The 72,089-nt window shown below is 35.2% G+C and overlaps 5 protein-coding genes and 3 pseudogenes across 5 annotated transcripts; 4 read left to right on the top strand and 4 right to left on the bottom strand.

Moving 5' to 3' along the window:
* Positions 1–3,012: 3,012 nt before the first annotated feature.
* On the bottom strand, positions 3,013–3,491 carry LOC113307969 (annotated as a pseudogene).
* Positions 3,492–4,584: 1,093 nt separating this feature from the next.
* Positions 4,585–11,599, top strand: LOC113312065. The gene is made up of 5 exons (XM_026560831.1): positions 4,585–4,652; positions 8,172–8,305; positions 8,393–8,472; positions 9,119–9,174; positions 11,378–11,599. Exons 1-5 carry the CDS (start codon positions 4,585–4,587, stop codon positions 11,478–11,480), a joined length of 441 nt encoding a protein of 146 aa, XP_026416616.1. The 3' UTR covers positions 11,481–11,599.
* A 27,084-nt stretch (positions 11,600–38,683) lies between these two features.
* On the bottom strand, positions 38,684–39,412 carry LOC113313170 (17.3 kDa class II heat shock protein-like). The gene has a single exon (XM_026561907.1). The coding sequence runs from the start codon at positions 39,313–39,315 to the stop codon at positions 38,848–38,850; it is 468 nt and encodes a 155-aa protein (XP_026417692.1). The 5' UTR covers positions 39,316–39,412; the 3' UTR covers positions 38,684–38,847.
* Positions 39,413–40,017: 605 nt separating this feature from the next.
* On the top strand, positions 40,018–41,782 carry LOC113314182. The gene is made up of 2 exons (XM_026562950.1): positions 40,018–40,999; positions 41,145–41,782. The coding sequence occupies exon 1, from the start codon at positions 40,236–40,238 to the stop codon at positions 40,824–40,826; it is 591 nt and encodes a 196-aa protein (XP_026418735.1). The 5' UTR covers positions 40,018–40,235; the 3' UTR covers positions 40,827–40,999; positions 41,145–41,782.
* Positions 41,783–43,492: 1,710 nt separating this feature from the next.
* Positions 43,493–45,552, bottom strand: LOC113312064 (annotated as a pseudogene).
* Positions 45,553–46,275: 723 nt separating this feature from the next.
* Positions 46,276–47,895, top strand: LOC113312062 (berberine bridge enzyme-like 26). The gene has a single exon (XM_026560830.1). The coding sequence runs from the start codon at positions 46,276–46,278 to the stop codon at positions 47,893–47,895; it is 1,620 nt and encodes a 539-aa protein (XP_026416615.1).
* A 1,311-nt stretch (positions 47,896–49,206) lies between these two features.
* Positions 49,207–52,295, top strand: LOC113313607 (peptidyl-prolyl cis-trans isomerase FKBP16-4, chloroplastic-like). Its single transcript, XM_026562400.1, has 10 exons — positions 49,207–49,385; positions 49,473–49,607; positions 50,176–50,231; positions 50,335–50,390; positions 50,723–50,780; positions 51,027–51,101; positions 51,401–51,490; positions 51,660–51,737; positions 51,865–51,905; positions 52,033–52,295. The coding sequence occupies exons 1-10, from the start codon at positions 49,322–49,324 to the stop codon at positions 52,058–52,060; spliced, it is 681 nt and encodes a 226-aa protein (XP_026418185.1). The 5' UTR covers positions 49,207–49,321; the 3' UTR covers positions 52,061–52,295.
* A 167-nt stretch (positions 52,296–52,462) lies between these two features.
* LOC113312061 lies at positions 52,463–54,643 on the bottom strand (annotated as a pseudogene).
* Between the last annotated feature and the right edge of the window lie 17,446 nt (positions 54,644–72,089).

The raw sequence follows: 72,089 nt of genomic DNA, 5'->3' as shown, positions 1-72,089 counted from the left end.
AAGTTCAACGCTGAATGTAAGGTGCTGAAATGTAAATAAGACAAAGATTTACGTGGTTCGGCACTAAGGCCCACATCCACGGAGCTGGTGTTTCACTATGTATTGAATGGTTACAAAGATAGTCGAATGACTTTAGAGTATACATAGGTCTACGGAAGTAGGGGGACTACTTACTCTTCCTATTTCTCTCGCCTATATTCTCATATAATTGCTCTGGATTGGTCGACCCCTTCTCTCTTAGTGGAGAGGGGTATTTATAGGGTTGGAACGTGGGTCCTACTTCTGAGGTTCCGTTGTAATCTTATCTTCTTGTGCTTTTTGCCCATTACGCAGAGGTCTTCGGCATATGCCGCGGCCTGAGCTTGAATACGAAGGGTTATCCTCGCCTCATCCACGAGCTGATTGACACGTGTATATCTCTTTGGTATTTAATGCAGGTAGATGGATATCTGCTCGTGTCAGGCAAGTGTCTCTTTGTCTGGTCACATCTGTGTCAGTCAAACTTCCTCTCAGCCGTTGATCTGGGATCTTCCTCGGGATTGGGTGTATTAACACCCAAGGGGTATTATCTGGTGCTCCTCTGAGCCATCATACCTCTGTGATCCTCGGATCTGCTGACCGGTGGCATCTTCTGATGAGATGCTTGCTATCATGTTTTGATATCTTGTTTTGCATGCCTTCCACGTGTCTCTTTCTGTACACGTGGTGGATGATGAAAGGTGTACATACAAGTTACACATAATTTGGGAAGTTAAAATCCTACGTTTTATAAGTCTTGGGCAACCCTAATTGCAGGACGGTTTTCGAGGTTAGTTATAGTCTCATGGATTTCAACATGGTATATATCAGAGTAGGCATGTGATATGTCATTTGACCGCACATCACTCCACCTCACCCGATTTAATGTCCACATGTTAGAACCAACGAGGCTACACGTGAGGTGGCATGTTGAGATTATATTAGTCCACACAATTTGGGAAGTTTAAGATTCTGTGCTTTATAAGTCTTGGGAAATCCTAATCTTGCAACTGGTTTTCGAGGTTAGTTAGGCCCATTGACTTCAAAAGATACTTTTTGATATCAGCTGGTGGCAACAACCATTACCTTTGCATCTCTTACATATTTACTTGATGGTGCATTATCAACCTCATATCAAATACTCCCTCCGTCCCTAATTAGATGACCTACTTGGTTTTAAATTTTGTCCCATAAATAGATGACCTATTTCACTAATCAAGGGATATTTCTAAAACTACCCTTTTAATTGATTATTTTTTCTATAAGAAATATGTATAATTTGATAGTCCTGTTTATATTCGTTGCATAAGTGTTTTAAAATGCTTTTCAACGGTATAAAATTTATAAAAAACCGTGGTATAGTTTAAGAGATAAATCGTTTCTAAATTTTACTAATTATTCCCCATAAGGGTATAATTGTAAAAAATAGTTAAATATACTCCACTTTTCTCCTTGCCTTAAAATTTGTGCAAACTACAACTAGGTCATCTTATTAGGGACAGAGGGAGTAGATCGAACATGTCATTGTAGTATTTTCATGAAGATCTGAGAAAATTAGATAATTGAAGTCGATTATTTTAAATACCATTGTAGTATTTATTATTTTTATGAAGATCTGAGAAAATTAGATAATTGAAATCGATTATTTTAAATACCATTGTAGTATTTTCATGAAGATCTGAGAAAATTAGATAATTGAAGTCGATTATTTTAAATACCATTGTAGTATTTATTATTTTATTTTAGTAGCAGTAGTACCAAGAGTGGTGCTTGAATGTAGTTTGTGGTGATATTGATTTTGATTCTCAAATTGTGAAGTTCTGATTGACAACAAACCATGTAAGTGGTGCTTATATAGAGATGTTTGTTGGTATTTATAGATGATTCCTTTACCGTCGAGTATAGAAGTTTGTAGAAAGTCCAAATAAGACACTTGGGATTTGGAACGTAAAATTCTAGAGTCCTCCCGAATATGGATCAATTTTCTCGACAAAACTAAAGTTGGTGAGCCCGGAGCTAAGCAAAAGAAATAGGGTGTAAAGTGCAACTTGTTTGATTAGGCTAAATGGGTGATGAAGTCTCGTTTCCCATGGATACTTGTACTTAAGCAGCATAGTTGTGGATTTTTTTCTTTTCTTTTTTGTTGTTCTTCTTCTCATGAAGCATTCAGTTTAATGATAGAAAAGAAAAAGAAAATGCATAGATCGGGAATTCATAAACTATGAACAAGATATAAGATTATTCATCTTTAATCTACCTTTTATACATTCTAAGTAGAGATTCACATTGTTACATTGTATTTCATTTGCATTTTATTTTTCCCCAGTCAAACAACTTGTAGTTTCTTTTAAAACGATCGAACATCAAAATTAGGAAATCATAAAACTTTTGAGAAGCTCCCAAGCTCATAAGAAAAGTATGCTCAGGGAGAGAAGACTATATTAGCCTCTTATTAGACACCGATTTTGGATAGCTGGCAAATCCCAATCCGACATCCCATTATCCTGAATTATTTTGAGTCAATTTCCACCAACATCCTAGTCTAAACTCTACAGAGTGAACGCTTTATTTCTCCAAAATTTATATATTCTTTTGGGAAATACAAGTTATTCACCCATTTATGATTTATATATGTATGCAAATTTTGCAACCATTCAAAGATAATTAGATTTATCCTCATCACTTATTTATTATTTGACATACGTAAAGAATGTCCTAAAGAAACTGTAATTAGAATGATATGAACTCATACTTATTTTTCTCCCCACAAAGAAACACCAAGTCATGACTAGTTATTGTTCGACCACTTATGGACTGAATTGGAACACAAATGAATATTATTTCCTTTCCATTAGATTGAAACATGGAGAAAAAAAGGACACGCAAAAAGGCATTTCATGCCTAAATCATAAAATCGCTATGAAGACAAATTCATATTGGAGGGACATCTGATTCAACCTAAGTTAGCTAGTAACTGCATGACCCCAAATTCTCTTACCCAATTTGAACCTGAATAGTCCTTGGATTCTTAGGTTCTGGTGGAGGCAATTTCTGGATGGTAATGGTTAGAACACCATCTACACAAATAGCTGAAATTGCATCAACATTTGCATTCTCAGGCAATGTGAATTTCCTCATGGATTTTCCAATTCTTCTTTCCATCCTCACATATTTGACCTCTTTCTCATTTTCGTCTTCCTTTGGCGCATCCCTGTCACAACAAGTACATTATTATCTTCAATTTGAACTTTGATTTCCTCTGATTTTAGTCCTGGCATATCAAGTACAAATATGTACGAGTCCGCGTATTCCTTGATGTCAGCTGGTGTTGCTGCCATTGCTTTTGCATCTCTTACATACTTGGTCGATGGTGTATTCACTGATTTTCCAACCTCATGATCCGATACATCAAACATGTCTTGAAGACCCTAGAAGAAAATTGGATCATTGAAACCCATTACCCTGAAATCCATTGCTTAACCTAAATGCTTGAAATTTAGCGTGCAGTTTAGAATTATGGTGATTTTGATTTTTGGCTGCGATCTTATTTTATTTGATTGATTGAAAGTTCATGAAAGTGGTGTTTATATAGAGATGCTCGGAGTTGTTTGAGAAATTGGCGTAGAAGATGCTGGATGCTTCTGGGTAGTTCTGGTCATCTTTTTTTCTCCATCAATTCGAGAAGTTTGTAGAACAGGCTAGATTGTCTACACTAGGAATTACTGGTTAATCCAGTTTAGGAAAAACCATTTAGTGTGTAGTCCAACACTAAAATAATTCTACTCGCTGGTCCAAAAACATGTTTTTGGACCAAATATTTTAATCGTTGGTCCAAATACGTGTGGAATCTATGATAAGTAGTTTTCTAAATGCCTAAACAACCCTTCTAGTCAAATCTAATTCAGTTTTATCAGTTCGTTCTTCACAAATTGGAGAGCTCTGGCGATGGAGATTGATGGAAAAAAAAACCAGAGATTCCAACTCTCTCTACAAACTAAATCCGGAGGAGTCGATAATGGTAAATCGTCGTTATTCTCATTTCAAATTAGTACATATTGATTTTGATTCTAGGTATATGAAATATGAAAAAGATAAGATTCTTTCTAATCTCTTATTTATTTTTTCAGTTCATAGATCTGATTTGAAATTAGAACGGAGATTCGTAATCAATTTAACGCTCTCATCGTTTTAGTGTATAATTTTTGATTTTTTTCCACAATTTTAAGATCGACTCTTTGCTTATATTCGACCGATCTCTTAAGAATATACGTGGATCCTAAATGTGAATTTGGAATGATGATTAGCATGACTTAATTTGCATATCCCTATGAAATTTTCTGAAAAAAAATAGATTGACATTACGACCTAATCTTCATTGACATTATGAGACATCCTAAAGAGTTTCTTAATATGTACCATGATGAATTGGAAATTGTATTTTTGAAGCTACCGAACAAGAAATGAAACTTTCTGTTTTTCTGCATTATTTGTCGGTATGAGGTCAACGTTCCACATATTGCAGGAAAGCATACATTTTACTAAGTAACAGTGATCACCTTAACAAGTATGATACATCTCTCAGTTGGATTGTCTTATGATGATGATCATGCGTATGCTACTAAAATGAAGTGCAGGTAAGTGGAACATGACGTTCTTTTCATTTTTCGTTCTCCGTACTTGAATTTTAGTGCTTTGTTTCTAACAACATGCACCTTACTTTAATGATTTTTAAACAATAGTTTCTTGTATTTTTTTAAGTCTTAAGGATAGCACATGTGTCGTACAACATGATAGTTTTCATTTGGTTTCATGCACGAGTTAAGTATACAACAAGTACAACAGTGTCTTTTAAAAAAGGTCGATTTAAGTAAGCTTAAAAATGGCAAATAATGTATTCATGTTAGTTGTGGAGTCCAAGGTACCCGGATGTGCACTTGTTTCTTATTTGTTCAAAGATATGTCATAGACTTATAGGCTCATTAATCTTTTTTATCATTTTAATGGGTGTCCTAATACGGGGGCATACAAATGTTGTTATCTAGAGAAAGTTTTGTAGTACAAAGAGGTCAAGAAATTAGAGGGTTCAAAAATTGGTTAGATTTTCACTTAGTACATATCGATATCAATATGTACTCTTTTTGTGTGCATACAATGATTATGTTTTTACAATGGGGATTACACATTTTAGATTCTTGTTTTTTTCTTCTTCAAGACATATATATATGTATTGTGATATGTACTAGGATTTCACTCAGTTCATATCAATATGTACTAGGTTTTCACTTGGTGCATATCAATATATTGTAGGTTTTTACTCATTACATACCAATATTTACTAGGTTTTCACTTAGTGTGCATCAATATCTCTAAGATTTCACTCGGTACATATCAAAATCTACTAGTTAGATTTTCAGTGTTTGTTTTTATTTAGTAATGTGTATATGTGTTGTTATATTCATTTTGAATTAGTGGTAGAAGGATTATTCTCAAAAAACGATAAGGATGGAGGTTATTGAACTGAAACCACTTGCTAAAGAGATTTAACTGATCTAGCCTTTTTATTAGTAGCCTTTCTGAGTTTTCAGCATTGCTTATAATAATGTGGTAGATTTTTGGGTCAGTGTAGCTTGTAATTGCAGAAAACAAAAGAGAACTGATAAAAGAAAAAGAAGCTAAAGGGTGAAACTAGTGTAGTAGAATCTAACAAATACATATCAATATGTATCAGGGTTTTACTCAGTACATATCGATATGTACTGGTGCCAATACTAAGGTTTGACTCTTTGTGTTGTCTGAGCTGTTATGAGTTTCCATTTTTGTTAAGATATGCATTCTCAATAGACTGATGTGGTACCCTGTACATCCTTCCGAACTTTAATGGTATTCTAGCATTAACCCCTGCACACTACTTGATAGTTTTGATTCCAGCACTAATTATAGTTTCATTATACCTTTTTGTTGGTCACTCTTTGGAAAGACTACTTGTAGTTCACTCTCTTCTCTTTTTATTTACCACAATTAAAGAATGTGTCACTAATTAATAAGCACTTGCTAGCCTCAACTGCCGCAATGAAGTAATACCATATGAGGCAATGCAAGTGTAGCTGCAAGAAGATTCCTTATAAATTCTTTCACCGAAATCCACTGGATAAACAAATCTTGTCTCTGCATTCTATCATTAACAATGAAAGTTAGTGCTAGAGTAATATGTACCGCAGGATATGTATTGAGTATATACTTGAATATGCACTAGGGAAGAGAATGGAGATAAAGTCACTATCTTTGAAGGACATCTTTCTATTAATGATATAGAGTACGTATTTTATTTTGTCAATTGAGTACATATTTTGTTTTCTTCCATACATGCGTGTATGTAGTGCGATATCTACTAGGTTTTTACCAAGTACACATCTATATCTACTAGATTTTTAGAGTTTTAGATACACTCAGAGTATCTCACTTGTATGAGCATTAACTGATTTCAGGAAGGAGCTGCTCAAATTACTATCAATGGCTTGGTTCTGCTGTGAAGTTCTGTGACTGATCCTGTTGGACTTCATGATCCGAAAGGTTCATCGCTACTGTGGATAGGTGTAACGGTCTGCGAATGGGTCTGTGAACTTGATATTAGTCTGCTACTAAGTAAACATTGATATGTACTAGGGTTCCACTTAGTTTCACTCAGTACATACAGATATGTACTAAAGTTGGCAATCTTTTGTTAATGTCTTGTAGTGGTTATTCAAATGTTTGATATAGTTATTAATCGAATTAAACTGGTATTTAGTTTTTATTTTGTTAATATTTAAGAAAAGTAATGCTTGTATTAAGGTTTGAACTTTATGATTAACGTCTCATTTTTTATCGCAAGAATTAAAGGGGTTAACAATTTTGAATGTCTCAGCAATACACTGTAATACTTTTAAGTTCTATAATTGCCATCACTATCATTTTTACACCAGTATTTGTGAACGCAAAAATATGGAAGATAAAAATTACATTTTCAGATGTTTTTTTTTCTTTTTCTTTGATCAACAATTACATACACTAAATTGAATGAGTTTTACAAATAGATACTTTGTCAGATAATAAACTAAAAATATTACAGTACATTCAAATATGTATTATAGGAGCACCCAGCTTTTCACAGTACATATTACAGTACATTCAAATATGTACCGGCAGTTCACAGTGTCAAAAACCATCCAGTTTCGTCAGTACAGCCAAATATGTACTGCAATTTTTACTATATTCATATGCATACTAATATGTACTCCTACATATCAATCAATCACTTTTTTCTACAATACATACGAATATATTGTCGGATCAATATAAACTATTGATATTCGTACCAGTACATATCAATACGTATTACTGGATCATACATAACAAAAAGGTTCATACAAAAATCAATGAATTCTTCAAATACATATTAATATGTATTGTAGGATCAGTACATAAATAAATAAAAAATGGAAATGTTAGAAAGAAAGAAGTACAAATATTGTTGTTATAGAGATACATAACCATAGTTTCTCCAACCCCGCCATCACCACCATGCCAAAACTACTCCTTGTTTCATAAATCGCCGCCGCCAACGAAAACCCGGTGAATAATTTCACCTGTTTTCGGTTTTTCTCTTTCTCCATGGATTTCTCTCCAGATCTGTTTTCGGTTTTTATCTTTAGGTTATCCTTCTAGCTTTCCGATGAATTTGGTTTCTATTGTTGATGATGATTAGTTTCGGGAGATGATTAAGCATGAGTTTAGGGTTGAATTAGCTGTTGGTGTTGTTGATTGAGAAGAAGAAACAAGAATAGTTTTCTTCTGAAAAAGTAGATGAAGTTTTCGTCTGAAAATAAAGAAGAAGAAAGAGATATACGGTCAACACGTGAGTAGTGAGGGTAAGCTAGTAATTTTAGGTATTTTTAAACCTTTTTGGACTATCGGGTAATTTCTCTATCCTGTTGGACTATACACTAATCCCGGGTCGGGTTTTTGGACTAAATAGGAAATTTCTCTTGTCTACAAAATAAAATGGGTTTTAGTCCGACCCACAAATTGAAACCATATATATACCAGATTCGTCTGGGATCATTCCGGCAAACAGTTACAAACTTTATCTTTTATTCTTCTATCTATATTATAAGGGACAATGATGTTTTCACCAATCGACGACCATCTAAATTTTGGACATACAAAAGACCTCATAGATCTCCCACAAATTCTGATACTCCTTTGCACATTTTGGATGGAGCTCTACGGTTTGGACACATATCTGACGGTTCAGATTCAGTTACATATCGACTCGCCCAATATGTAACTGAACTACAGTATTGAACTCCTTCCATTCCTCACAATCAACTTCTAGCGTTTCTCTTTCCCCATACTTCTTCCCATTACTCCTCCCAGTCAGCTTCAGCCGTTTCCAATTTCCATCCCATTACGAAGGTATGATGCGTTACTCTTGCGTAATCAATATCCCATTAATTCTGATTTATGAAAGAAAACGATTCAGAATAATAAGGTCTTTTGTCACTCTTATTTCGGTACACTCAGGGTTAGGGTTCACCTCCTATTTTCCCATTTTCATCTGCTATTTCGATAACATTGTTTCCCCGTCATCGTCGACAAAACCAGGTTGATATACGGAAAGTTACCATTTCCTTTAGGTAAAATATGAAACGAATTTAAATAATCAATGCTTTGATATTTTGATTGGAAAATTTCGTTGTTTACCACAGAAAGAATAAACTACAAGAATAAACTAACCTAGGTAAGATTTGTTTTGCTTTGTTGGGTTTATCTGCAGTCTATTCTTCTCTCTTGATTATTTTTTAAAATTTGTGAAGAATTATGGTTAACAGTTTTCAACATTTGTGAGCACAACTTATATACATTTTCCGTTCATTTTTGGATCTTTATGATTGGGATTTTTTTTTTGACCACTTACAACTTGTACGTCATCCCCATTTTTCTCTTAATACTTTCTGTCCTAACTAATGCAGGAAACTACAATAGCATCACACGTTTCCTTTCCATTACCAAATTATATTACTAAATTACGCTGTTAACAAATTTATTTTCTTTTTGTTAGATTGTGAACCCAAATAGCGAGGCTACATCAAGTTTATTATCTATTGTGTCATCCAGGTTAGAACACTTACGAAACTGCATCTCCTCAACCCAATTGTGTTTGAATTTTTTGATTTATTTATTTAGTATTCATCTTTGCAAGGACATTGAGAATTATAATTAATACATGTCCATGACGAAATTTTTCCCTGGCATGATAGTGATTATAACCCAACGGTTCATACTATCAAGTCTGATTGCATGTTCAGACTTAGATCAAGCACAACATGTTTGTATAAATGACAGAAAGATGCTTTTAAATCTTTTATCTTAAGTTCAATTTGTTAGTAACTCGAGGTTTCTATTCCAGCATGTATATTCTCATCTCCTAATTTGTTCAGTTCAATCTCGGTGACATCTCCTAATGTCTATGAATATACGATATTGGTTTTGAATGAATTAGGAAGAACTGAAATTTCTCCGGCTATCGACAAGCATATTACAAATTTAACGATGCAATTCAATTTGGTTTCATTCTCTAAGGCAATGATGTTTTCTTATCGACGTTAGTTATAATGAATTCGGAAAATAATCCGTTTTTAATGTTTATGCACATTTCAACCTATGCATCTTCTCCCAAAAAGATATCAATAATCCGTTTATGGATTAGTATGCTCCTGAAAGCCATCGCTTAAGGTAAAGAACTTGAAGCTGACTTTGTAGAGTTGACCTATGGAGATTCTGATTTTGGCTTCAAAATTTGTTTGATTGCATAAATCTGCAATCGATTTTTATATTAGAAATGCTTGAAGCTGTTTCTTGAGTTAAAAGTCGCTAGACCCTTCTAGAGTTCTAGTTCTGTTATCTCTTTTCTCCATCGACTCCAGAAGTTTCTAGAAGGTTGAAATGAAGGAACTTCCTAGAAAATGCTAGATTGTCTCAGTTGAGACTACTAAATAAACAGGGCTTTGGTTAGCAATCCGGCCCACAAATTGGAAGCAGACAGTTCCGCTGGGTTCATTTCGGCAAAAACAGTTATAGTAAAAAAACAGAAAGAGTATTGGGAGTCTAATTACTGCATCATGTCTGCCTTAGTCGAAAGTTTTGGTTTCGATTTTCAAAAATTAAATGTAAATGTAGATTGGACTCATACAACCATTTACAGATAGATGCATACGAAATCTAAAGCTGATTAATTTTCTGCTCGGTACTAGTTTTCATTTATAATGCACACGTTAAAACGTGACAATGTTCAATCGGAAGCATAACACTATTAGGAATGATACCCATACTACATTGTCCCTACTTCAAGGCACAAGTAATTAGTTCGAGCAGTTCTTAATGTTTTCATATTTTAAGGAGGATTTTGTTAACTTGTGCACCCATGCACAAGTTAACAGTTTTTAAATATTATTATTTTTTGCCTTGTAATTATACATATTGTTGGGAATCATGATAATTCTTGGTTAAACAAACCTTGTATTAAATATACCATGTTTTCCTATTTTACCCTTTATTAAATATCACTAAATGATCTCTTCATCTTCCTATCTAGAATCATGTTCTCATGATTCTCTACTCCAACGGAATCAATAGAAAATCCTACCGGTCTAATAGATTAATAGATTGGCATGATTTATTTCAAGATTGACATGATTAACAGTATTCCGATTTAATAAGTCTGCAAAAAAAAAAAAAAATGACCAGCGCAAGCATTCAGAACAAACCTATACCAGGCTATATGTATCCCAATCTAATAAAATTAACAACAAAAGAAGAAAAAAAAATCTACTCCTGATTTGGTAAAAGTGATACCAATTTTATCACGATTCTAATATCTCGCATATATGCAAAAATCAGTTGCATACTTTATGATCTCTACTGTTATCTACTGTATGTTTTAATTTTTTTTCATTGTGATGACTCGATTCTCTTGAAAGAACTGGAGAAGAGATGATGCAAAGGTAGAGGAAGAGATGAAAGAAAGAGGAAGAAAGAGAAGATGTATTCTCTTATGCAAGGCTATTTACTACCGTAAAATTACTTGTGGAACTGGTTGGGTATATACGGAAATAAAATTCTAATTTTCATGCAACACTTATCTTACCGAGGCGCAATGAGGAAAGAATTTGTTAGAGCATATTTGAACTAGCAGATTTATGACCGTTGGATATAATAGATGTGACATCATCTAATTCCAAGGATTAACCATAGTTATCAAACAATATGAAGCATTAATTTTTCTTTCAAGTTCTAATTTAAATTTGTTGATTCATTGCAGATATAAGCTTCAAAGAACAGAGATTTATATGTATGAAGATGATCATTTATTGATACTTCATCGAAATCAAAGAATAAAAATTAATCTTTACAGATTGGAATAACTCTGTTTTGCTTCTGATCATGGAAGTGTTGTTGATTTATTGACCATTCTTTTTGTAATGGGAGGGTTCATCCGGTATTATTATTATGTAATTAGAAAGAAAATGACGAAAATACCATGACACGGGGAAAACAAAGCCACATAAAATCAGTAGATTTTGGTTTGTTTTTTTTTTTTGATCGGTCTTTGGGACTGTTTCATTTTTTTTATCAGTAAATTAGAATTTCATTAAAAAAGTATAGAAGTACATGAAATATGAACACTAATCATCTCGACCGCAAACTGACTACCCAAGGAATTAAAGACACTCCTACACCTAAACTCAATGAATACCAAGGCTCGACTTAGGCCTCCTACACCAAAAAACTAACAACCCTTGACATGACAACCCAACTCCCTTACAGACTTATCATGTAGGTTGAAATAAGACTTCCTTCCAGCTTATAGCCAACTGCTCCATCGAGATTCCACGAAAAACCCCTCGATTATGTAGCCAATAAGCAACTGTAAGCTTGACCGAATCAATAATCTCATCAACTCTCTTACTAACATTTTTAAACGCTCTAGAATTACGTTCTTTCCATAACCTCCAACAAATAGCTGCCGGAAGAGCTTTCAAAACTAACGATTTTCTTGGCGAATCTGACTTCAGCGGCCAAGAATTCCCTAGAGATATTAGATCTGGTGGTGTAACCCACTTCAGAGACCATTCGTTTAAGAAAAAACACCAAAATTTCCAAGCAACCTTACAGTGGATAAGGAGATGCGTAGAAGTTTCCCCATCTTGCACACACATATAGCAATGATTCACCCATTCAAATGGCCATCCCCTCCTGCACATCATATCTTGAGTGGAGATTTTGCAATATCCTGCCACCCACAAAAAGAAACTTACCTTGATCGGCCAATTGTTAGACCACACTCTTTCTTGAGGAAGAAAGCTGATAGGGTGAGGAGATGTTGAATGAAGCCAATGGTAACAGTCTTTAACAGTGAAAGAACCTGAAGAAGAAGCACCCAACCACACTCTATAATCATCTTCAGAAACGTCAGCAACTGGGCATTCCTCAAGGAGAAGCAATAAGTCGGTTAATTCGAGAATGACGTGGTCTTGAACTCGACGGGTAATTCCCAAATTCCAGCCCACGCCACTATTGTCCACAATTCTAACATCAGCTACCGTTGCATCTTGATTCCCGACCACTTCAAACACTGTTGGGAACCTGATCTTTAGAGGAATTTGGAACACCCAATTGTCATGCCAAAAACTCGTATGAGTCCCATCTCCCACCTGCATTTTGTAGTTAGTTTTGTAAAGATCAAGAAATTTGATTATCCCGTTCCAGACGCAACATCCATAAGGATCTTTGACATTCTTTGAGCACCTACCAAGAGGATCCTCTCCATACTTCTCGGAAATGATGATACGTCAAAGAGCCGTTTTTTCGCTACCAAATCTCCACAACCATTTCATAATTAGAGAAGTATTTAGAGTTTGTAGATCTTTCACACCGAGATCACCATACTCCTTCTCACAAATCACAACCTCCCATAAAACCAAATGAGTTTTGTGGTTGTCCTCCTTATCATTCCAAAGGAAGTTCCTGAAGAGTCTTTCCAACTTCTTAATGACAGGCATAGGAGCAACAAACAGAGACATCATATACACTGGTAAGGCTTGAAGAACCGCATGAATAAGAATCAGTTTGCCTTCCCTCGAAAGAAAACCTTTGGGACTGTTTCATTATCACCACTGAAGTCCATGAGTTGTTGATGCACGTTTAAGCAACTGGTGCTTAAACACCGAGGACCTTTTTTTTGTTAATCAGCTGAAGAGACATCATTATTGAAGGCGGATCAATATTGAGGCCACCTTGAGGCCACCTTCAAGTATCTTCTTGCTGTCAACATAAATCCTTCTTCTCTAATGCTTTGTGTGTCCTATGATTTTAAGATAAAAATGACATTTGGTCCTTAATTTTGTGAAGAATGGTGGGTATCTCTTTTTTCTTCTAATGGATCATGACAACAGATATGACAGAACTAACAGGAAGTCAGGAACTTACATGCGGGGATTTCATTCTTTCTTGTTATTTGTATCTATTTTCATGAGATAGGTATTGCAGCTTCTTTTGATTTCCTTTCCTCTGGAGGTTATCAATCTGTTTTAGGAAAACGTTGGGTATAAACCTGACTAACTATGGTTAATCTTTGGGGTTAGATGACATCACATCTAATGTATCGGATGACCATAGATCTGCTAGTTCAATTTTACGCTATCACTGCCAGAGCAAAAAAAATTCCGCGCAATGAAGAGTTATGAAAACGAAAAGCAAAATTACCATTTATACTCCTGTTAACTTGTGCACAGATACACAAGTTAACAAGACCCTTTTAAGGAAGGTCTGAATCCAAACGTTTATGGAGGCAGGCCGGGCCTGATAGGCAAGCAGGAAAAGCCCCACTTGCAGGCAACAAAAGCCTGGGGCAACAAAAAACCCATTTCTGATTGGGGGGTTTTCATTAAATAAAAGGAAAAGATGGACTAGATTATAATTATATAAATTTAAATGGCTAAAAGTGACTTATTTAAATAGTTTAACCACGATAGAAATGTTTTTAGTTTATCTCTCCATCTCCTTCATCTTCTTCCCTAGTCCTATCTCCTCCTCCTTTCTCTTCTCCATAGCTTCTCACCGTATGCCAGTTTTAAAAAAATATACATATATATATATACTATATTTAAAATTTTTTGTTTTTATTTAAAAATAAGAAAATATTTTTTTACCACTTTAAGTATATTCCATAAATGGGCTATTACACTTTAATTATTTTTTTACCACTTTAATTAGTTGTCTATTTTTGTAATAGTATTATATTTGTGAATTAGAATTCCAAATTAAATATGTGATTCGTTCAAGAAAATTCTCCGCGGCCTTTGGACGCCTTACATATTAGTAACGTTCTAGCCGTACATAAAAAAATATCATGTATGTCCCTGTACAGGAGCAAAAAAATAATCGCTCACTTCGGAACAAATTATTTTAAGGAACGATGATGGAGGAGGGGTGACGCCCCCTAAATTTTTAATGGCTGAGAACCCTATGCCATGCCAAGTAACACAAGCTATTTCCAAAATTTAACCCATTTCCAAAATTTCTTAAAGTAACTATTTTTTATTTATTTTTGTGAAAAGGATATATTTCTAAAATTTAAACATCAACCAATTACATAATAAATGCTTTTAGACGTCAGATTTTCCCTTAAATACAGGGGGTGTGCATGAAAAAAAAACTCAACATTTTCTATGTGGAAACCATCTAATTTTTTCTACAATAATATTAAAATCATGATACTGTTATAAACGTGTAAGTATATATAGGATAAATCTCGTTTATTATTGGGATGTCCTTGTGTCTAGCCCTATAAATAGAGGTTCTAATGTTTGTCTGCACACACTAATGAATACAATTCTTTCCTTCTTTTTGCCCTCTACTTTGTGTCTCTTCCTCTATCTTATCCTTTTACAAGACGTTATCAAGCATGTTTGTTCTATAAACGAGAACATGGAAGATTAACAACATCTATATCTAACCCTCTCTCATGAGTTGATTATTTATTTTTCTTTGGTTTAATTATTAATGAGATTCTAACCAAGTTTTTATTGGCTTGTTTTAGGGTTAGGTATACGCCGTTATCTTATCACCATTTAATGGCGCTGGTGGGATATCAGCCTTCTGATCACTCTTTTATATATTTTTTTCTTTTTTTTTGCTTTACCCTTTTGGTTAAGTTTCGTCTTGATCTGCATAGTAAGGTATCTGTTTCTTTTAGTATGAACCGACGGCCATATATACCCTACATGGTAATAACGGTGGATGACTCACCAGTCAAAATTCAAGGAGGTTTTATTTTTGCTGTATCACGTAGCATCGTGTACGATTCCTTCCTTGTGGAATTTATATACAGTCATCCTCCAGATTTTTTTTTGGGGCACCATTAAAATGCATTAATTAATCTTTGTATAAGATATGGTGTATTAATGGTTACAGTTCCTATTCCTCCGATCGAACTGTAATCATCAAAAACATGTATTCCTTTTTTTTTTCTAATTTCTTCGTCGAAAAAGAAAAAAAAGTCCATCAAACGATGGTTATAATTTTTATTCCTTCAATGGAATCGTGAAAATTGGTGGTATCACAAAATCTAATTACCTTAACCGTAATTAATTACATGCATGGTTGAAAAACCTCCGGCCAATTAATTTGGCATCTTCGTCCATTTGATGAAGATCATGTGGTTTAGAAACCAAACTCAATACATAATGGATTTTCTAATGACTAATGTGACATTTTTTTTTTCTTTTCCTTTTTGTCAATGCAATTTTAGTATACCGTATAGACCCAATCGGTATTGGTTTTCTTCCATCATTTTTATAAGATGAGAGAAAATAAATTGGCATATTATCTCAATTTTTGCCAATAAGGATTGAATTTTTCAACGAATAATGGATTTTTTTAATTCAATAACGAAAATGGTTTCTTTATCTTTCTCAAGAAGAAACAAATAAGCCAATTAAATTTGGTTTTTCCCTATCGATCTTAACGGGATATATAAAATATTCTTACTATTACAAATACCAATAAAACGAGGAACTGCTGCATTTTTTAGGATTATTGAGAAATTAATGCTCCCTTGTGATAATAATCTCCAAAATTCGGATTATTCCACTTGTTGTTGGAACACTGAAGGACAGATAAGATCAAAGGGTACACCCGGCTTGTAAGCCTCTATATCATTAGTCCTTGTAGTGACTAAATTGATCTTAAAATTTAGTTTCTTTTGGAAAATAAAGTGTCCACAATCCAAATCTTTATCTCGTTGGCCTTAGAATTCACGCAATTATATGGAGATTTATTTACATATTTTATATGTTTTTGGTTGTAGCCAATAAAATCCTTGGTTGATGTTAATTTTGTATGTCAAGAAGACTACAATTTTATTATTAGAATAATTTCTTTTATGCCTCATTAAATCAGAATCTACTGTCCAATCTGGAGTTGTTTATAATCCAGAAATTATTATGAGTATATGTCCTCGAATTAATCGGATAATACTCTACGAAACTTATTTTTATATATGAGATGAAAATATTTCCGCCATAATCAGGGGGGGAATATACACTACCAAACGTTGGTATTAATTAAATTCAAAGTTACATCAGTTTCTCACCCATCTTGATCAAATCGAAAAAAGCTGTCATTTACTAGGCGTGAAAATATTTCATCTATTTTTTTTAAGCTTATGCCTCTTGGAAGGCAACTCCAGTCACATCTAAAATAAATGTAGCATTTTATAAGAGGCTACAAAGTACTCCAATAGAGTATATCATAAGGTCCACATTCTCATAGTTCATTTCTCCTCACTGGAAGATGGGGAGATTATAATGCCTGCGGGCGCTGGTACCAACAATTATGTGAATTTTTCAAGATATGCATACACTTGAGAATTATGTGGGATCATAGTTAGCTAACAATGTCGAATATTCATTTATAGTAGCTACTGAAATAATAAAAGATGGTAGTTCTTAACCCCTCTGCATAGGAATATTGACGTATGTGATTGGTTCGCATACAATCCAAGTTAAGTTGGATTAATTTCTCGATTGATGTAGTTTTGGATCCAAACGTAACACCTTAAACATGCCAAGCCATTACAGGTTGGTGTAGTCATATTGCGTCTTTATACGAGAATTTTTTTCGTTGTAAAAACGATTTTAGGGTTCCATTTTCTTTTTAATTTTTTTTTCTATGACCCTAGGATTGATTCAATAAATTTGTGTTCTCCATGTATGATGCTTTTGGCGTGGTAGTCCTTGAAGGACTCGTATTGCATTTACACAAGAAATGTAGTTGGGAACATATTCAAATTTGTAATCCTTGTAGGATTCAAATTATATTTTGGAAACCACCTGACTCGATTATTTTAGGTTGAACAATCCTCTATGTGTTTTTAGAATTTGGTGTAAAACCAAGAATTCGGATTAATTAGTTGATGCTATCAACTTTATGCGTCTCTTGAGGAGTCCTTAGAAACACAAAAATCCACGCTTTAGCAGCATAAATTTTTTTTTTTTCCTTTCTTAAATCTGCAGTTAGAATTATGCTAGCTTAAACTCGTCTTTGAGATAGACTAGAGTTTATTTTGATGTTTGTCTTATGTAAACTCATATAGTTGAGTTGACATCCATAAATCGTCAAAGGTTGTACTCTTTTTCCTTCGTTTCAGGTTTTGTCTTATGTGATTTTCCTGACAAGGTTTTAATGAGGCAACATCTCGCTGACGATGATTTTTTTTTTATTCAAAATGTTGATATTGTGCTCTTTTTCCTTCGTCCGTATTTTTCCCATTGGGTTTACTGACAAGGTTTTAGCGAGGAAATTTAGTTCAACATGGTGGTCATCCAAGGGGGAGTTGTATCAAATTACGGTTATTTGGTGAATTCCCACTTGTAACTAGGTCATATTTTTAGACCACATCAACAAAACCATCTCCTATGAATTTGGATATCATTCTAATCCATATAAGGTATGATCACAAATTTTGTTCACCTATGCAACTGTAACTACATCTTAGGCCCTTCGTTGAAGAAACTACATCAACTACTTCGACAAATCATCTCGGAAAGCAACAATCCAAGACACAAGTCCTCAATGTGTTGAAGAAGAACGTAGAATCTACAAAAGTATTAATCGAAGAAAATATTGCTTGTGCAACACAAAAGAAGACTTCATCAACTATACAACATCTTCATAAAGGACAAGAACTTTTTTCTTCAGAATTAGAAAGTCTCGACTCAAAGATTTGCAAGCCAAGATTTGACTGAAGTATTTATCAGGGGGAGCGTCATCATCAAAGGTGCATTTACTGGACTTATTGCGTTGTACTCTTTTTCCTTCGTCAAGGTTTTGTCCCACTGGGTTTTCCTTGTCAAGGTTTTAACGAGGCAACATTTACATGTCTAAATATTTTCAAAGTTTTATCAATTGTACTCTTTTCCCTTCGATCATGTTTTGTCCTTTTGGAATTTCCTGACAAGGTTTTAACGAGGCAATTAGCTTAGACACAATGCCATCAGGGGGACTGTTATAAACGTGTAATTATGTTAAGAATATCTAGGATAAATCTCGTTTATTACTGGGATGCTCTTGTATCTAGTCTTATAAATAGAGGGTCTAATGTTTGTCTGTACACACTAATGAATACAATTTTTCCCTTCCTTTTCCCCTCTACTCTGTCTCTCTTCCTCTATCTTATCCTTTTACAAGAGATATGAAATAGTTTTGTTAATCCCGACCTTCCCTTAAAATAGTATTAAGAGAAGGTAAGACGTCAGACCCTCTCTTGAAAACATGGATCGTGCACGAAAGAGTAGGTTTATTACTCCATATAAACTCAAAATTTCTACAGATACCATCCAAACTTTGGTCTGCAGTGTTCAAATTCTTTTATGCACAAAATAATGTTTGCCAATCTCACTCTGCATATAGCTAGATGATGGTGCGTCAATTCCCACCAACATCTCAAGTGTATATTAATATACGAGAAATCTATAGAATGAAATTTTCCCAAAATTACTTCAACCAAAAATCCTGGTTTAGTTTTCTTGGAGTAATTGTAAATAGTAACTCTAACTTGTAGAAATATGTATAGGTATAGTATCGTATAAAATTTAAAGCTGAATCGGTTTTTGTTTTTCTCATAATTATTTTATTTGTTTGACATATATTAACAATTTCACACGCGAAAACATTGTAAAAATGACATAGTGTCATAGTCTCATCTACTTCCCCAACAAACAAATACATAAGGCATGACGAATGTGTATTCAAGCTTTCATTGTTGTTTTTAGAAATGTTTGAAGTTTGTTTTCATTGTTTTTCTCATAATAATTTAGTAAGTTAAACACAAGTATCCAATCTTAATTTCCTGGCAGTCTTGAGTCTAGAACAATTGGAAATTTTAGAACACAAATAAATCTTATCCACATCGAATTTCGACCTTAGGTACCGACACATCCCTTTAAAAGGTCATTTCCGATAAACTCCACCCCACAAGAAGAAAATAGGGCAGTAGGGCACACACAAAAAGTCATTTCATGGATATGTCACTAAACAGATGCACTCGTTTTTGACATACATCCCTTTGGACCCATGGCATGCATGGTTCCAGATTTTCTTACCCAATTTTAACGTGAATAGGTCTATTTGGCTTCTCGGATTCAGGTGCAGGCAATTTCTCAACGATTACAACACAATCAACATAATTAACAAAAGTTGCGTCGAATTTTGAACTCGGGTAGTATATATTTCTTCAGGCATTTCCTGCTTTTTCTTTCGTTATTGAATCATGTTAATAACTATTGAAGTTTTTTTTTCCCAAATAATCAACCTTTTCTTTACAAAAAAAAAATTGAGTTTGAATGCCTTTTATTTTATGGTCCTTGTAATTATTTTGGAAATAATAAATCTAAAATGAACTTTTTGCGTAGAGTTTAATATTAATTTGAAAACAAATAGGAATGCAAAAGCTTCTTTTTCAAATTTTTTTCCCAGCAAAGCAAGGCCCACACATCAAAATCTCCTGTAATTTGTCTCGAAACAGTCTGTCCATCCCTTTTAGCATCGAAAATAGGTGCTAGGAAGAGTGGGCCGCTCACTCCCTCTCTATCAGGAGAAATCTCCGTAGAATATTTCGATACAAAAAGCTATTGATATTTTTTCTCCCAAAAGCATATAAAAATTTACCATGGCAACTACACTATAAGTTTTCAATAACAGGTTCCCAGGTAAAATTTATTTGAAATTTTAACGCAACACATACTTTGAATTGTAAAATAGGTGTAGGATAATGGCTTAAATACTCATTGGTAAAGAGGTAATGTCTAAGGTTGTGATGTCAATGGCCTGGAAATTAAATTCACCTACACCGTTATTTTCATTGTTAAAAGCAAAAAGAGAAAGAAAAGAAAGGTAGGTTAACTACTGAAAACAAAAGGTAAGATTATTACCCTTAAGATAGGGATCAAATTAGCTGGTTCAACAACTTTATTTTACAGGATTGTCTTTTTATTTTAAGTGATTTCAGTTATGTTAAAAATGAGTATGTTAGTAAAGAATTTAATGTTTGGGCTGATAAAGCAGCTAAATATAGTAGAAGACTCAATGTATCATGTGAATGTGTTAGAGCACTGCTCGGTCGAACTCGCATGCGTTGCTATCTCAAGCATGTTTGTCAATGTTAGTGATCAAAACTATAAGTCTTGATAATGTTTCGGACTAGGACATAGATAGTGTAGTTAAGCTTAGATTTCACATAGTTCATCATTTGAAGACGAAGAACTACTAAGGGGAGCTTGTGGAACTTCTTCGACAAAAGGTATGTGGAGACTTGAACTCATCTATCACTTGGAAAGTATATTTCTACTATCTCCTATATTGAGACATAAGTCGTGTTACGATATAGTTTTCACTATACACATTTGAGATTTCGAGCTTAGTATATCTCGCTTAAAATATGTGTTGGTAAGATTTCGCTTCGACCAAGGTCATCTTATATCATGAGAAAATTTCCGAGTAACATCTTACATGGTTTGTGTGATACAATCATTTGGTGATAATGATTATTTCAATATCTTGAAAATTGCTTTGATGCTGATAGCGTGTGAAAACTATTATTGTCATTATAGAAGAATGTTTCAATGATTGAAATAAAGAGTTGAGAATGTAACCATGTTTGGATATAAGCATATATAGTGTATTCGCACATTAGTGTATAAATCCATAAACCGGGAGCCAAGAGTATGCATATGTGTGTATAAGAAATTGGTGGAGACAGGTTAAGTATGCGTACCCGTACGTATACTGGCGGAAGTTTTCAAACCGAAAATTTCTGCTCAAATCCAGTTGCTTAAGTACGCATACCGGTACACATACTTAAGCTGGTTACTTTGTCTAATCGGTCAGTTCATGGACTTAAATATTTAAATCATAAGGAATGCAATCTTTGCAAACCATGGCTATAATGTTCATGATTGATTCAAGTGAATCAAACTGATTTGGTTTCAATTGTGTTTTCTATAGCAATTGAACAACTCTTTAACTAGTTTCATTTGAGTCATTTGAACTAGTTATGGTTGAGATGAATAAGGTTGATATGAGAGTAATCATATGGCTAACCTCAGTTAACTGTTTGTGAACCAACATGGTGTACACGTTTAGGTACGGTTACATAAACCTAAATGAGGGTACATTTCATTTGTGTGTAAAAAGCTAAGTTCGATCTAACGGTTGAAATATATTAGCTTGGTTGATTCATATTTTTCATCTAACGGTGAATATTGAATGCTTTGTTACCAAGGTAACTTGGATTGCAAACCCTGAATTGAAAACTATATAAAGGAGAACTCTAGCAACTGGGAAACCTAATCCCCATACCTCCTGTGTGTTACTATTTGCTTACTAGAGTCGATTCTCTTTTAACCTTAGGTTTCTTCTCGAGACCATGTAGGTTAACGACTTGAAGACTTGATTGGGATTGTGAAGACAGACCCAACTATTATCATTGTAATTGCGTGATCTGATCTTGTTGTTTCTATCGTGTTGAGTGCCATTAAAATAATTGGCTCGAGATTTTATATCTCCGATAGGCAAGATAGAAAAGTAATCACAAACAACTTCGTATCATCGTTTGTGATTCCACAATAACTTGTTTCGCTAGTCGATTAAGTTTATTGTGAGGTGATTGATAATTCTAGGCTGTTCTTCGGGAATATAAGTCTGGGTTATCAATTGGTTCCTGTTCACCTTGATTTATCAAAAGACGAAACAAAAACTCTAGGGTATTTCTGTGGGAGACATATTTATTCAATTCTATAGACTTTTCTGTGTGAGATAAATTTGTCTATTAAATCTTCGACTTTGGGTCATAACAACTCTTAGTTGTGGGTGAGATCAGCTAAGGGAATCAAGTGCATAGTATCCTATTGGGATCAGAGACGTAAGGAGCGCCACTGTACCTTGAATCAATGTGAGATTGATTAGGGTTCAACTAAAGTCCAGTCCGAAGTTAATTGGTAGTAGGCTAGTGTATGTAGCGGATTAATACAGTGTGGTTTTCAATCTGGACTAGGTCCCGGGGTTTTTCCTGCATCTGCGGTTTCCTCGTTAACAAAATTCTGGTGTCTGTGTTATTTCTTTTCCGCATTATATTTGGTTATATAATTGAAATATCACAGGTTGTGCGTTAATATCAATCAATTAGAATATCCAACCTTTGGTTGTTGATTTACATTGATTGACACTTGAAGTTACTCCTCTTATTCAATCGGGCTCGCAGATTTCTATTTGCTGATTGCGGATTGAATTAAGAGATAGAGATATTAAACTCTTTGATATACTTTACTCTAGATTGAGTCTGACTGTCTAGTTGATTCTCTAGAAAGTATATTGGAGTAAGTCCTCTCAGATTGCCAAAAAAATTGTTGGGTGTGGTTGTTAGACCCCCGCATTTTCAGAATGGTTGGACAATAATCTTCTATTTGACCTTAATCTGGTGTTATGTTTTTCTGTATATCAATATATCTTCCTATCCCAACGAAAAAAGAACATACAAAATTTGGTGGTTATCTTTTTCATATTATCAAAAATTAAATTACTTTCTTTTTAAAATTTTTGGAGCCAAACAGAAATAAGAATTTTTGAACATTTTACTAACGCAACAACAAGTATAGAATTAAGAAATTTTTTTAAAAGACTCGATTAAAGGACGGATAGGAACCGATAAAGTAATTGAATGATCTTGGGTTTACCATTCTTGGAACGGGAATTTTAAGTTTTAACAATGAGTAACACATCCTCGACTTTCGAGTCTTCATTTTCATATTTCTTTATATTCATATAAACCTTGTTAAATTAAAAAAAAATTGTTACCGCATCTGTTGAGGAATCTTGCTCGTTTTTTCTTCTACTTGTATTAGTCAATTTTCACCAACATCCTTGTATATAGTTCTTGTCTGCATTCTCCAAAATTATTTGGATGTAAAAACTTGTTTAATTTGTAAAGTATAAATTATACTCTCTTTCGTAGATTCGTAATGGCGTACAAAATATAAAGCTGATTTGTTTTCTTCTCGTTATTATTCATATATTTGACATGTATTAAGAATGTCTCAAAGAAAGCACAACAGGAATTCTACAAGTTCATTTCGCTCATACATACAAAGACATCCAAAACTGCTATAAGGGGGTTATCAAATACCAATACCACATGGGTGTCCAAATTTGATGTTACTGAATGTTGGTAGAAAATAAGGACTTGAAATCTCGTAGAATTGAGCAATTTTTTGCAGTGACCTTGGATACAAAAATCATAACAATTAACTAACATGCTTCAAGAAAAATGTTAACTAGTTCTGGCTTTTATTCATTTTTTTTCTCTTTTTTTTTTAATTGTTAGAAAGGTGTCAGCTATACGTTTATGTAGCTAAGCTGATGTTAACACGCCTGAATCTACTAATCTAACTTGGAGATGTAGGCATTGGTCTAGTTTCTTAAAATTTTGCGGGGAAAGCATTAGATCATGACTTCCTGTGCAACTAGAAGAATTAGCAAATGAAACAGTAAAATTGGCAAATGAATAGAAGTCGGCTACAATACCTGTGTCCGGAGGGTGATAGGAGACCCACACCGCCAAATGGACACAACTTACTATATAATCAAATATAGTTTTTGTTTATTAGAAACATTGAAAATACTATTGCCTATGTTCCTAAAAAGAAGTAATTATTATCGCTTTTTCAATTTTGTCTAAAAATATGTTAAATTGAAAATATTATAGTAACTCTTTTTTAGGAATGAAGGGAGTATTGTTTTATTTTTATAAGGATATCTAATCCAATTACAACAGATTTACTTTTAAAATCATACTGACTTAAAAAACCTAATTGTTATAGATTTACCCAAAAATCAAAGTTTAGTAGACTAGTAGTATTCTACGCCTAATGGCCTATACTATTTTATCAAATAACCAAATTCAGTGAAGCTTGGATAGCTCTTAATTTGTAAGTACATTAATGAAAGTGGTTTAGGTTTTAGGGAAATTTAGGCTAATAACATGGCACAATTAGGGAGATTAGCTTGGAACTTGCTAGCAAATCAAGAAGAAACGTGGGGAGTCACACTTAAAGCAAAATACTTTAGGAGCTGTAGATATGCCCTGGATCCAAACATAACTAAAAAAGGAAGGGTCTTAGATGTGGGTATGCATTCAAATAGGTTTAGCTCAAATTAAGCCTCTCTGTTTTTTGGAAGTGGGGGATGCTCACATATTATTAACGACAGTTGGATTCCCATGGACAGAGAATTAGCTTCAACTATGCTGCCTCAAAATGTCTTTCTAGTCAGTCATCTTCTCCATCCCAATACTAGTGCGTGGAATATTAATTTATTGCAATGCATATTCGACTCTTGTACAGTGGAAGCCATCCTAATGGTCCCTTTGCAAGAAGCATGTGGTTTGCTTTTCCCTCAAACCCTTTTCCTCCAGGTTATGTTATTCAATCAATACAAGAGTGGATAGCTGGATCACATAATGCTACTGCAGGTTGGAATTCAGATGCAGGTCCTTGAAACGCTTTTTGTACCTCAATGGTGTGGCATACATGGAAGGCGAGATGTGACAAGGTCTTATAAGGGACATAACAAGAACCTAGACAAGTGTACATTAGAGCTCTAAAACATTGTAAAATAAATCTTCAATCTAAGAGAATTAAGCATCATCCATACCATGACAACCAAAACAGATTGGTTAAGGAAGCTCAGAATTGCATTTTCCTCGTATAGGGGACAGTTAAAATCAATGTTGCCTCTCATTGGGACAAAAACTCTAAGACTTCTACTTTATATGTTGTTTTACGTGATCGCTTGGGTGTGTGCAGGTTGGTCACGAGGAAAAAATCCCAAACTCATACCAGTGAGGAATGGGAGGTGCTTGCGGTGGAGGAATCTTGGAGTTGGGGAATACATCTGGAGGCTACTGAAAATGCGGGGGTCTAACAACCATACCCAACAATTTGTTTGACAATCTGAGAGGACTTACTCCAATATACTTTCTAGAGAATCAATTAGACAGTCAGACTCAATCTAGAGTAAAGTATATCAAAGAGTTTAATATCTCTAACTCTTAATTCAATCCGCAATCAGCAAATAGAAATTTGCGAGCCCGATTGAATAAGAAGAGTAACTTGAACGGTACCAAAGACCAATGTTCAAGTGTCAATCGATGTAAATAAACAACCCAAGGTTGGATATTCCAATTGATTGATCATAACACACAGCCTGTAATATTTCAATTATATAACAAAATATAATGCGGAAAAGAAATAACACATACATCAGAATTTTTTTAACGAGGAAACCGCAAAAGCAGAAAAATCCCAGGACCTAGTCCAGATTGAACACCACACTGTATTAAGCTGCTACACAACTAGCCTACTACCAATTAACTTCGGAATGGACTGTAGTTGAACCCTAATCAATCTCACATTGATTCAAGGTATAGTTGCGCTCCTTACGTCTTTGATCCCAGCAGGATACTACCCACTTGATTCCCTTAGTTGATCTCACCCACAACCAAGAGTTGCTACGACCCAAAGTCGGAGACTTGATAGACAAACCTGTCTCACACAGAAATATCTATAGGATTGAATAAATCTGTCTCCCACATAAATACCCAAGAGTTTTTGTTCCATCTTTTGATAAATCAAGGTGAACAGGAACCAATTGATAACCCAGACTTATATTCCCGAAGAACAACCTAGAATTATCAATCACCTCACAATAAACTTAATCGACTAGCGAAACAAGTTATTGTGGAATCACAAACGATGAGACGAAGTGTTTGTGATTACTTTTCTATCTTTCCTATCGAAGATATAAAATCTCGAGCCAATTATTTCAATTGTACTCAATACGATAGAAACAACAAGATCAGATCATGCAACTACAAAGATAATAGTTGGGTCTGGATTCACAATCCCAATGAAGTCTTCAAGTCGTTAACCTACAGGGTCTCGAGAAGAAATCTAAGGTTAAAGGAGAATCGACTCTAGTTATGCAACTAATAACACATGAGGTGTGGGGATTAGGTTTCCCAGTTGGTAGAGTTCTCCTGTATATAGTTTTCAAATAAGGGTTTGCAATCCAAGTTACCTTGGTAACAAAGCATTCAATATTCACCGTTTGATGAAAAACCTGATTCAACCAAGCTAATATCTTTCAATCGTTAGATCGAACTTAGCTTGTTACACACAAAGGAAATGTACCATCATTTATGTTTATGTAACTGTACCTAAACTTGTAATCATGTTGGTTCACAAATAGTTAACCGAGGTTATCCATATGATTACTCTCATATCAACCTTATTCATCTCAACCATAACTAGTTCAAATGACTCAAATGAAACTAGTTAAAGAGTTGTTCAATTGATATAGAAAACACAATTGAAACCAAATCGGTTTGATTCACTTGAATCAATCATGAACATTATAGCCAAGGTTTGCAAAGATTGCGTTCCTTATGATTTAAATGTTTCAGTTCATGAACTGACCGATTTGACAAAGTAACCAGCTTAAGTATGCGTACATGTATGCATACTTAAGCAACCAGATTCGAGTTTGTTTAGTTTCCAAACTCAGCAGAAATTTTCTTTTAGAAAACTTCCGCCAGTATGCGTACGGGTACGCATACTTAAGGTGACTAGTTAAGAGTTTGTCAAAACCAAACTCAGCAGAAATTTTTCGGTTCGAAAACTTCCGCCAGTATGCGTATGGGTACGCATACTTAACCTGTTTCCTTCACTAAATTCGTATACATACATATGCATACACTTGGCTCCCGGTTTATGGATTTATACACTAATGTGCGAACACACTATATATGATTATATCCAAACATGGTTACATTCTCAACTCTTTATTTCAGTCATTGAAACATTCTTCTAAAATGACAATAGCCGTTTTCACACACTATGAGCATCAAAGCAATTTTCAGGATATTGAAATACTCATTATCGAAACATTCCAAGCCTACATCAAATGATTGTATCATACAAACCATGTAAGATGTTACTCGGCAATTTTCTCATGATATAAGATGAACTTGGTCGAAATGAAAGCTTACCAACACATATTTCGAGAAATATGTAAGCGAGATATACTCAGCTCGAAATCTTCGTCTTCGAATGATGAACTCTCTGAAATCTAAGCTCCACTACACTATCTATGTCCTAGTTTGAGACATCTATAAATAGGATAGAAATCAAGACTTATAGTTTTGATCACTAACATTGACAAACATGCTTGAGATAGCAACGCATGCGAGTTCGACTGAGCAGTGCTCTAACAATCTTCCCCTTTGTCAATTTTAGTGACAAAACTATCAATACATATGGATTACAAAATATATAGAAATTGTAGCTTCTCATCCAAATGCTTGATCTCCTTGGCATCTTCAACGCGACTCGAAATCTTCGTCACTTCCAAGTACTCCATGATCCTAAAAGTTGTAAGTTTAGCATCACAGTTGTTGAAGATCTGTAGCGATAACAATGAGAAAAAAATGCTCTCAATCATTGTTATACGGTGTCATAGTATTATTACACAACATCAAAGTTCAATTGTATCACAACTTTGACTACAATACTATGGTGATATGTATCACTCCCCCTTAGTCAATACTTCATCTCAACATGAAAACCACTCCCCCTTACATAATGATCCGTAAACCATATGTATTTGTAGTATGACACTACACATTGATTCTCCCCCTTTTTGTCAATATAAATTGGCAAAGGTACGAAAACTAGTGGGATCCTCATGAAATTTTCACAGAGATACTTCATGACCAAAAGAGAATACCATATCAACTTATTTAGATGCCATCATAAAGCCGAAGCTAAATGCATTCATCAAGGATTTTATAAAGATAGAAGATAACCCCTATATTCCACAGCCGCACTCCCCACAAAGATTTGGCAATTAAGCACAAGTTCAAAAGGAACTCTCTCACATACAATCACATTCGCGAAAGAACAACAACGACAACCTTTCTTTTACAAGAAAAGAAGGATTTCTTTGGACAAAATCAAATCACATGAAAACATGAATTCGCATCCAAAAAATTCAATTGAATTATTCACAAAAGAATTCATGGTTAATCCAATCGAAAAGCACAACTAAATTAACCACAAGAAAACCCATGAATAATTCAATTGGAATACACAACCAAATTAACCACAACATGATCAATTCAATTGGTCATGCTCGACATAAGAGAACTTACAGAGCAAAAACTAAAATAACCAAAAGAGAATGATCAATTTAGTTGGTCATGCTCAAACATAAGGAACCTTACGGAGCAACACAATATATGCACAAAGATGTGGATCGGAGATCGACCAATACTGCGGAATAAACAAGGATTCATTCTATTTTCCATCACTATTTGCACAATGACATATAATAGACATAATCCTTGTAAACAAAAGTTTTATCCTTTCTTCCATCAAAACAATGACATAAAAGGCTTTAACTTTTGTAATGTCAAAAGTTCATTCTATCTTGTATCAATATATTCATACCAACATAATAGAGATAACTTTTGAACAAGTATGGGATAGTCACAGGTTCACGGACGTAAACAACATATCCCATAATAGTTTGCAATATATAAAATCATAAAGATTAAAATTGCAAAAATCATCTTCCAAAAACTTAGAATTTAAATAAATAAATTTAATGACATAGAAGATGAAAATCGTTGGACATAGCTATGTGTACTCACAATAATGGCTATTCCAAACCCTAATTATTCTTCTAAAAACATAAAAAGAAGATTTACTAGACATTGAGACCTCTGAAGAATTCTTTATCGTCCCCCAACTCCTTGTCGTCAACAACCATGGGAGCATAAGGTTCATAGAGAAAGGAGTCAATTCCAACAAACCTTCTAGGCTGATGATGTCGAATTAGGGCCTTCTGAATTCTGAGAGTTCTCATAACAAAATCCTTTATTTGCTGAATCTCCTTCCTTGCTTCCTTCAACTCTTCAAGAACATCAGAGAATTTCTGATAATTTGAAGGAACAACTCTTGGCTTCCTCATATTCCTTCTTTTTCTCTTCAAAGTTGGAGGTAACGGAGATTTTTATTTTTCCTTCATGGTTGATGGCTTAACAGTCATATTAACATCTTTTCCATCTGAACACATGATGCTTGGAGTCTCCATACTTGTATGGGTTTGTGAGAGGAAATCACAATTTAAACTCAATTGGCAGTCTTAAGATGAAAAGAGTTTCAGAGAGGAAAGAGAATGTAGGTTACAGAACCTTTTAACCACATAAGTTCACGCACACTCAATTCACGCCCTTAAAGAGAGTGGAATTGACGAGAATAACCCTCTTTTTATTGAATACACAGGGAAGTCCCTTCCAATATCAATAATATGAAAGAATTCCAAAACATACAACAAAAACTAAGAAAACAAAAACAAAAAGAAAAAGTTTTTTTTTCTTAAGCCTGAGGTGTGCACAATCTTGTCTCTTTTTGATCAGACACATGAGACAAGATGCACTAAAACAACACAATCAAGTTGTGCTGTGGCGAACAACAATTTGTCCACCATCCCCTCTTTGAAAGGAATTCATAGAACCATGTCTATCAAATTGTTTAGACCATACTCTTTTCTCTAGTGGTCTTGACCTATCTTTGGAAACCAACTTCTTTGAAGAGGATAAAATCTTACATACCTCAGCGGTTTTTTGAACAAGTTTGAGCTTGTTTGCTAGGCGATTTGCTCTTCGTTGAAGTCTCTTGACATGTCTCATCTTGTGTTTATACTTGTAACACTTCGAAAGTTCATGACACTTGAGTAAACAATAAGAACATGTCCCTGGATAAGATTATTCAGACACACGAGATGTGCAAGCTGCTAGGCACAGAGTGGAACCTGAAAATCAGAAATAGAGTTTCTAACAGAAAGGTTAATTTCTTCTAGATTGGTTGAGTTTTCTTCTGGAAGGACATCAAGATTGATGTATGTATTGCTACACTTATCAAAATCAATATCTTCACAAAGAAGTGCAGCACTCGATTTTCATTGGAATCATAGTGATCAGACATTTCATCAAGAGTTGCAGCAAGACCTTTGTTTTTAGTGTATTTTCTACGATTCAGACATTCATTTGCAAAATGACCAAATCCTTTACACTTAAAGTACTGAGGCATATCCTCATCATCATCCTCGTCAGCATCCCTGTTTTTAGAAGGACTACGATTGTGAGGTTTAACTGACGACCTAGGTTTGTCTCTGGAGAACCGTTTACTTCTCTTCAATAGAAGATCTCTAAATTGTCTTGTGATCATAGAGACTGATTTGTCAAGATCTTCATCTGATGAATCAGTCTCAGAAAGATCATCCTCAAAGACATAAACACTTTTAATTTGTCAAGTAATTTAGTGTTCCTTTGTGCTTTGAAGGCAACATCCTTTCCAACTTTGGATGTATGTTCATGATCAAAGATATTTAGCTTTCCAACCAGCGTATTTCTGGAGAGAGCATCAAGGTTATTTCCTTCAACGATGGCATGCTTCTTAGAATCGTATCTAGATGGTAGTGATCTGAGAATTTTCATCACAATGTCCTTTTCAGGAATAGTCTTACCCAATGCGAAAGATGCATTAAGAATTTCAGACACTTTGTGATTAAATTCATCAAATGAATCTTCATCTGCCATACGAAGGTTTTCCCAATCGGAATTAAGGTTTTGAATCCTAGCTTCCTTTTCACTGGTATTTCCTTCAAATACGGTTTCTAAGATATCCCAAGCATCTTTAGACCGAGTACATGTAGTCACATGGTGCTGAAGATCTGGGGTAATGACATGTATGATAGCATTCAAACCGTCGGAGTTTTTCTTTGCAGCAAGTATCTCTGCAGCATCGTATGCACCAATGTTCTTTGGAACGGTTGCATTACCTATTACCACAACGGGAGCTTCATAGCCATTAACTACATAAACCCATGATTGAAAATTACGAGCTTGAAGAAAGGCACGCATAACAATTTTCCACCATAAGTAATTTGAACCATCGAAAACTGGTGGTAAGTTTATAGAGATAACACCTTTTTTCATATCAGATCGCTACAAACACAGACTTGTAAGGTCTTTAACGTGTTTGCCTTCTCTGATACCAATTGAAAATGCGGGGGTCTCACAACCACACCCAACAATTCGTTTGGCAATCTGAGAGGACTCCAATATACTTTCTAGAGAATCAACTAGACAGTCAGACTCAATCTAGAGTAAAGTATATCAAAGAGTTTAATATCTCTAACTCTTAAATTCAATCCGCAATCAGCAAATAGAAATCTGCAATCCCGATTGAATAAGAGGAGTAACTTTAACGATACCAAAGACCAATGTTCAAGTGTCAATCAATGTAAATCAACAACCCAAGGTTGGATATTCTAATTGATTGATCTTAACGCACAACCTATGATATTTCAATTATATAACCAAATATAATGCGGAAAAGAAATAACACAGACACCAGAATTTTGTTAACGAGGAAACCACAAATACAGAAAAACCTCGGGACCTAGTCCAGATTGAACACCACACTGTATTAAGCCGCTACAGACACTATCCTACTGCCAATTAACTTCGGACTGGACTGTAGTTGAACCCTAATCAATCTCACACTGGTTCAAGGTACAGTTGCGCTCCTTATGTCTCTGATCCCAGCAGGATACTACACACTTGATTCCCTTAGTTGATCTCACCCACAACCAAGAGTTGCTACGGCCCAAAGTCGAAGACTTGATAGACAAATCTGTCGCACACAGAAAAGCCTATAAGATTGAATAAATCTGTCTCCCACAGAAATACCCAAGAGTTTTTGTTCCGACTTTTGATAAATCAAGGTGAACAGGAACCAATTGATAACCCGGACTTATATTCCCGAAGAACGTCCTAGAATTATCAATCACCTCACAATAAACTTAATCGACTAGCGAAACAAGTTATTGTGGAATCACAAACGATGAGACGAAGTGTTTGTGATTACTTTTCTATCTTTCCTATGGAAGATATAAAATCTCGAGCCAATTATTTCGATCACGCAACTACAAAAATAATAGTTGGGTCTGGCTTCACAATCCCAATCAAGTCTTCAAGTCGTTAACCTACATGGTCTCGAGAAGAAACCTAAGGTTAAAGGAGAATCGACTCTAGTTATGCAAATAGTAACACACAGGAGGTGTGGGGATTAGGTTTCCAAGTTGCTAGAGATCTCCTTTATATAATTTTCAAATAAGGGTTTGCAATCCAAGTTACCTTGGTAACAAAGCATTCAATATTCACCGTTAGATGAAAAACCTGATTCAACCAAGATAATATCTTTCAGCCGTTATATCGAAATTAGATTGTTACACACAAATGAATTGTACCCTCATTTAGGTTTATGTTACCGTACCTAAACGTGTACACCATGTTGGTTCACAAATAGTTAACCGAGGATAGCCATATGATTACTCTCATATCAACCTTATTCATCTCAACCATAACTAGTTCAAATGACTCAAATGAAACTAGTTAAAGAGTTGTTCAATTGCTATAAAAAACACAATTGAAACCAATTCGGTTTGATTCACTTGATCAATCATGAACATTATAGCCACGCTTTGCAAGGATTGCATTCCTTATGATTTAAATGTTTAAGTTTATGAACTAACCGATTTGACAAAGTAACCATCTTAAATATGCGTACGGGTATGCGTACTTAAGCAACCGGATTTGAGTTTGTTTAGTTTCCAAACTCAGCAGGAATTTTCGGTTCGAAAACTTCCGCCAGTATGCGTACGGGTACGCATACTTAAGGTGACTAGTTAAGAGTTTGTCAAAAACCAAACTCAGCAGAAATTTTCCGTTCGAAAACTTCCGCCAGTATGCGTATGGGTACGCATGCTTAACCCGTCTCCTTCACCAATTTCGTATACACACATATGCATACACTTGGCTCCCGATTTATGGATTTATACAATAATGTGCGAACACACTATATATGCTTATATCCAAACATGGTTACATTCTCAACTCTTTATTTGAATCATTGAAACATTCTTCTAAAATGACAATAGCCGTTTTCACACATTATTAGCATCAAAGCAATTTTCAAGATATTGAAATAATCATTATCGAAACATTCCAAGCCTACATGAAATGATTGTATCACACAAACCATGTAAGATGTTACTCGGAAATTTTCTCATGATATAAGATGAACTTGGTCGAAGCGAAAGCTTACCAACACATATTTCGAGAAATATGTAAGCGTGATACTCAGCTCGAAATCTCAAATGTGTATAGAGAAAACTTATCTTAACACGACTTATGTCTCAATATAGGAGATAATAGAAATAGGCTTTCCAAGTGATAGATGAGTTCAAGTCTCCACATACCTTTTGTCGAAGAAGTTCCACAAGCTCCCCTTAGTAATTCTTCGTCTTCAAATGATGAACTATGTGAAATCTAAGCTCAACTACACTATCAATATCCTAGTCCGAGACATCTTTAAATAGGATAGAAATCAAGACTTATAGTTTTGAAAACTAATATTGACAAACATGCTTGAGATAGCAATGCGTGCGAGTTCGGCCGAGCAGTGCGCTAACAACTACTAACATTCAAATTGAAACCAACTGCAACAACCTCTACCGGATGATAAGTGAAAGACAAAGAAACATAACTTGGTAGGATGCAGCTAAATGGGAAGAAAGTAAACAAGCAATGACCAATGCGAACAGTAGAGGAAAACATTTTCTTTTATGTATTGTAACTAAAGGAGAAAATCAGGCATCTATTGATTTGGGGCAGATACCCAAAGCAACAACAACCTGCGACTATCACGGATGTCCCCTTTTTACATTTTCAAAACTCTCAATAGGGAAAGAATACAAAACAATGTTTGCAATCTGACCCAAACTATGTGTAACTTCCCTTAACCGTTTTCTCCTTAATATATTTCTTTTTCTACCAAAAGAAAAAAAAGTGAAATGATACAAGGAAATCACGAGTTCAACTTGATCCTCTAATTAGTTAAGGGAATCTTCGCTATATCATGTTTTTCTAAACAAATGTCAATCATACACAGAATATGGAAACAATAAAGGATGTTTACACAATGAAAATTCATTTATATAAAATATCACTATATTATTATTTTATATCATTATTCTTTTATTTTTTTACTGATAAAAGATCATTTACTTAGCATATTAATCCCCCGTTTAGGCTAGAATAATAAAGGAGTAGTGTAACTCTTTTCAAAAAACAGAAGTAGTATTATTCTTTTGATTGATAAAAAATTTGGTTCTAGCAAAAAAAATTGTTTGAATTTTTTTGATGCTGACGGGTTCGGAACTGAGGTCACTGCAAAAGCTTGCTTCCCGCTTTGACTTCTAAATCAGGACTCCTATTATAGCTTCTTCCTTGGTGCGTGTTTATGACCGTTCAGGCTAGTGAACAGCGAAGATGGTGCGTTATAGCATAGCCGGCCTAGTCAGTGAATGACGAAGATGGCGCTACACTGGATAAACTGTTAAGCGCGAAGATAGTGGGACCTTGCAGGTCCAATGAAGCGCAAAGATGACGCTACAATGAAAGGACATTGGCCAAATAATGAAGCTTATTGGCCGACACAATGAAGTTTCACTGAGGGAAAGGCAAGACAATGCCAAATTGACAAAATGCAACATCTGATGTTCGCATTAATGCATATCCAAGGAATTGAGTTGGTGCAAACTCAAGGATGATGCAAGAGTGTAGAATAAGCCAAGAGTTGGTCTATGCATTAGTCCAAGGCTGTCCAAAGATTGGACTGTGCAAGCAAGCTAGTGATGCAAGAGCAAGCATTTCCATTGTCGAGGAAATTGGCTAAGTGAAGCATATGACACATGAGTAACCAGAATGAGCTAAGAGGATGGCCGAGAAGATTATAGCGCAATATTAGATGTACATTGTCCTAGGCCAAGACAACTGCATGACCATGTTGGTTGAGTATTGAATCAAGGCTAATTTCAGTGATGCACAAAGTTAGCACATTATGGCTCACTGGCGGTCATAAGTTGGTTATTGGCTTTACAAGCATACCAAAAGTGTGAAACTAGGGAGAACAATTATAGAAGGAGGTTTTAACTTAAAAAGAGTATTCTTAAATGTTTTAGACAGGTGTAGAAGGTTGTCTCGACTTAGAGAAGAAACTGGCTAGTAGACACAGTTATTGGCAGTTATGGAACTACCGTATGAGATAAATAGTTGTCCCATGCGTGTGCAAGTGTTGTGAACGTTTTTTGGCAATTGTAACCACTGTATAAATACTGCAAAGGAATTAGAAAATCGGTAGGTTACATAGGATATTGTGAGACTCAAATTGAGAGAGTTTTGGTAAGGAAAAGGCTTGGTTCAAGAGGAACAAGTCTGTGTAAGTCCCTAAGTGGGAAAGTTTTGTATATCTTCCCTTTCATGCAATAAAATGGGTTAATTGTGTCATGTTTTAAGTGTTTTTGGTTGGCTGATTATGTTAGTAAATGTATGAAAATATATGAATGCTTTATGGTAAGCATTTGAGAAGAAAAGAGAAGAGAAAGAAAGATAAAGACTTTTGTTGCAGAACTGTGTAGTGTTGCTGTTTTCATTGGTGCAAACTTATAAGGCTGAAGCATTCATGGGTGAAGCTTGATTCATTAAACTATGTTGCTCTGGGGTTACATCTGTGCCAGAAAATTGCAAGGTGCATTTGCGGGTGTGACAGTGTCTTAGGTGGGTAATTTGGAGTGCGATAAAAAAATTCGTCTTCGAAAAAAGAACTATCAACATCCACAAAATAAGAAGAGACGGTTTTTTTTTGTGTGTAACGTTTCCTTTAATGTGATGGATTCATCTACCAACCTTGCTGTAGGAACCCAAGTTAGTACACAACAACATCAACCTTTGATCCATAGGCTTCCCCTCATGCTGGATTCATTCATTAACATCAACACTGATGCAACGGTTTCTTACAACAACTCAGGATTTACTGTTGTTGGTAGAAATGAGGTTGGCCGCGAATTTTTTGGTGTTGGTGTTGCTACAGATACTACTGGCAATCTTTTAGTGGCTGAAACGAAGGATTCTTACTAGCTTTTCTCTTATCTCAACGACTTGGCGTTCAGAGCATTGTTGTGGAAGGTGATTGCTAACAATTGTTATATTATAAGCAAGAACATCAAAATCCCAGGGAAAATTAAACACTTCATCGACGAAATTGGCAGCAAGGCCTCCAAATTAAAACTCAATTACATGTCAAGAAATGATGAATCCATGAATATAACCGAATCAAAAATCAAAGCACATATTTCAGTATTTTACATACGTACTCATGGATCAAACCAAAAAAAGTGACAAAACTCTGAATAAAACAGAATCATAAGAAGTTTATATCAGTTTGACATATACGTACTGCGGATTCATCAACTAAAAGCTTAACTGCATGTCAAAAAAGTGGCAAAAACTCAATTGCATACAAGAATAGGTGACGGATATATAAAAAATAAGAGGATCGAAACAGATACTACAGTATTTCGTATATGTACTGAAGGATAAGACTAAAAAAAGAGCAAAAAAACACAACCAAATAGCACTTCCTATCAGTATACGATAAATGTACTGAAGATTCATGAACTACAAATCAACTGGATGACAAGAATAGGTAACGGATCTATGAAAAATAAGAGGATCGAAACAGATATTACAGTATTTCGCATATGTACTGACGGATAAGACAAAAAAAGGTGACAAAACTTCAGTATTATACATACATACTCATGGATCGAACCAAAAAAATTGGAAAAACTTCGAATAAAACAAAATCAGAAGAGCTTTGTATCAGTACGCCATATATGTACTGTCAATTCATACACGAAAAACAACTGTAACAAACCTCAAAACCATAAAAGCGTCAATCAAATCGATTTGATTATCATAATACAATAAAAAAAGACAAATCAAAAGAAGAAAAACCGAACAAAATAATCAAACAAGATGATTAGAAAGCATACCTGGAAACAGAAAACAAATATTCTCCTCGTAAATCATAATGATGCACCATCTTGTTCTTCTTAAAAGTAGACTAGATTTCTGTCAGTACGGGATATACGTACTGCTGGTTCATACACAACAACAAACTGAAATAAATCTAAAACCAACAAAAATGGAACTGGTATAATCAGATCTAATAATGAAATGAACAAACAATCTGATTATTCATCTAGATCTAGTAAAATAATCAACAAATTAGACACGGAGATAAAAGATGAAATCAAATACAACCACGATTAGATCGTGAAAACTCTAATATAAACATTGCAACAAAGAAATTTTCATCTGATTTGGTAGAAGCGAGAGATATTGAAGAATGACCATAAATTTGATCGCATAACATTGAGAGAAAAGAGAAAACGAATATGAAACAGAGAGATATTGAAGAATGACCATAAATTTGATCGCATAACATTGAGAGAAAAGAGAAAACGAATATGAAACAGAATGACCATAAATCTGATCGCATAGCAGTGAGAGGGATATGAAACGTGAAATGTTTATCTAGTGCTTATAGGTCTTTAAATAGGAAAGGTTATTTTTGATATTTTCATATTTCACATGCCTAAAGCCTATTTTTATATTTCACATGCCTCGTGTACAGGAACAAGAATAAAAAAATTTGATCCATTTTTATGTTTTCTTTTAATTATAAACATTTTTATGTTTTCTTTTAATTATGAATACTGGGCTTTAATGGGTGGACTTGCCCCACTAATATCACCAAACTAGTACCTTCTTTTAATTATAAATACTGGGCTTTAATGGATGGACCTGCCCCACTAATATCACCAAACTATTACCTATAGGTAATTCCTACAAACTAATTATCATGAGTTGCTAACCACAATTTCTGTGGAATCTCCAAAATAAATTGGAAATTTGGAGCACTAATATGTCCAACTCCGGAGGCTGTAGGAATTTAAATGTCGACAAAACACAAATCAAAACTGAACTTTCTTAAACATAAACTTCATTTATTTATGTACTCCCGGATAAAACAAAATACACAAAATGAAAACAAGACGCAGAACACACCATCACTAAAATATACATTCATTTTGGATAGACATCTCACTAAACCCAAACTAGCAAGCGAATGACCCCAGATTTCGTTACCCAATTTGAACCTGAATAGTCCTAGGCTTCTTCGGTTCCGGTGGAGGCAATTTCTGAACAGTAATGGTGAGAACACCATCAACACAAACTGCTGAAATTGCATCAATATTGGCGTTCTCAGGGAGTACAAATTTCCTCATAAACTTTCCAATTCTTCTTTCCATCCTCACATATTTAACCTCTTTTTCCTTTTCGTCTTTCCTTTGTCTCATTCCCGTCACGACAAGCACGTTGGTATCTTCCACCTGAACTTTGATTTCCTCCGATTTTAACCCTGGCATATCAAGAACAAACACGTATGAGTCCGGGTACTCCTTGATATCAGCCGGTGTTGCTGCCATTGCTTTTGCATCCCTTAAATATTTCCTTGATGGTGTGTTCACCGACTTATCAATTTCGTGATCTGATACATCAAACATATCTGAGAAGAATGGATCACCAAAACCAAAAATCTTGAAATCCATTGTCCAGTCTTCAATGAGTCTTCAAAAATCTCGAGTTGATTTCTGATAATTTGGCTGCAAGATTTTTCTGATTGATATTGTCTGATAGATTGCAAAATTGTGCAACTGGTATTATATAAAGGTGGTCGATCATTCTAGGTAGTTCTGATCGTTTCTTTTTCCTCCATGTCGTGTCGGATTGTAGAAGACACTTGGCACTGTCTAGAAAAGGCCTCTATGTCGTGTCAGATTTCTATGCAGAAGACGCTTGGAAGTTGGAACTGTCTGGAAAAGGCCAGATTTTCTCAGTTGAAACTGCAAAGTAAATGGGCTTTGATAAGGAGATCCAGCCCACAAATTTGCCTAAAGGATTCGGCTGGGTCATTGCGGCAATAAAGTTGCTACATACATTATGCTTCTCAACAGTGCAATTGATAAAAATAAAAATAAAAGCCTTGAGACGACTACTATGAAGTATGAGCCTTTCTAAACAACACCATCTTAAAATGTAGGTGAACAGAACAAGATTCCCAACAACACCAATCTGGGATGAAAAGAATAAGGTAGCGTGGATGTTTTAGGGAGATGGTCAAAAAGGAACCAACTATAAGTTCACTTCTTCTCCTTGAAGAAAAAGATTTAGGAAAACCAAACACATAGTTTAACTTAACATTTAATTCAATTCAATTCTAATTTCAGCTTCCTTATATAACTGAATTCGTATGATCATAAAGAATTTAACACTACCAAAACGAAAGATTAAGTTATAACTCAATATGAAGCCAATACTTCTCAAAGCTGGTATACCAATAGCATTCTCATTTGCCGGTTTCATCTTGTCAATGATGACAACTAGAAAAAGAATACATTCTAAGAGTTCTTCATCACAAACCGAAGATTAAACAGGTTCTGATTTTACTAATTCAGAACAAGAACAAGTAATGCCGAATACCCACCTTCTCGATTCATTAGTAAGTTTGCAGCTTCAAGATAGACCGCAATTAGAAGAAGAAATATTAGGCTTGAAACATTTGGTTAGTTCGTTTCAGAACCGGGAGTTGGAGCTCAAAAGGCGGTTTATTCGGTACTGTGGATTAAAAGAGCAGGAATTAAAAGTTAGTCAATTACAGAACTTGTTAGAATTGGAGCTTGCTCATGTTGAGTTCTATAAGTTGATGGTTGAGTTTATTGAATCAGAGAACAAGCGGTTTGGAGATATGGTTGTTGAGTACCTTCAAATTGCTGGGAGACTAGAGTCTGCAAATACGAAAAACTGTTCACTTGAAATGAAAGTAAAGAAGCTGTTGAGTGCAAGCAGGAAATATGCTCATGCTGCAAGCAAGCAGGCATTGACGCTACGAGCCAAGGAAGCTGAGGTTTCGAGAAATCAAGAAAAGTTGGAACAAAAGGACAGTATGATAAATGATTTGGAAAATGAAATTCAGGAGCTAAAACAAATTCTTGATCGATTAGAGGATGAGAAGAGCACCTTGACAGATTGGAGTTGGCAGAATCAGAGAAGAGCTCCTTGACAGAAAGATTGGAGTTGGCAGGATCAGAGAAAAGCACCTTGACAGAAAAATTGGAGTTGGCAGAATCAGAGAAGAGCACCTTGACTGAGAAATTAGAGTTGGCAGAATTAGAGAAGACCAGCTTGACAGAGAAATCAGAGTTGGCAGAAATCTGTGCCTCATCAATCCCAAAGGTTTGAAACTGAATTCTTTTATTTCAAAACTCATCCAGTACACTGCAAGTAATCTTATTCCTGTTGTAAAATCAACCGTCACGGATATCATGTCTTCAGATGGGTCTGGTCTCATTTTAACTGAGTTGATATGGTCTTTTCGCAGATTACGGAGGTGTCAGCTACAAAACATCATGAAGACCAATTGCTAACTGAACTAGAACGACTTCGAAACCTAGGATGGACTAGTTCGGTGAAGAATCAAGTACTGGAAAGCCATGAACAAGAGGAAAAACATAATCCATTAGAATTGAACTTCAATCAGAAAAATGAAGAGAATTATCATAACGCAGGTTATGATTCCGACAATTATTCTATAGATACTGCAAATGATGAGTCATGTACACATATAAGCACTGATATGAATTTCCAAAGAAAGCCAAAACTACTAAAGAAGTTGAAACGATGGATGATAGGGCATGAGAAAACAAGCAAAGGATATTCACCAACATGTAATGAAGAAGGAGAAGATTATCAAAATAAATGTTTTGGTCGACATTCTGTTTCATACGAAGCTAGTGAACAACATGTTGCAGGGAGGAAATCATGCTCAAGTTTATAACATACATGGATTTTCTTTCATTCTAAATCTTGCTAACAAAACTGTAAATTTCTTATAATTTGTGTGTGTAAATGTGTTATTGTAGTTCATGAACTTCAAGCTTCTTATTATCTGGCTGATGATCTGAACTACATATAGATTTTCAATAAATAAACATAATACAAAGTAACGCATCGAAAATGATGGTTCTAGCATCAAACAAACTAGTAAAAGGAAAAAGATTGAAGAACACTACCTTGTTTTATATATAAAGTAACGAAGGGATAACAGTACTTTGTACTTTGATTTTGGGCTAGAGAGACGAGTCCTTATTCCGTACAATTATTTGATCCGGTCTAGATGCAATTATTTGATTACGATGAGTGAAAAGATATCTAACAGATCCAACACTTGGAAAGCAGCTAAACCGTACTTCAAACACTGGTGTTAGATATTTTGTCACTCTCATAACCATATGAAGAACTAGGCTCAGTTGTGGCATTGATGTAACCTCGGATAAAGTCTCGACTTGCATGATTGCTGCTTCACGTCTGTTGCTTGACGCCAAGTCAATCGAGCCTATCAGAATCAAAAGTAAGATGTTAGGGATTTCAGAGCAAATACCCAATTCAAAATATAACAATAAGGTGTTTACTAAAACCAATTCCGGCAACAGCAAGTGAACTCACGCCACTTACCTTCTCAGAATGATACCCATTTCAACATATGCTACATGAACATCATGGAAATATAACTACATAACTAAACCCAGTTCCAGCTATATAGAAACCAGTTGACATTAAACAATACAACCAAATTTTGCTCAAATTCACAAAATCTGAAAACCCATGCCTATACAACCTTGCTACGATTACTAGTAAGTTGCTCGTGCTTTGAATGGTGATGTGCCGTCCATCTGTTAGCCCTTTGGGATGAATGCCACTGGGGACTATTAGGGTGCAAAGTCACCATCCAAGAACAGCTAGCCAGCAAGGCGCTAGTTTTCTATCAGATGTCTATGTACACAAGATTCATCAAATAAAACAAGTATTTAGTGGCACAGATATTTTATATTCTTAAAATGCCTCAATCAATTTATTTTGATAAAATCAGAGGAAACCTCAAAATGGAGATGAATCCATAGATTCCATACAGTAACGTCTTACGAAGAGGGTTTAACATACATAGATTGAAAAAGAGTTTGAAGTTTGCAATTGCTGAAAGTGATACCAGTAGATACCAGTGGAAAAGAGCATGTACGAATCATCAATTAAGATCTTCCAACAGAAATTTGAAGTTTGCAATTGCTGAAAGTGATACCAGTAGAAGCCTTAAAAAACCACGACTAATAAAAGAGATGATTGAGAATTCGAATTCTCTCACTTACATTGATGCTTTCAGAACTGCTTGCACTCCGACCAAGTAAGAAATGTACTTCTTGGTTTCGTGGTTTCGTGTTTGTTGGTCTTCTCACATAACTGTCAATCCACATTATCATCGATTTTCTGAACAAAATTAAGGAATTTTTAATGAAGATTACTTGATTTTTGAGTTTAAAATAAATTCCGCCACAAATGAGTTTTTTTAGATCTCTGACACAGGAGTCTGAAAAGAAGTAGAAAGAGAAACTGAAATACTGAATGTATCGTTCCGAGTGGGTTTGCTTTATACTGACTGACTTGGGATCTGCACTTGACTCGGCATCTGAATCGTTCCGAGTCAATATCATCGTATTGAACAGTTGAAAACAACCGATACATTGTTATGTGTATCGTTTACTCTCAGTTGTGGGGTGCCTAAGAAGCTATACTGTTAATACGAAATTCTTTCAAAAACAAAAATTCAAAAATAAGCAGCTACGGGGTTTAATCACAGATTCAAAATTGAGATTACTGTCACTTGTAATTCTCTTCTCAATGGTTGATCTTTTGAGCACGATACAAATCAGCAATCTGATTAGACGTGGTGGCTTCTTCTGTATTCTTGTCCTCTTGTACGTGGAGAAAACGTGGAAACCGGAGTGAAATGCCCTTGGTTGCATGCACAGCACCAGCTGCAGCAACATATTCAGGACTAATACTCAAATCCGCAGCTTTAACCTCCCACACTTCCGTTGGTTCAAACCATACATCTGGCTTAGTTGCATGTGTAAAGCGGTAGTATGACTTCGGGTAAGGAATCACTTGACTTTCAAAACTGGAAAAACACTCTTCAAGAAACTCATCAGAAAATCCAGACCCTATCTTGCATATGCATTGGAATTCCTCCTTCTCATCATCGTAACAAGCTAAAAGAAAGCTTCCATAACCCTTAGCACGTTTTCCTGCGCCATGGTATGCCCCTATTGGAACTAAATCTAGGGAGTCTCCAATGTTGTCCATATAATCCTTCTTCAGTTTCAGCCAGTTGTTTGACCTCTCCCCGGGCTCATAATTAGCTTCTTTACTTAAAGTTTTGACAATCAAACCTTCACAACTGTCCTCAATTGCAGTGTCAAGAAAACTCTGTATTGCGTCAAGATCGTTTGATGTAACTTGTGTGGCAAACTTAAACACTCCTGGTACTTCCAGGAATGAGTAGTATAGATGCTTTCTACGGACATCTATGGTTATTTTCTTTCTGAAAATACCTACCATCTTTGTTATTTTGTCAACAAAATTTATGGTAGACTTGAGTAGTATATTTCTACCCTCCCAATAACAATTGGCGATTACAACAGGTATGCGAAATATTGCCTTCAGGATACAATGAAAGCCCTGCAACGAAAACTGAATTCAAGGTTTGTACCCCTTGATTGAATCAAGAACACACAAAGAGATTTCTGATTTCTGATGATGCTTTTTGAAACAGAGAAAACAGATTGATTTTTTCCTATATGTTAAACGAAACTGGGAGAAGCTATTTATAAAGGGTTTTGCACCTGTTGGGAATAGGTTTTTATTCGCCAACAGGTTTCTATTCACGAAACGTCAGGTTCCTTCATCAACAGACATCAATGGTGTCTTTTGGATTCGAAATTTTCGAACAGGCTTTTATCGGCCAAATAAAACCGTCAGTTCAAAAAATTCTTCCGGGGGCGTTGCCCCCTTGAAACCCCCACCAGGGGCGGTCTCCCCTGGACCCCCACGACCTGACCTGTCAGGTCGACCACAGCCTGGGGGCGATGCCCCCCAGGACCCCCCTTTGGTTAGCGGCGTTGAAAATATTCCAACATGGTTCACTATCACGAGCTGCACCAAGAAGATTTCTGATATGTTTCATTTTTTCCTTCTGACCTTTCTCCTTGGCAAGTACACGAAATTCATTCAAAACCTTGGCAATAGTTAAGGGAGCAGGCTTGTAGTCGTACAGGGTACGTTGAGATAAACGGCACTTTTGTGGTACCAAATCCAAGTCTCCATGATTCTTCTTGAGAACTTTTTCTTCCTTATTCTTTCCATAAGCTTCTTCAAGGGACTTGAGAATAGCATTGTCTCCAATTCCTAGTTTAATCCCATCATGTGCAGGATAAATCTTACACGCCGAAAGATAAACAAAAGCAATCAAATCAAATCTCCAGGTGTAGTAGCAATTACAGTTCTAAAAACATTAGAAAGAATATTCACAATTTTAGATTTTTCAACAGATATGCCTTGGCAAGAAACACAAACGGAATCGATTCAACATATTCCCAAAACGCAGCTGATTTGGGGTTAAATTCTGATTCTTTCTTCTTCAAAAGAGAGATCATTTCACCTATATTTATTGGTTTATCTTCTTCCTACTTTGAATCCTCTCTAAACCCTTGCAGGGTTTTAGGTTTCTTAGCCAGAGGACCATCTTCATTAACAGCTTGAGCTTCAAGGTTCTCTTCTGTCAGGGTTCTACGGTTCTTCTTGGAAGGAGAAGGAGATTGGAGTGTTTTCTTCGCATTAGGTCGATTTCCCATGATAAGAGCGAAACCATCTTTTGGTGGTGATGGTGGATTAGACATTTCGAGATGATTAAAATTTAGGGTTTCGCAGAGAAAAAAAAAAGATTGAAATCAATGAGAGTTTCTTGGAATTTGTTCTGCCTAAATAATAAGGACATGAATGAAGTGTGCTCTGTAAGTCTTGACTAGAGATGAACGAAGTGTGCTGTGTAGGTTCCGGCTTAAAATGCTAAAAAAATACGCCGGTTAATCGCGTATTACTTGCCACTTCATGCCATTGTAGAGGATATATCGGACATGACAATAGGACAGTTGGTTAGGTTTCTGGTGGTACAACTCAAAACTTACACTCCAATTACACCACAGAGAACACAACAAACTTAATATATTATAGTAGGATAACCGAACACACAATGACACCACAGATAAGCAGACAACCATCAATAACACAGTATCTTATTTATTAGTATTATAGTTGTATGGAGGGAATCATCTAATTAGTTTCAATCCCACCCGCACCCAATAATAACTTAATATATAGCTAGTCAAATGTAGCTCTCTCAACAACCAGACTGCAGGCCAGGGGACTCCTACATGACAGTATACATAGTGATTGCCAATTGTGTCTTTGCACACACACCCAAGAAAAACTGAACTGCTGGCATGCAATTACCTTATCTGCTTTGACCATACAAGTGTCTTGTATGCAACACCAAACTCACTAGTGACACATTTCTTGAAGTTATATTATTGCACATTGATCAGAATCATTAAACACACACAATGGGTTCAGCAAGAAGCTTAGATCTCTTACTGATTCTCCTCTTCTTCATTTCAAGTTCATGGAGAATTAGTACAAGTTCATCAACTCCATTAGTAGGATCCAATGCTGAAAACACTTTTCTTGAGTGTATGTCTTCAAAACCTCATCCATTTTCATCACAAATTCACACTCCATATATACCTTCCTATTCATCTCTTTTGTACTCATATTCTACTCAGCACCTTAGATTGCTCAATTCAACCAAAGCAGCACATAAACCAACTGCCATAGTTACACCTAAGAATGAACAAGAAATTAAAAAAGCTCTACTTTGTAGTAAACGAAATGGCTTACAAATCAGAGTTAGAAGTGGGGGTCACGATTACGAAGGTCTGTCTTTGAAGTCGAGTTTCGCTTTCATTGTTATTGATCTTGTGAATTTTCGCTCAATTTCTGTCGATGTTAGAACTCAAACTGCATGGGTTCAGAGCGGTGCAACTGTAGGAGAACTTGCATATAGGATTGCTGAGAAAAGTAAAACTCTTGGGTTCCCTTCTGGGATATGTCCTACAATGGGTGTTGGTGGACATTTTAGTGGAGGTGGGATTGGAGCTTTGGTAAGGAAATATGGTACTGCTGCTGACAATATTATCGATGCTTTCATACTTGACGTGACTGGAAGAATACTCAACAGGAAATCAATGGGTGAAAATCTTTTTTGGGCAATTAGAGGTGGAAGTGGAGCGAGTTTTGGAATCATTCTTGCATGGAAAATCAAATTAGTACCTATTCCAGAAATAGTCACTGTTTTTTCACCTACTAGAACATTGGAACAAGGTGCAGCAAAACTTTTTGTGAAATGGCAACAAATTGCAGACAAACTTCCTGTAGATCTATTCATTAGAGCCGTCATTCAACCCGGAAGCTGGAACGGACACAAAACAGTTCAAGTTGTATTCAACTCATTGTACCTTGGTGGTACCGGAGATCTGCTCAGGATAATGCAAAAAAGCTTCCCTGAGCTCGGTTTAACGGCAAACGACTGCACCGAAACGAATTGGATTGGATCAGTCTTAAAGCTCTCTTTTACTCCAAATGTAGAGACATTGCTAAACAGAACTCACCCTGATACATTGCCTTTCAAAGCCAAATCTGATTATGTACAAAAACCCATCCCAGAAAACGGCTTGTCAGGCATTTGGAAAGGGGTTCTTGAATTAGAAGCAAGTACATTCTTAATACTTGAGCCATTCGGAGGAAAAATGAACGCTATATCCGAATCCGCAATACCATTCCCACATAGAAAAGGTAATTTGTACGAGATTCAGTACCTTGTGAAATGGAACCAAGGACAAGCACCCGAGAAACATATAGATTGGATCAGAAATTTATACAGTTACATGACTCCATATGTATCGAGTAATCCGCGAGCTTCGTATGTTAACTATAGAGATCTTGATTTGGGTAAGAATGACATTCCAAACATGAGTTATCTCAAAGCTGCTAGTTCATGGGGAACCAAGTACTTCAAAGGAAATTTCAAAAGATTAGCAATGGTTAAGAAGCAAGTTGATCCGCAAAATTTCTTTAAAGATGAACAAAGTATTCCACCATATTCTGCACCAAGCTGTTGTTACTGAGGGAGTATGATTTTTCACTTGTGAATCAATAATTTTGAAATATTTCTAATGTACCATTTCAACAAAGCTCAATGAGAACTATTTCAACTGTTGGGGATATACTTGAGTCAGATTTACATGCAATGAATCAGATCGAGACAAGTTGGATCAAAAAGATAAAACAACCTATTAGTCTCCGGTTGACCGGCCCATTGCTCAAAATATTGTCATTCTTGGAGTGGTGTAACTGTGTCTTAGAAATTTGCATAGAAACAGATAATAATATCTTAAAGGTTGCAACAATGCATGGCTACCACGTAACGTAGTTAGGCAGAGAAAAGAAAAGCATGAGCTAGCTCCACTTGTACATTTTGTATACGCGTCACTTACCCTTTTCTTCATAAAACCATTCTTTAGTTGCTGCTTGGCTAGAGATAAAGATTCACATCACATCACATGAATGAATTGAATAGAATTAAGATAGAGAGAGCTAGCAACTATGCCTGCGACTACTAGTACTATTGCGTTAATCTGTACTAACATGTTCATCAAAAAATCAGTAATCCCATCCATATGTTCTTTTTCTTCGTTCTATTCAATCTCTACTGCAAGAAACAAATACAGCGAGAAAATTAGCTCGCTATCATGTAGGTTCTCCAAGTCGATGTTTTCGTCGCCGATACCGCCGGAGTTTCCGACGCCGCAACAAATACCAGAGCAAGAAGATCCTAGTTCAATTCCTAAAGAGATGCCGGAGATTCATACGCCACCAGAAATAGATCCCATACCACCGGAGAAGATTGCTGATCCTCCTCCAGAGTTTTCACCTGGGCCGGATCTACCAAGTCCCGATATTCCAAGACCACCGGTTCCATCTCCACCAGGCCCTGATATTCCGTTACCACCACCAGATATTTTGCCACCTCCACCAGTCCCTGATATTCCGTTGCCACCACCAGATATGTTGCCAACACCGCCAAATGATTTGCCGCCACCAAGGCCTCCGGGTTTCGTGCCACCACCTTCCACACCACCTGATATTCTGCCACCCATGGGTCTCTACTGAGTTTTTTCTTTTTATTGTTTGTGCTACTTATTTTTATTAAATAAATACAGATGATGTATATATTTTGGAATGGCCCATTCTCTTTTCATTTTTTTTTTCCTCGTTTTCTCGAGACATTCTCCGATGTGATTTACCACCTTGAGGTCTGTTTCATTCTTTGGTCAACGGGACATACGACTCTCTTTGGCTGAGTGTTCTTGGTGACTGGTGAGCCCATATATATATATAGATTGCAGACCAAATGCGTGGTTGAGATTTGTTGCAAATGTTATCCCCAATTCCCTAAGAAAACGAAAGAGAAGTAATCATTTCCCATCATTTTGGTCATGCTATATTCTTCATCTAATAAGTAACTAATATTCATAACGGTCACTGAGAAAAATGGAACTCTCAATACTTCCTTCTTACAAACAAGGTCTTGTCTCCTCCTTCAGTCCAATTTCAAGTAAGAAGTACTTCTGTCTGTCAATTCTTTAATGGGTTTGTGTGATTAAAATACCCTAGATAATGCTTCCTTTAATTGAATTTATAGGGAGAAGAACACCCATTAATCGAAATTCATCACGGGCTACATGTCAATGTTCAATCGATGATTCAGTGAAACCATTTACGCTTCCACTGCAATCCGATGGAAGGAGGGCTTTGATGAGTTGTGTTCTTGCAGCAGGTTTGTAACTAGCTCTTTACTCCCTGTCACTCTAGAAAGAAATGTTGAAATTCAACTACAATGTGAAGCTTATAAATATCTAACCCAAGTAGTCGGTTTTCGCACAACTAGCTATGCTTAGAATCAATTCAGGATCTTAAGTTGATATTCGTATGAATGTGGGTAGTTCTTTAAGAACAAACTTTAATGAATTTAGGAAGCCTAATTCGACCATCAAACGTTAAATATTGGGAAGCTAGTGCCCGCAGTGATTAATTCGCGTGAATTGTGTATGTTGTAGATTAAGAATGGTAAATTGTACTCCAAATTTTATTCGTATGTATAAGTTGGCTACCCAATACTCTTCGAGAGTGAATTATAGGGATCGGATTTCAATCATTTCATCTGGCGTAGAAAATCTCTCCCCCTCTGGTCTTTAATTTGTGTATTTGAATTCTGGTCATTGTATTTGCCAGATGTGGGTGCTTTCTTTTGGGAACTCATTTCTTTCGTATTAGAATGTAAATTTGGATTTCGCTTGAGAAATTGAGGCTAAACTTTGACTCATTGCCTGTGGTTCTTGCATCAGTTGCGAGTGTATACATTTGTGAAGCGGCCGAGGCTGTAAGCACAAGTAGAAGAGCTGTGAGTTCTATATGTTACTCTTAGATTCCTGTTGCATTGTGCTAAGTGGAATTCCAGAAATCTCTAAACAATTTTGACTTTTCCCTTCTTTTGTTTATGGCAGCTTAGAGGATCAAAAATACCTGAGAGTGAATTTACTACACTCCCAAACGGTCTCAAGTTAGTATACCAACATTAAATTTTGCTCACTTAGCCTACATTTGTCAAAACAAGTACCTCACTTTGAGGTCAGGGCATTTGTCCATAATCCATATAGCAATGTACATGTCTGCATTTCATATGCAATTCAAAGCAGTGCAAGGACGAGCATCTGAAATCTTTATATCACCAAATAATTTGACTTAAAATATCTGGGTGTCTGGGGTCTCGAATCCTAACCATCTCTATAAAACTGTTACCCTGGTTTGTTTACGTTTTCACATAGTAAAATAGAGATTAGTCTCAAGCATTTGGCATAGCGTGGTTTCTGATTGTGATATCCTTCAAATCAGGTACTATGATCTGAAGGTTGGAGAAGGAGCGAAAGCTGTGAAAGGATCACGAGTTGCAGTATGGTTGTATGCCACTTAGATTTCCATGACATGGTTTTTAATTTACGTTAAAATCAATTCTTACATGTTATTAGTTAAGGATGATATGTGCAACACAGGCTTATGTGTAGGTTAAAACCTTCTAATGATGCTCTTCTGTGAGAGTAGTTCAGAGATCCATCATGAGTAGGTTTCTCATTTTGTTTTGCATTCACCCTATGACTGCTTGTAAGTAATGCATATGTCATTTATCCATGATATGTAGGTCCATTACGTAGCCAAGTGGAAGGCAATAAGTTTTATGACTAGCAGACAAGGACTTGGAGTCGGTGGGGGAACGGTAGGTTTGAATAATAATACTTTCGGCCATCTCTGTTAGAGTTTTACCTTTAGATTGTAGTTGCTCAGCTATAATCCTTCCAAGTTCTGTATACTCGTCACCAAAAAGTTTGAGCTATTGATTAAATTTAACAATTAATCTCTGTTGCTTTTGTAAAAAAGATGCAAGTCCACCACCCCATGACTCAATTTTTTCGTATACCTTAGTGTTTGAAGACTTGAGCAATTGGCTGCAGCGTATAAAAATAAACGATATGAGACTGTTCTGTAACCTTAAGGTGTTATATTTGTCCTTTGCAGCCATATGGATTTGATGTTGGTAATTCTGAGAGAGGAAACGTACTTAAAGGGTTAGATCTTGGTACCGAAGGCATGCGAGTTGGAGGCCAGGTTAGATATGTCAAGCATGAATTTTGTTCGTCCGTGTCATGAGCTTCAATATAGCGAATACAGCATTACCACATAAGTCTGTCGTTTTACCAATTTATTTCTTTTCATTTTCAAACTAAGAGTCCTGATAACTTGAAGTCCGGTTTCTGTAATATATTACGTTTCACAGAGAGTGGTGATAGTTCCTCCTGAACTAGCTTATGGAAGCAAAGGGGTCCAAGAGATTCCTCCAAATGCAATAATCGAGGTAACATGCTTTTCTATTAATTTGTACCTGAACATTCTATCCTTTAGTTGAAAAAAGAAAGAAACAAACAAGACTCTGCTTGCTGAATGTTTATCATATAACTTGAAATTTCTACTTTGATATGCAGTTGGACATTGAATTACTGTCTATCAAGCAAAGCCCATTCGGGTACGTTTCGAGTCTGAGCAGTAAAATAGAAAACTAAGTTGTTAAAATGCCAACAGTGCTTCCCTGTAGTTCTCTTCGTGTTTTAGGAGGATCAACTAACTGTCAATTTTTATTTTTCTTTCTGCAGGTCTGCTGTAAAAATTATTGAAGGATGATAAGATAAGGTTCTCGTATTAGTCTCTACTACTATCAGGTCCATCGTTACGTACATATTGTATCAGGACTTGACGCACAGTAAGTACTGTTCTTCTGTAAATGATCAACCAAGTGTTTTTCTTTGGTTTGAAACTGGTTGAAGTAGTGTTTCATATCAGCGAAATTCAGTGACTGAAGTAGTATTGTATATCAGTAATGTTCAGGTATGCACTGTACGATCTTGCAATTTATTCATTGGTAGTTTCAAATATGACATGGCAGCAAACGCTTGATTAGGATACATTGCATTAGTATTAGCATAACTCATACAGTACATATCATTTAATTTTCAGAAGTTAAACAGGGTTGTATGCCCTGAGATCAGTTTTACAAAACATCGATACTGATCATTGTTCCATCTTTAAACATTGATTATCAATCTAGAGAGAATAGCAAATTTGTTTGAAAGAAGCCAAATTTCGTTGAAACAAGGGTATAAAAGCATCTGTACTTCCATCTCCTGTGAATGAAGGTAGCAAAAAGATCATCCCTTCAGTTGGAAAATAAGATGGCATGAAAATGTAAGGACTTCCACCACCAAAATCAAGATCATAGAACGGAAATCTTAACCAGCTCTCAACTTCCAAGTTGGGGGATAAAACTGTTTTGTTCATGTCAGCGGTCGGTATGAGCTCCTCTTCTTTTGCTTTGTAACTTGCGAAGTCGATGAATGATTTGAAGTACTTGTCGTTCACCTTTGCAATGGCATCATTTATGGTCTTTGCTGCAAAGGGTAATGGCTCACGCAACAACTCCTTTACTCTGGCAGTGGGATATGCCCATAATACCAAATTGCCAAAGTATTCATTAGCCATTCTTGGGATTAACCTACCTCGCACGTTCACCGCTAACCTTATATTTGTAGTTTCATGACCATTTAGCCCACGAGCTTTAGTTACAGTTCTCCACAGATGAGCAACCAGACTCACAAATGTGCTGTATGGTTTTTCATTATTTTTCAATAATGCAGAAGAAGCTTTATCTTTGAGTTTGCTAAGAAACTCGACTGTGAAATGAACTTTCTGCACAATAATATTTTCATGATCAAGAAAAGTACCGCTCAGTTTGCTAGGTGGTTTCTTGGTTCTAAATTCTGACTCCTTTGTGCTCATGATCGTATTGTGGTGGGTCGCGAGGAGCGAAGATCGTTCGATCACGTAAAGGACATGGTTTGATATCAATACCTCTACAAGTTTGACCCCAAGCGACGAAGAAATTGCTTGTAGCATGTCCATCAGCTACAATGTGATTAGAAGTAAACCCAACTGCTAAAGATCCACAAGTGAACCTTGTGAGTTGAACTTGCGCTGGTTCTTCCACTCCTTCCAGACTTGGATGAAGATTCAATAACTCAGAAGGAGGTTTAAACGGCATAGCTTGAACAAGAGTACATCCCACCGAAGCTTCAACGAACTTAGGGGTGTAAACCGGGCTGGGCTGGGCTGCCCGGCCTAATTATTAAACGAGACGGTATAGGGCGGGCAGGAAAATCTCTTACCCATGAAATTAAATGGGCCGGACGGACAAGATTATTTATTTACAGTTAGTACACATGGCCTGCCCAAACCTGTTATGTAATTTGGGCTCGGGCGGGTAGGGCCGGGAGGGCCTTGAATATTACTTAAAATTATGATTACAAAAATATATATGTATTATTAAAACTAAAAAGAAAGTAATGTAATAACACACAAGTATTACTTAAAAATTTCTTCGTCGATTCAAAAATTTCTTCGTCGATTAACCTACCCGGATCATAAACAATGCCTCCACGAAAGAAAACGAATGCCCAATCGAACTTAAAATCCACGAAAGAAAACGAATGCCCAATCGAACTCAAAATCGATTGCTTAACAAAAACAAAAACAAAGAATTGCTAAAATTGCCCAAGAGCAAGAAGAAGAACAAGCAGCGGATTCGGACAATCAACCTCTCGCAACCATGGCTTCTCGATTTTAAACTACTTTATGAGTGTTTTAATCGATTTATAGCAATGAGTTTAGGTTAGAATCGCAAACCCTAACTGAAACAGTTGAGTTTCAGTGATTACCGGTACTGAAATATGTACGAATACGGTGACGGTTTTACCTTCCGGCATTCAATCTAGGATGAATGCAATGCCGGTTTCACTCCGCAGATTCACCAGAAACTGAATTTTAGATACCGGCATAGAATTTGGGTCGAATTCCCTGCCGGTTCTTGGTACCGGCAGTCATTTATAACTATTCGTGTATGCCGGTAGTGGTCTAAAAACATACAGGAGAGTTTATGAATTTGTCATTAGTACCGGCATAGACATTTGGTTTTATTGTATGCCGGTTTATAGTACCGGCATTCTTTTGTGAAAATTCGAGCATGTCGGTAGTAGAATTAAACCATACAGGAGAGTTTATGAATTTATCACCAATACCGACATACATTTTTAGGTTGATTTGAATGCCGGCACCAGGTTACGACATGAAATTGATTGATATGTATGGATGCCGGTAGTGGACTAAAAACATACAGGAGAACTACATATGATTACCGGCATTGTCGACAGTCATTGTTTAATGCCGGAACAGACAACCGGCGTGTTTTGTTTCAGTAAGTCAATGCCGGTGGAAAAACTGAAAGTGAGTTGTCTCACATTCATTTCGTGTGATTTTATGATATAGGTCAAAAGCCAAGGAGGCTAACAAAAGAAAAACTAAAGATGTTGTCACTAAGAGAAGAAGGAAGGACGGTCTTGATACTCCTCAATCTCTCCCTCCTCGAGGGAAATATGAAGGTCGTAAAAAGCGTTTGGGGGCTGAGACAAGAGGGATAATTTGGGAGAGTGGTGGTGACCGTAGTCGAGCTGTAATCCGTGACCACGATGATCAAGATGAGCAAGATGAAGAGGAAAGTGAGGATGAAGATAATGTGATTCCTCCAAGTCAATTAAAAAGCCAAAGCGAAGTTGGTGGGCCAAGTCAACAACCAACACAAGGCAATGGCAAGAAGGGCAATGCAAAGTGAAAGTTAAAGGTTCCCACCTTCCTCATATTAATGACATGATACCTGACCTTGAACGTGGTAGAATTTGGGGTGAAGCTTTGGAACCGAAAACACTATTTGGATACAAGCACTCGTGGTTTCGTACTATCTATCAAACTTATGTAAGTATTTTTTATCTTGTGCATATGTATTGTTGTGTATTTATGTAAAATATCTTAATTGTATTGTCTCCTAATTGTAGGATCATACGAAGGCTGTGCGTGTTTGCCGAAACCAAGCCGCGGATTGTTGGAAATTGTCCGATGAATGTGAAGAGGTCCAACAAAAAAATTTCCACTCAAAAATATTTTCCCCTCCTTATACTCTCACCTCACTCACCCAAATTCAAATAAAACACACACTAATCATTTATCAAAATTCTTAAGATTTTACTAATTATTATTGATCACTAATCCTGATTAATGAGGAGTAGATTAGGTAATACATAAAATACTTAGATAACGGGTGACCCCGAATTGATATCTGGAACCAGTTTTTATCCTTTTTTTATATCCCCCAATTCCTTTTTCTATCCCTCAATTAATGGTTCCTAAAAAACCTTATCATTAATCCAAAGTGGGACGTAAGTAATAAACAACAATATTCATATAGACAGTAGCACTTACTTAATCAACTTGATTTATTGATTATTTTTTCGTGACATTTTTAAAGACGACAAGAATTAGCGGTGACTAATAAGACAAAAACGGGTCATCCAAATCTAAAATGAAGCCACCCTTATCTCCCGTTTTTCAATATGGCCAAACTACCGTTAATAATCGGTAGTTAAGTTTACAATCGGGAGAAATTTATATAGAGGAAAATCATTTTAGTTTTCACAAAATCGGTTAAAAAGACCAAAATCAACAATTCCTGGGTGAATAGGACATTTAGATTATGATACTGTTTAAATGGACAAAATTTAAAAAAATAGCCAGGATGTAAAAAGTTTCATCCTACCCATTTTCAAATACTTTTTCTTATTTTTAATTAACATCAGGATGCATCCAGTTTCATCTTTGCTATTTTTTAAGTTTAAATCCGGATGAATCCAGTTTCATCCTTGCTATTTTTTTGGTGTCCATTTCACCTATACAAATATTTACTCGTCCATTTAAACCATGTTTTAAATATATTTGGACAAATGACCCATTTTCCGTTTAGTTTTTGAGTTTTAAGATTTTAGTATAAGGAGAAGAAAGAAAAAAAGAAAAAGTAGGACAAAACCATTTTTTTCTTAAATCATTAACATACATGGATGGGTATGAAGAAGAAGGTGGGAAACATCATGAAGAATATCATGTTGAATGTTCAATAACGGTTAGAGAAACGATTGAATGCATTCAGCGCTATTAACTTCAAAGAATGGGTAGATAATAGAGTATTTTATCTACCGATTATACTTTTTTATTCCAAAATAAAAGCACAATCGGTAGTTTCGCGATGTTCATTATCTACCGATTATACAATCGGTATTTTCGTGGTGTTCATTATCTAGCGATTGTGATAGTAGCCCAAAATTCTGATTTTTCAAAAACTAATAAAATTTTGAATTTCTCTACTTTCACAATCGGTAGTTTCGTGATGTTCATTATCTACAGATTGTGATAGTATCTCCAAATTCTGATTTTCCAAAAACTTATAAAATTTTGAATTTCTCTATTTTCATAATCGGTAGATACGGGGGATGATATTTACCGATTATGCTTAAATTTTAGTACAGAAAAATTGAATTTTTTGACTCAAAAATAATCGCTAAATAACAATCTATTTTACTTACCGATTATGGTTAATGTTCTTCATTTCTTAAGAAATCAACCATAATCGGTGGATAAAATCAACTTTATACCTACCGATTATCTTTCTACAACTGTATATCCTTAAAAAAATTCCGATCAATTTTTTTATTTCAAGCAACCAAATCCTAGTTTTGGATCACAACTACTATCATTTATCCGGTTTGTTTGTTTAACTCGATTTTTTTTTTTTATGTTCTAAGTTTCAACTTTAAGGTTAATGGATTTTGGGTTTTAATTTTAAAAAACTAATCCTAAAATTTGTGTAATCGATGATATTTGGTTTCAATCAAAATTAATACGCTGGAAAAAATTTCAATCGGTAAAATAAAGAAGGAGAAGAGAAATGTTATGATTACGAAAATAAAGGATATAGGTTTTGATTTAGCATCAAGGTGAAGGACAATATGGACAATTTCTATTTTAAGACACCCCATAACCATCTTCACTAGATGGGAATAAAAAAGTCGTCCCTGATTCTTTTCGGGTTGCCCTTAAAAATGCCAGGATTTTTTTAGTTTTATGACATGAAACTTTTGATAATATTAATAGCAAAGTTACGTAGACACTAACAAATGGCGGACTCAAACATTTATTTCACATGGGTAAAAGCAGACAGAGTCGTGGACGAGAGCCTCCCGAAATTTAATTTATTTTGTTAATTTCACCGATTCGGTAATTGTTAACTTTTGCATAGAAGCGTAGGTTAAGAAGCAATTAATGTCCATTTTTAACCTAGAATTTGAGATTCTTAGTTATTATCTATGTTTTTATTTTAATGAATGCTCATTTTACATTGTTGTCCATGTAATTAAATAAAAGTCTAAGCTTAACTTGTCACTTTAAATTTTCTCTTCATTTATCGTTTTAGAAGGAAAACAAATTCTTACATGCTTCAACATATGATAATTTTTTCCACAAATTAAATTAGACTAAATAGCTCTCAATACCGTTATTTATTTCCTCCTTTATCTTTACTAGTTCTATATTGTATATTAGTGTCTCTTTGGTGATGTTCTCAATTCTCAAAAAAGGAAAATTTTGATATTTGGGAAAAGAAACAAATACAATCAATCGCATTCAAGTTCTTCTCTATAATGATCGTGTTTGATGATTTTTTTATTTTTTAATGTTTATTATGTTGTTTGATTTATGGCTTTGAAATCCAAAGGAGGAAGAGAAACCAAAAGATAAAATTTAGGAACTGTTGTATTTGTGGCAGCCCAACAACTGATTTAGTTTCTTCCTAGTTCCTCATGTATGAAGCAAGTATTAAACAAGAAAGCCGTTGATTTCATCTCTTTCCGTTTTTGATTTATTTATTTTTTATTTTACTACAAAGTCTTTAAATCTCACTTTACTTTCAGTTAAAAATCTCTTTAGATAAGTACCGGTAGTGGTTGCTGAAAAAATATATATCAGATTCTGAAATTAAACAGTTAGTTTGCTTTCAAGACTTGCAGAGATGGTGCGAAGAAAAGGCATATTTTCGGAAGGGTATTAATGTAATTTGGTTACTCATTAAAACACAATTAACTTTAATTGTCGTCGGAATATAAAATCTCTTAATCCTATATAAATTAGTAACCTGTACATTAGTGCATAGGTTAACATGACCCATATTTGAAAACTAAATATATAGTTATTAGATAGTGAAAAACAAACATAATTTTAAGAAACATTATGTTGTAAATTTTATATAGAAATAGAGGTAAACCTCTACGTAAAATCATCTACCTGTATACATGAAAAAACAAACATGTTGTTAGGCTTATTCTTATAACATATGAAAAAAAATTTGATTTTCCATGCCAGTTGTCATGGAAAATGAGTTTCCTCACTATGGTAGAAGTGGCAAATTTGATTAAAAATATAAGGGTCATTAACCGAAAAACCGTTATCCTTGAAGCTGATGCTTCTTATGATTATTGGACATGGCATGCTTTTTTGGTCTTCAGAGTTCACAAAATGATATTAATTTTTGCACAACTCATCTTTGTTTGAAGATTTAAAGTATGGAATTTGTCCCGAAGTCCCTTTTATAATAAACGAAATCAATACACTCATGGGTATTATCTTGCGGATGATATCTATCCAATATGGTCAACCTTGGTTCAATGTTACCGTCATCCCCTGTCGGCACATTGGGTAATTCATACCGGTATTTTAACGACCGCCAAATAGTTTTGAAGAATGATGTGGAACGGACTTTTGGAATTTTGAAGAGGAAGTTCGATATCAATTGTGTGGGCCATATCGTGGTTTAAGTCCTCGTGAAATACACAAGACTATGCTCACTTGCATAATTCTACATAACATGGCAATTCAGGAAACTCGTCGTGACAAGGAGTGGACTAACTATGAAGATGAATATTTGAGGCATGAGATTCAACCACAAAAAGATTACATTTATAGCCAGAATCTTTATGACAGATTAAGAGAAGATCCGAGAGTGAATCTTTGGCGGAGTATGGAAAAGCCGATGGGTGTATTTAAATTTCATTTTATGTATCAGTTTAAACATTCAATTGTCAATTTTTTTGTAGTTTGTTTATTCAATATTAAGTTAATGACTTAAACTTATTATTAAGTACAATGCAACGACATTTCAAATTAAGCAACTTTTCATTTCAAACTAAAACTAAAATTAATATATCAATTATCTAGAGGTACTAGTACATCGAACTCATCATCCTCATCATTACCACCATCTTGGTTGTTATTAAATCCAGCCTTGTTGTTCAATATGTGCTTGTAGCCTGTCAATATCGATTTACCACACATGTTTTTGCTTGGGGTTCATAATTGAAGTGTCAGCTTGGAGAATGTTATGATTATCATAGTCATTGACAAATTTTTCCTGAAAAAGCTGACTTTTTTCGTCTCCCTGTTTTGAAATTTCCTGTCAACCACTCTTTACTTCTCGACGGTATTCTGATGTTCCATAAACTCTGCCATGTTAAAACCATCGAAGCTTCCCCCTTCTTCAGCTAATTTTGTAGTAAGTCTTGCTTTGTTTCTTCCAAAAAAAAAATTTATTAGCATCATCATTATTGAGAACTAAGTTGATATTTGGATTTCTTGGGATATCTGGTGAAGAATATGATGAAGAATTTGGTGTTGAGGGAGAAGAATTGTATGGTGACCTTTCATGTACTTGTTGATTAGATGCTAACACGTATGGATTATATTTTTCAACACCTTTAAAATATGATAACAACTTTCGAATTGGAAAATTTTGCCATTTTTATGCTGCCATTTTGTATGAACCTGTATTTCAACATCACCATCTACAAAAGCACTCTCACGGGCTCTGTTGGCTTTCATTATCGATGCAACATAGTCGGCGACTTCCCTATTGATTACAATGAAGTGTTGGCTTTCATTATCGATGCAACATAATCGGCGACTTCCCTATTGATTACAATGAAGCATCGCGACAACTCACTTGCATCACGATCATTGATTTTCATGGTTATCTCTTGATATCTCAGAAATATGTTATCCCACATGGTGTTACCATGTTGTTGTGCACCATCGATACAATCTTGGGTAAAATAAACATAATTACGACAGATACATTCATCTTCTGTGATGCTGAATTTTGCACCCCCAAACTTTGGCCTTTTTACCTATACCGTCGCCTTAACTTTGAGATTGTGAATCCATATTACAAGAAACTAAGAAGTGTATAGAATGTTTGATTAGTTAATCTTGTTTTAGATCATAAGAATATTGAGAGATAAAAAAATTCCAGAGAGATTTAGAAATTATGATGTGAGTTGAAATGAATTTGAACTTGGGTATTTAGAGGGAAAAATTTAGCTGTTGGATGAGAAAATGCGGAGCGAGATCTAGTCAACGAGCGACAACTTGACTAGCGATGGCACTAGATAGACTAGCGAGAGATGTTAAGATCATATAACGATGGATATTTTATCGCTTGTTGGAAACCTCATCATGTATGCCTAAGTGGTATATTTGACACTTTGGCACATACGTTTGCTACTTTGTCATATGACTCATACCCATAGTGGGTGCTAAAGTGGCAAAATAGGTTGTTTGCCATGTGCATAAGAATAGGCCTAAGAGAGAGCACAGAAAAGGAGAGAGAGAAAAGATCTATGCAAAGTACAATGACCTCATATATTTATACTATTCTCTCTCTTACCTCATTGGGACACATGTCCTCTATTATCCTTTATTACCAAAGTAACTTTTCCTTCTATCCAAGCCAACCTTCACTCCTTGGTCAATAACCTTTTACTCTCTTTTAACTACCTCATTCTCCTTTTTACCCTTGGATATTACACTTTCAGTTGGACCAAGTCCTTTTTGGACTGTGTCAAGTCCCTATGTCCTCAGTCCCTTTATGGACTTGGGCTTATAAACCATGTAAGGACTTTTTGGCCTAATTAATATATTTTCATGTACCAACATACCAATGTACCTAAAAATGGATAGTTGATTATGTAGACATGCAAGAGAGGATTTTTTAGTCAAACAAATCTGATTTGATAATCAATATTAGTCAAAGAAAAACATGAATTTGTTTATACTCTTATCTAATGATGAAATTATTATAACCATTTGTTACGGTGAAGAATTATAAACATGGATCAGGTGATCAATTTTATTCAAAACATCAATTTATATTCTTTTTGTTTGATGATGAAATTTACAAAAAGGGAACAAATACCTTCAGTTTATCTTATTGATTGAAATTTGTGTACTTTTTTTTTAAGTGATAGTACTTTTTGTTGTTTTTTTAGTCGAAAACGCTAAAGCTCTGGGACAAAAGCAAAGGTAAAAAATATGGTCCAGATATGAGATAGGAAGAAACAGAGAGAAGAAATGATGTGGCTCCTATCCGTGGTTGCACACAAAAGCAGCCCCCTGCTAATCTATGATCCCAGAGGTGCCACCTCTTGTCCCATATCTGGACTAGCCCATTTTTCCTAGTTGTAGCAGCTTTGTTTTTTTAGTGAAGGCGATTGTTTGTAGAATAGTGATGATACTGTGTACATTATTATAGAATAAAACCATCAAGTACTAAGACGTGCATGTCGATATAAGGTTTACATGTAAGACGTGTTAGGATTTTGCTCTTGTATTTTTTTCTAGGTTCTTTGTATGTCGTGGCTTGAGTACATGCCCATCATCACTTCCAGCATATTATGGATGTCATGGAATACCATATGTCGACATAGGTGCTAATAATATTTGGGATAAAATAATACTAAAAAATTGGAAACTGGTCAGATGCTTTGCACCCCTAACAAAGCTTAATGCAAATGCTTTTGTTAGTTGTCAAGTAGTGAAAATTGAAAACAAAACTAGGATTTTGATTCGTCTCTTATAAACTAAAGAAATATAAGATGTTAAACATAAAACAATAGAGAGAAAATATATGATAGACCATTTCATTCATGGAATTAGTGTGAAATGCAATTGTGTAAGGACCTCTAGTTATAAGGCATACAATAGAATGGGTGGTTAATGTCATTAGAGGTAATGACATGCAACCATTACTAGCCATTAACATATACTTAAGGTATAGGTAAATAAGAATATGTAAGGGTGGTGATGGAGATGTAAAGGTAGTAGTGTAAGTGCGTTGTGAATCCACCAAATAATTATTTACAACACCCCCGCATGGATGACACCACACTACTACGATATTGCCTCGTGAATACCTTGCCAAGAAAACCCAAACGGAACAAAACCTAGACGAAGGAAAAAGAGTACAGATCATATAAGATGTTGGACGTATTGATTACTGCCTTGTTTAAAACTTTCTAGGAAAACCCAATAGGACAAAACCAAGCGAAGGAAAAAGAGTGCATCACATATTAATGCGTAGCATCCATTGTTCATTACACGGTATTGATATTCTCCCCCATGATATTGTGCTCCCTTAGATGTATAAAAAGACTAGTTACATAATGTTTATCTTCAAGTATAACCCATACATTAGCCGTATTGTTTGAAAAAATATATGTTGGTATTAAAATGATGTCTTCAAATATCTCTTTAATCAATTATCTTCAATCTGGTCGCATCATCAAAGCCTTGTCAGAAAAAGCCAGAAGAAAAAACCTTGACAAAGAAAAAAGAGTACAACTATAGACAGATTAAAACATTGAGAATGCAAACCCAGTGGGACAAAAAGCTTGACTAAGGGAAAAGGAGTTCAACGCGTAAAGTCCAAGATATTCAATATCCTCCCGCAGAAAGAAGATATCTTAGTTGATTGGTCTGACGATACGATACCATAAGTAGATAATCAACAACCATCTTCAACTCAAGAAAACTTTTGTTGGTAATGAAGACCCATATGCTGCCATAACTTAATTTCAAATCTCAGTTGAATTGTCTATGCCCAATTCTTGACGGTTAATTTGCTGGATTCTTTTACATCTTTTATTCTTCGTAAATTTCTTTCAAACAATAATAGATGACCATCGTTGTTGTGACAACCCTAAATCAGTAACATTAGTATTTCCGGTCATATCATTAACAATTCAAGGTTTTACTAACCGAACATAAAGTCCACATAGCACAAGTTGGCTAAGAAAAAAAATGTTTATTTGAAAAAATATATAAAGAAATAACTTCATTCTCATATTAATGAGCATTGAGTCTGGTTCTAAAAATGTTCAACCAAATAAAAGGAACAAATCTGACTAAAGTTTTGACATGGAAATATTCAAAGGATAATACTTAAAACAAACTCTCATTAACGTGACCAAAACACCATGTCTCTCTGTGATAACCTTATTGAAAATAAGGAAAAAGAAAGTCTAAAAGAAACTACAGCAAGGAAGAAATCCTATTTCTTCTCACAATCGGCAGCGGCGACTCGAGAAAGACTCCCAACTAAGTCATATGTTTACTCTATTACCTGTATGGAAAATTCAACACAAGGCCAGAGCCTTGGATTTACAAATTCACTTTTAAACCATCAATTTTACTATTAAGTAAAAGAGTACCAAAATTTCAGTCTAAAATAATTAAGATTAACCATGTTGAAGAGAGTCACGAAACTGTAAAAAACAACACCCCATAATATTACCGCTTACCTTCGATCGTTAATACTCAAAGGAAACACGCACAAACATAACCCAAAAGAAAGTGTTCTCAACTACATTGAAGGGTAGTGTGAAAGTATTTTCAACTAAATTAATGGACACAACTTGGATATTTCTTGGCGTGCTAAATCCTGTATTAATGAGGCAAACAAAATAGCTCATCTCTGTACTAATTTTTTGAGATTTCATTTCGTTCCTAGATTAGGAAATCAAGTTGCAGATATTTTAACCAAGTTTGTTAGGCCTTTAAACTCAATTTTAGAATGGGAAACTTCACCTTCCCTATGTAGTTTAAAACAACTTTTAGTAGATAAATATGATATTGGGAACTCTCATAAACCCAGATTAAATGGCTCTACTCCTATTGTAACAGTGACTCGCTTTGAGTCTTAGTCCTTTTAATGAAATGTCTTATTTTCAAAAAATAAAAGAAAAAGAAAAAGAAACATTCGAATTTTTTCAACACCGGTGCTCACAAGCATGATAATTATTGTGGTCCTATCCCCATAGCATAGACAACCACAATTTACAAGTCTCACAAGCGCGATAGCTATTGTGGACTGACCTCTCAACAAATAGTTTAATATGGAGTAGCTTCAACAAATAAAAAACACTTGAATAAGAATTCAACACTTAAATAAGCTCAAACATAATCAATTCATCAATTCATCTCTACAGTCTACAATATATAATTTCATATGTATAATCATTCAAACTAGATATCACATTCATACAAACCCCAAACCTCAACCATATACAAAAGTATTCAGGAATTAGTCATGCAAAACACAGTCTACTGTTCCTGTCAAAATCATATGTAAGACTGATATGGACATGCTGAAACTTTTACCACATATTCTATACTATATCAGGGACACTTCCTACAAATTTCAAGTAAAATTGACGGTTAGATGTCAAGTTATGACAGGGTTTATATACACAATTTAAACTGAAAACGTACAGTCGCAATTGGAAAACTTTACCTAATTGGGGTACTTCCCAAAATCCAATTTCTATCAAATTTTTACAGAAGCATAATCATATAAATAAGTTTTACATATCAAAAAACTATCAAATTATATGTTAACTAACTTCAAATATAGTGGTATCCAACCTGTTCACGTTTTAGCATAATTTTGTACCTAGAGTCATTGTAACACAGCTGTTTTGGCTACCTTTAATCATCCGATCGGCATAAGACTGTGGTCGATCCTTTATAAACTAGTTATAAACAACATATACAAAAATAAATAATTTCTAACGGTTCAAATTTACTCTAAGATGAAAACAGTACCCGATATTCAGATTTCATGAAAAAAAAACAAGCTTAAAACCTAAACTAAGGATTTAAAGTCAATAGGTTCTCCTGTATCTATACAATTGAAATCCAATACTTAAAAATAATAATTGATAGAGCAAGAATCAACTTTCTTTTGGCTTGATCTCAAACTCCTTATGATTTCTCCTCCGATTTCACGTGACTTAGCTTTCTTGGTGATGTCAATAGAAGACTAGGTTTTTTTTTTCTCTCTCTCTCTTTTTTTTTCTTAATTTTTCTTTTCTACAACTAACCTTTTAACCTAGGTTTATTTATTTATTTTTACTGATCGCATTATGAGTAAAGACATCCAACTTTTATGGGCCACCAACCAGTTAATAATACACACAACAATCTTTTAAGGGCTAACAATTAACTAATGGTTTAAGAATTTAGGGTTATGACATTTTACCCCCTAAAAAAAGATTTTGTCCCAAAAATCAACATACCTCGGAGTTTGGGTTGCCAATGAGTGTCTTAGGTCGTTGTCGTCGAGGATTTGTGCATTCATGACTTTTATATCCAACATCCCAAAAATTGTAGCAATAGAATGACATAGAGGAAGCATTTACTGTCTCCTTATATGACTCCACAAACCTTCGTCTCTTCCAACCACTCGAATTGTTTTTATCAGTGCGATCGTCTTTGTACCCTTGTTCCAGTTACCTTGTGTTAGAGCACTTCTCGGTCGAACTCGCAAGCGTTGCTATCTCAAGCTTGTTTGTCAAGTTTAGCTCAAAATTGTGTACTTATAGATATGTCTCGGATTAGGATAGAATGTGTAGTTGAGTTTTATACTTCACGGCGTTCATCGATTGAAGACGAAGAACTATTAAGGGGAGCTTGTGGAACTTCATCAACAAAAGGTATGTGGAGACTTGAACTCATCTATCACTCAGAAGTCTATTTATATTCTATCTCATATCGAGACAAAAGGCGTATAGCTATATAGACTTTACTTTATAAACATTTGATATTTCGAGCTGAGTTTAGCTCGCTTACATATTTCTAGAAATATGTGTTGGTAAGCTTTCACTTTAACCAAGTTCATATTTTATTCTTTACGAAAGTCAAAAGATAATCATGTAAAAATCTCCTGGTACATCTTACATGATTTGTGTGAGACAGTCATTTGATGTAGACTCGGAATGTTTCATATTAATCATTTGATCACTTGAAAATTGCTTTGGAGATGATAGTTTATGTGAGACAGTTATTCTCGTCTTCTAAGAATATTTCAATGATTAAAATGGGAGTTTAGAACAATTAACCATAATCGGATATAGTATAGTATGTTACGTGTATGCTAATTGTTGCAGGTATATTCCAAGTCCGAGAATTTAGTATGCATACCCGTATACGTACTGATTCAACATTTGAAGTCCAGGAACTATAGTATGCATACCCGTATGCGTACTGATTTCAACTGAGTTCGGTCGTGAACGACAGTATGCGTACCCGTTTGCATACTGGCGAACATACCAAGTCTGGGAACTCTAAGTATGCGTACCTTTTTTCATACTTGAGTGGGATAAGTTCTAAAATCGGTTTTTCATGAACAAATACATTTACATAATATGGAATGCAATCTTTCTATAATGTTCATGAATTAATTCGTGTGAATCAAAATCAATTTTGCTTCAATTGTGTCTTGTATACTTCTATGAGAATATAAACAATTGAAAAACTCTATAACTAGTTTCATTTGAGTCATTTGAACTAGTTGTGATTGAGATGAACAAGGATGATATGAAAGTTTTCATATGGCTAACTTTGGTTAACTGTTATTGATCCAACTAAGTGTACACGTTTAGGTACGGTTACCCATATCTAAATGAAGGTAAATTTCATTTGTGTATAACAAGCTAAGTTAACCCTAACGGTTGAAAGATATTAGCTTGAATCTAATCAGGTTTTCATCTAACAGTGAATATTGAATGCTTTGTTACCAAAGTAACATTGATTGCAAACCCTGATTTGAAGACTATATAAGGGAGAACTCTAGAAACTGGTAAACCTAATCCCCACACTTCCTGTGTGATACTAGTTGCGAGTAGAGTTGATTCTCCTTTAACCTAGGTTTTTCTAAAACCATTATAGGTTAATGACTTAAAGACTTCATTGGGATTCTGAAGCCAGACCCAACTATTTTCTCTATAGTTGCGTGTTTTGATCTTACTTTGTTCTATAGTATTGAGTACCATCTTCTCTAAGATTTGCTCGAGATTCAATCTCCGATAGGTAAGATAAAAAGTAGTCACAAACATCTTCATCTCATCGTTTGTGATTCCACAATATCTTGTTCCGCTTCCATACGGTTAAGATTGTTGTGAGGTGATTGATATTATAGGCTGTTATTCAGGAATATAAGTCTGGTGTATCAATTGAATCCTGTTCACCTTGATTTATCAAAATACGGAACAAAAACTCTTAGGTATTTCTATTGGAGACAGATTTATCTATTCAATAGACTTTTCTGTGTGAGACAGATTTGTTTATCAAGTCTTCGAATTTGGGTCGTATCTTAGTTGTGGGTGAGATCATCTAAGGGAATTAAGTGCGTAGAGTCTTGCTGGGTTTCAGAGGCGTAAGGAACGCGACCGTACCTTAATCAGTGTGAGATTAGTTAGGGCTCAACTACATTCCAGTCCGAAGTTCACTTGTAGTAGGCTAGAGTCTGTAGAGGCTTAATACATTTTGGTGTTCAAATCTGGACTAGGTCCCGGGGTTTTTCTACATTTGCGGTTTCCTCGTTAACAAAATTTCTGGTGTCTGTGTTATTTCTTTTCCGTATTATATTTTCTATATAATTGAAATATCACAAGTTGTGCATAGTTCAATCAATTAGATAATCCAACCTTTGGTTGTTGATGTAAATTGATTGACACTTGAACATTGGTCTTTGGTACCGTTCAAGTTGTTTCTCATAATAATCAGGGTCGCGGATTTCTATCCGTTTGATTTGCTGATTACATTGAGAAACAGAGATATAAATCTTGGATGAATTTTCCTTGATTGAGTCTGACTTTCTAGTTGATTCTCTTGGAAATATATTAGAGTTTGTCCATACAGATTTCCGAAACGAAATATTGGGTGTGGTTGTTAGACCCCCGCTTTTTCAATTGGTATCAGAGCAGGCAAACACGTTTATGACCTCATAAGTCTGTGTTTATAACAATCTGACTCTATGGATAATAGTGTTATCTCTATAAACACTTCACCAGAATTAGATCTACTCAACTCTGAGTGTGTTCTAGAATCCATCGATGAGGTTGAGTGCTCTGATCTAGAAAAAATCATCAAAAATCTTTGTCGAGAAAAACAACGATTGATAATGAAAATTGAAGGTCTTCATTGCAAAATTTACATCAAACTATGATCTTCGAGAACATTCTGAAGAGATTGTTAATCTCCATAAGAAGTTGGATGAACAAATCTGGATCAATTCTGATCTTGTTGCAGATATTGCAATTTATAAGGATTTGACGTCTGTTAAAGTTTCTTCAATGGATATGAAAAACCTCTTTAATTCTTCCATGAAGAATTGTCGAAAGTCATGAGACAAGCAAGGTTTAGGCTTTGTGAAACCTGATGCGACTCAGAATCTCTCAGATGAGTTTAAAGATGTTGGTTTATGTATGTTTTGTGGTTCTTATAATCATTTTCAACATACATGTATGTCTTTCAAGAAAAGTCTAAAGGTTGCTAGTAATCTTCACAAGAAAGCTGAACAACTGTTTTCTTCTCTCAAAAGGTGTACAAATCAAACAAGAAACCCCAATCGGGCTAGTACCGTTAGTATGTGAGATTTTTCTCTAAAATCAACATCACCCTTTCAATGGTTCCTCGACAGTGGATGTAGCCGACACATGAATGGAGATCTTTAATGGTTTGTGAATTCAAACGACTTTGAAGAAGGACCAGTAACATTCAGAGATGGGAGTTGTTGCTACATAAGAAAGAAGGGGACGATCAAACTACCTGGCGTTCCTGAAATCCATGATGTAGTATACGTTAAAGGTATGACTGCTAATCTTCTTTATGTTAGTCAAATTTTTGACAAAGTCCATAAAATTGTCTTCAATGCGAATGGATGTGACATTGTATACAAAACCGGAAAAATGATTTTTCAGGGAACTCGTGGTAAAAATAACTGTTATCTCTTAGATACTCAGTTTAGCAATTGTTGCAATTTGACTAAGGTGGAATCTACTCATCTTTGGCATGAATGTTTTGGTCACATCAATTATCGAATTCTAACTAAGATCATCAATAAAGAACTTGCTAGAGGTATTCCTAAAATCAATGCTAAGATTGAGGGTGTCTGTGGTGCCTGTCAAAAGGGTAAACAAGCAAAAGTTCCACATAAATCATCTCGAGATATTCTCACTACTCAAGCTTTTTTGTCAAGTTTAGTTTTCAAAACTATAAGTCTTGATTTCTAATATACTTATACCATGTCTCGGAGTAGGATAAAATGTGTAGTTGACCTTTAGACTTCACGACGTTCGTCGATTGAAGACGAAGAACTACTAAAGGGAGCTTGTGGAACTTCATCAACAAAAGGTATGTGGAGACTTAAACTCATCTATCACTCAGAAGTCTATTTATATTCTATCTCTTATTGAAACAAAAGTCGTATAACTACATAGACTTTACTTTATACACATTTGATATTTCGAGTTGAGTTTAACTCGCTTACATATTTCTCGAAATATGTGTTGGTAAGATTTCCCTTTAACCAAGTTCATCTTTTATTCTTGAGGAAAGTCAAAAGATGATCATGTGAAAATCGCCTTGTAACATCTTACATGATTTGTGTGAGACAGTTATTTGATGTAGACTCAGAATGTTTCGTATTGATCATTTGATCACTTGAAAATTGCTTTGAAGCTAATAGTTTGTGTGAGATAGCTATTGTCGTCTTCTACGAATGTTTCAATGATTAGAATGGGAGTTTAGAACAATTAACCATGACTGGATATGGCACAGTATGCGTACTTGTATGCCAACTGTTGCAAGTATATTCCAAGTCCGGGAATTTAGTATACATACCCGTATGCATACTGATTCAACAGTTGAAGTCCGAGAACTATAGTATGCATACCCGTATGCATACTAATTTCAACTGAGTTCGGGCGTGAGAGACAATATGTGTACCCGTTTGCATACTGGCGAACAGACCAAGTCCGGGAACTCTAAGTATGCATAGCCGTTTGCATACTTGAGTGGGTTAAGTTCTAAACTCGGTTTTTCATGAATAAATACATTTATATAATAAGGAATGCAATCTTTGTAAACCGTGGATATAATGTTCATGAATGGATTCGAGTGAATCAAAATCGATTTTGCTTCAATTGTGTCTTGTATACTTCTATGAGAATATAAACAATTGAGAAACTCTATAACTAGTTTCATTTGAGTCATTTGAACTAGTTGTGTTTGAGACGAACAAGGTTGATATGAAAGTGTTCATATGGCTAACTTCGGTTAACTATTGTTGAGCCTACTAAGTGCACACGTTTAGGTACGGTTACACATATCTAAATGAAGGTACATTTTATTTTTGTATAACAAGATAAGTTCAATCTAACGGTTGAAAGATATTAGCTTGAATCTAATAAGGTTTTAATCTAACGGTGAATATTGAATGTTTTTTACCAAGGTAACATTGATTACAAACCCTGATTTGAAGACTATATAAGGGAGAACTCTAGCAACTGAGAAACCTAATCCTCATACCTCCTGTGTGATACTAGTTGCGACTAGAGTCGATTCTACTTTAACCTAGATTTTTCTAAAACCATTATAGGTTAACGACTTAAAGACTTCATTGGGATTCTGAAAAGACGAGGATACCCAAATATACCTCAATCTAAAACTTTTCCACCTATAAGTCCTTTCTCCGAAAGTGATTGTCTATGGACTGAGTCGAGACAATACAACGAATCGTTTCACACATCGTGTGATCGTTTATGGATACGAGATCGAGACAATACGACAACAAGATAACTTGCGTGATTGACTATGGATACAAGATCGAGATAATACAACAACGAAGTATGATTACTTGATAATAGGTTCGGACTTAGCCAAACACTATAGGATTTCTATCAAGTAATTAGGAATTAATGTTTGTGTATTTTACTTCTAATTATAATAAATCAATTATAATTGCGGAAATAGAAAAGTAAAAGACACATCAAGATTTTTTTAACGAGGAAACCGCAAATGCAGAAAAACCATGGGACCTTGTCCAGAATTGAATAATCTCGGAATTAAGTCGCTATACAAAATCTAAACCAACTTCGTATAGTTGAGACCAAGCAACTAAACCTATATTTAACCTAGTTTCCTCAGTATCCCTGCGCCTCCAACTTGCAATAAGTCACGCACTTGGAATAATTCCTTTGGTTCGTATTCCAAACAGTAAAGGAACAACAAATGTGTTCGGTAACAACTATTTTCAAACAACATGATATGAGTTTGACAAAAGGCTATTCCGTTTAACCAATAAACTTCTTTGACGGGTTCTAGATCAATATATTCAACAACTACCAAAGTAATTGTTTAGACTATGCAATCAATAATAGGATCTAATCAAGATAATAAATACTGATGCGGATCTGCGCAACTAATCAATCCAATCTATCAAAAGATACACAGATTATAGTTGGATCCCCAGCCGATCAAGTTTTGTGCACACCAAAGATTATGAACTCAATTAAGAAATCTTCTTAGATCTTCAATAAACACCTGCACACAAACA

This window comes from Papaver somniferum, chromosome 9 (genome assembly GCF_003573695.1).
Source record: "Papaver somniferum cultivar HN1 chromosome 9, ASM357369v1, whole genome shotgun sequence".
NCBI lineage: Eukaryota > Viridiplantae > Streptophyta > Magnoliopsida > Ranunculales > Papaveraceae > Papaver > Papaver somniferum.
Note: the sequence above shows the minus strand (reverse complement) of the source record. Positions and strands in the feature narration are given on the sequence as shown.

What these genes read in the sequence shown, in the direction of transcription:
- LOC113312062 (XM_026560830.1), top strand. Translation starts at nt 46,276, where the DNA reads ATGGGTTCAGCAAGAAGCTTAGATCTCTTACTGATTCTCCTCTTCTTC.
- LOC113313607 (XM_026562400.1), top strand. Translation starts at nt 49,322, where the DNA reads ATGGAACTCTCAATACTTCCTTCTTACAAACAAGGTCTTGTCTCCTCC. An exon ending in CTCCTTCAGTCCAATTTCAA is followed by an intron (nt 49,386 to 49,472) that starts GTAAGAAGTACT and finishes TTGAATTTATAG; the next exon opens with GGAGAAGAACACCCATTAAT. An exon ending in TAAGCACAAGTAGAAGAGCT is followed by an intron (nt 50,232 to 50,334) that starts GTGAGTTCTATA and finishes TGTTTATGGCAG; the next exon opens with CTTAGAGGATCAAAAATACC.
- LOC113313170 (XM_026561907.1), bottom strand. Translation starts at nt 39,315, where the DNA reads ATGGATTTCAAGATTTTTGGTTTTGGTGATCCATTCTTCTCAGATATG.
- LOC113314182 (XM_026562950.1), top strand. Translation starts at nt 40,236, where the DNA reads ATGCCGAATACCCACCTTCTCGATTCATTAGTAAGTTTGCAGCTTCAA.
- LOC113312065 (XM_026560831.1), top strand. Translation starts at nt 4,585, where the DNA reads ATGATACATCTCTCAGTTGGATTGTCTTATGATGATGATCATGCGTAT. An exon ending in GTTTGGACACATATCTGACG is followed by an intron (nt 8,306 to 8,392) that starts GTTCAGATTCAG and finishes ATCAACTTCTAG; the next exon opens with CGTTTCTCTTTCCCCATACT. An exon ending in TTATCTATTGTGTCATCCAG is followed by an intron (nt 9,175 to 11,377) that starts GTTAGAACACTT and finishes GATTCATTGCAG; the next exon opens with ATATAAGCTTCAAAGAACAG.